Source organism: Hemiscyllium ocellatum, chromosome 47, assembly GCF_020745735.1.
Source record: "Hemiscyllium ocellatum isolate sHemOce1 chromosome 47, sHemOce1.pat.X.cur, whole genome shotgun sequence".
In the NCBI taxonomy this organism is placed as follows: Eukaryota; Metazoa; Chordata; class Chondrichthyes; order Orectolobiformes; family Hemiscylliidae; genus Hemiscyllium; species Hemiscyllium ocellatum.
In genome coordinates, this window is record NC_083447.1 from 12,681,154 (window position 1) to 12,745,678 (window position 64,525).

The 64,525-nt window shown below is 43.7% G+C and overlaps 1 protein-coding gene across 1 annotated transcript; it reads right to left on the minus strand.

Moving 5' to 3' along the window:
• Window positions 1–18,174: 18,174 nt before the first annotated feature.
• LOC132836792 (transforming growth factor beta-3 proprotein-like) lies at window positions 18,175–60,486 on the minus strand. Its single transcript, XM_060856262.1, has 7 exons — window positions 59,657–60,486; window positions 42,571–42,716; window positions 30,847–30,961; window positions 27,247–27,330; window positions 25,354–25,492; window positions 24,065–24,221; window positions 18,175–20,520 (listed from the first exon to the last, which is right to left on the minus strand). The coding sequence occupies exons 1-7, from the start codon at window positions 60,024–60,026 to the stop codon at window positions 20,362–20,364; spliced, it is 1,170 nt and encodes a 389-aa protein (XP_060712245.1). The 5' UTR covers window positions 60,027–60,486; the 3' UTR covers window positions 18,175–20,361.
• Window positions 60,487–64,525: the final 4,039 nt, after the last annotated feature.

Consider the following 64,525-nt stretch of genomic DNA (forward strand, 5'->3'; position numbering starts at 1 on the left):
ACCTAACACTGATCCCTGTGGAACACTGCTAATTGCAGGTCTCCATTCTGAACAACACTCTTCCACCACTACCTTCTGTCTTTGGGACCAAGCCAGTTTTATATCCAGCTAGCCAGTCCACCCCAAATCCCATGTGATTTTTATTTTTGTACTTATATGCTTGTAGGACTTTATCAAATGCCTTACTGAAGTCCATCTAAATTGCATCCACAGCCCTTCCTTCATCAATAATCCTCGTCATCTCTTCAAAGAATTCAATCAGGATGGTGAGACATGACCTTCCCTATACAAAACTATGCTGCCTATCACTTACTAATCCACTTTCTTCCAAATGTGCATATACCTTGTCCCTCAGTACCTTCTCCAAGAGCTTCCCCACCATCCTATAATTTCCTGAATTATCCCTACATTCTTTAACAAGGGAGCAACATTGGCTAATCTCCAGTCCTCTGGAACTTCACCTGTGGTCAAAGAGGACATGAAGATACCTGCTAATACCCCAACTATTTCTTCCCTTGTTTCTCACAGTAACCTGGGAGAGTTTCCATTTGGCCCTGGGGGCTTAGCTACCTTAATGCAAGTCAGGATTCCCAAAACTTCCTCCTTCAATATGTTGATATTCTCTAGAGTTTTTACATACTCATCCCTGATCTGAACATCGGTCATGTCCTTCACCTCCATGAATAATGATACAAAAGTATTCATTAAGGATCTCTCTCACTTCCTGTGGCTCATTGCATAACTTCCCTCCTTTGTCCTTGAATGGGCATACTCTTTCCCTTGAGGGCAACAATACTCGGGGTATCAAGGCGAGATGGAAAGTGAGAAACTGATGGCATTCCTGATGAAGGGCTTATGTCCGAAACATCGACTTTCCTGCTCTTCGGATGCTGCCTGACTTGCTGTGCTTTTCCAGTGCCACACTTTTCAACTCTGACTTCCCAGCATCTGCAATCCTCACTTTCTCCCAGTTGCTGAAACCTTACTGTGAAGCGTCTTTCAAGGATGCCCACCTTGACATTCTCCTCCTCCCTCCACAAGGATCTGTGAGTCTCTCTCTGACTGCACTCCCCACTCTCCTCTGCCCTGAAGCTTTTCATCCACGCCCTGAAGCAAATCCGCTAATACAGCCATGTCTCCTTCCTCAGCACCTGCCAACGCAACCGATTTATCCTGCATGGTATCCAGGAGAGGAGAAGGTATCAAGGAGGGATGTGAAGATAGGGAATGGGAAGTGGATTTGAAGGAAGAATCAGGAATGTGTACTTGAGGGAGCAGATAGAGAGCGCAGAAGGGGGAAGAGAGGATGACTTGGATATGTGAGACTGAATATCATGTGCATAAGGGGGAGAAGATGGAATGTGGAAATGGGGAAGAGGTCAGAGTTTGGAAATGGGAGAGGGGATTGAATATAGATCTGGAAGAGAGGATGGAGTGTGAATGGGGAGGAGTGAATGGATTGTTAATATGGGGGAAGAAGACTGAGTGTGGATTTAGGAAAGAGAATAGAGTGTGGATGTGAGCTGAAGGTTATGTGGAATGTGGAGAGAGCGCAGTATCAGTCATCAATCGAGAGAAGATTAGTTGTGCACGTCAGTGAGCAAATAGCAGCCGACATGGAGAACCTATCAAGGTAGAGGGCCTGGCTTCACTCACCTGACCCTCAATTCAGTTCAGACTCTCGATCTGACTATGCCAGTGAAAGTCAAAGACCGAGAGTGAATAAAAACAAAACAATTGCCTTTGGAACGTACCATCATGCTGCAATTGAACAACTGGTGAAGTAGCTGAATGATTTGAGGCTGCAAACCACAACTCCTCCTGAGTAATGAGTATGTAATTACTGGAGTTGGTATAATACAAACAATATCCACAAGGACCTACTCATGGTTTCCAAAGCATGAGGCAAGCCCAAACTAGTGGAGAACACCTCCTAGTGACTCAGAACTGATGACTAAGCTAGTTGGATCCTCATAAACAGGAGGTCGTCACAGGATGTGTTTATAACGTGTCACCTGAGAACCTGAAATGTTTAGGAGGTCCCATGGGTGGGAAGGAGAATAATCATTTCCTGTTGTCGCCATCCAACAGTCTGAGCTTTGTCACACAGGCAGCTGGTGGCAGTTCTGAATTTGGATTTTAGGATGTGAGCAAATGTGGACGAAACCAATATTCATAGCCCCACCCCCTCGGTGCACTTGAGGAGGTTAGAGGCGAACCTCCTTCTTAAACACCAGCCGTGGACAGAACCCACAAGACAATAATTATGGTTAGTTTTGTTTACGTGAGGAGGACAATTTGAGCCATCTCCACAATTGACTCCTGTCAAGAGTGGTTACTCTGTTTAATTCATTCATGGGATGTGGGTATTGCTGGCTGGCCAGCATTTATTGTCTACCCTTTATTGCCCATGAGGTGGTGGTAATGTGCTGCCTTTTTGACCCACTGCTGTCCATTTGCTGTAGGTAGACCCACAATGCCTTTGGGGAGGGAGTTCCAGGACTTTGACCCAGCAACACTGAAGGAACAATGATATATCTATCTCCAAGTCTGGATGGTGAGTGGCTTGGATAGGAACTTGCATGTCATGGTACTTCCATTTATCTGCTGCCCTTGTGCTTCTAGATGGTACAGGTCGTGGGTTTGGAAGCTGCTGTCTAAAGAGCCTTGGTGAATTCCTGCAGTGCATCTTCTAGATGGTACACACAGTGCTACTCAGCATTGGTGATGGAGGCAATGAATGTTATAGATGTGGTGCCAATAAATCTGGCTACTTTGTCCTGGATGATGTCAATCTCCTTGAGTGTTATTGGAGGTGCACTCATCCAGATAAAGTGGGGTTATTCCTTCACACTCCTGATTTGAGCCTTGTAGATGGTAGACAGGCTTTGGGGAGTCAGATGATGAGTTACTCATTGAAGGATTCTTAGTCTCTGACTTGCCTTTGTTGCCACCGTATTTATCTGCTCCCAGGAGGACCAGTTCCAACACCGCACAGCCCAGATGGCCTCCTTCTTCAAGGACCGCAGATTCCCCCCAAACGTGATCGACGATGCCCTCCACCGCATCTCCTCCACTTCCCGCTCCTCCGCCCTTGAGCCCCGCTCCTCCAACCGCCACCAAGACAGAACCCCACTGGTTCTCACCTACCACCCCACCAACCTCCGTATACAACGTATCATCCGCCGTTATTTCCGCCACCTCCAAACGGACCCCACCACCAAGGATATATTTCCCTCCCCTCCCCTATCAGCATCAGCATTCGTGACTCCCTCATCAGGTCCACACCCCTCACCAACCCAACCTCCACTCCCGGCACCTTCCCCTGCTACCGCAGGAAATGTAAAACTTGCGCCCACACCTCCTCCCTCACTTCCCTCCAAGGCCCCAAGGGATCCTTCCATATCCGCCACAAGTTCACCTGTACCTCCACACACATCATCTATTGCATCCGCTGCACCCGATGTGGCCTCCTCTACATTGGGGAGACGGGCCGCTTACTTGCGGAACGCTTCAGAGAACACCTCAGGGACGCCCGGACCAACCAACCCAACCACCCCGTGGCTCAACACTTTAACTCTCCCTCCCACTCCACCGAGGACATGCAGGTCCTTGCACTCCTCCACCGGCAAAACATAACAACACGACGGTTGGAGGAAGAGCACCTCATCTTCCACCTGGGAACCCTCCAACCACAAGGAATGAACTCAGATTTCTCCAGTTTCCTCATTTCCCCTCTCCCCACCGTGTCTCAGTCGGTTCCCTCAACTCAGCACCGCCCTCCTAACCTGCAATCTTCTTCCTAACCTCTCCGCCCCCACCCCACTCCGGCCTATCACCCTCACCTTGACCTCCTTCCACCTATCACATCTCCATCGCCCCTCCCCCAAGTCCCTCCTCCCTACCTTTTATCTTAGCCTGCCTTGCACCCTCTCCTCATTCCTGATGAAGGGCTTATGCCCGAAACGTCGAATTTCCTGTTCCTTGGATGCTGCCTGACCTGCTGTGCTTTAACCAGCAACACATTTTCAACCGTATTTATGTGGCTAGCCCCAATCAGTTTCTAGTCAATGGTAATCCCAATCTGTTTATAGTGTGGTATTCAGTGATGGTAATGCTATTGAATATCAAAGGGTGATGGTTAGATTGACTCTTGTTAGAGATAGTCATTGTTTGACATTTGTGTGGCATGAATGTTACTTGCACTTGTCAATCCAAGTTTGAATATGGTTAAGGCCTTGCTGGATGCAGACTTCTTTAGTAACTTAGGAGTGCTGAATGGTGGTGAACATGATGAAAATACTGGCAAACATTCCCACTTTTTACTTTATGACGGAGGAAAGATCATTGATAATGCAGCTGAAAATGGTTGGACTGGGATGAGGAGTATTTTTATTTACTCAGAACGTTGGGGACCTTTTGAATTCTCTACCACAGAGGGCTGTGGAGGCTCTGTTAATAAGTAGAGATTGTTTGAGTTCAAATTTTCAATGTGGTACAGGGTTATTGAGATGAGGTGAGTAAAAGACATTGAAGTGCTCGATCAATCCGAATTGTATTGAATGGTGGGGTAAGTTCGATGGGCTGAATAGTCTATTCTGATATATGTTCCTATATACCAGAGGGCAGAATTAAATGAAGGCTGATCGCTTGAAATATTCCCGGGTTCAAGAAGATTACAAAGGTAGGGAATGAACAAAGTCACAGAAATTTGAAAGTTAAGATTAGGATTCCAAAATGAAAGTGCAGATGGACCACAAACCAATGGAAAGTCAATGAGTGATTGGGATATAAGGCACTCCTTTATTTGATTGAGTATTCAAAAATCTTGAGGCATCTGGACAGAGTGAATGGGAAAAGGTTGTTTGTATTCAAAGCACATGGAGTATAAAGACCAGCAAGACCAGATGGGCCAAGATTTAGATCTAGGTTTTATTGTTATATTTACTCAAGTACTGGGTACAAGAATACAATGAAAAGTATACAATGTCACATACATGGTGTCATCTTAGGTACAAAGTACCTAGGTACAAATCTTATTTCTTTATTTCTCTATTTCTGTAACTAAGTAATAACATGCAGCACTGTAGTCTTCTCAGCATAAAAGTAAAAAAAGAGAAATAAAGCTGTACATCTCTATGATTCTATGACTCAATGTCAAACATTACAGTCCTTTCTTCAGCTGTGGCCCCACGGATGCTCCAAACCCTCCAAGAGGGCTCTCTCTCCCTCACGCTGGGCATGCTTTCATCCATGCTGGGCATGCCAGGCTTCGCTGCCACTCACCACTTGCTGATTGTCACTACCCCCATCCCTTGCAGCCATCATACTTCGCCACTGACCACTGCTAATGCCAGTCACCAATCGATGACGTTGCCATCAAGGCTCACACTAGGCCCCAGCCACTGCCAAGCTCTGGCTCCACAGCTCCAGTTTTACAAATGTTCGAGGTCTGCACTCGGCCTACTCTCCTCTGCACTCGGCCTACTCTCCTCTGCATTCGGCCTACTCTCCTCTGCACTCGGCCTACTCTCCTCCGCCCTGGGTTTGCTCGAGGTCGCACTTGATCTATTCTCCTCCGCACTTGGCTTAACTCTCCTCCACGTTAGGCTCACTTGAGGTCCATGCTAGGCCTACTCTCCTCTGCATTGATATTGCTCGATGTCCACCCTCAGCCAACTCTCCTTTGCTTTGGACCTACTCTCCTCCATGATGGGCTCGTTGAGGTTCATGCTGGGTCTACTGTCCTCCGCACTGGTGTTGCTCAAGGTCTGCCGCAGATGCCATCTGAGCACAAGAGGTAAGTAAGGAAAATAGTAGATAGTAAAAAATGAAAAGAGCAAGAAAAATAGACTGAGTGGGCAATCTCTGGCACAGGAGTCCTACTCCACCACCATCTGGAGGTGGCCAAGTGCTGTAAATATCGATATGTACCCACAAGAGGGTAAAGAATTAGATTCTTAAGTCTGCAGGGGAAATCTCTGTGGACAATCTTAGAAAATAAATTGAGATGCCTTACACAGCCATTTGCTGCTGAATCCACTCAAGGGGGTAAAAGGCACAGAACACGTCAAAATCTGAAATGCAGAATGGGACACTTCAGTGCATCAGATTGTGCAGAGTTAGTGTGAGAGGCACCGGCAGTCCTATGATGACACCTCACATCAGTGAGTGAGCTCGGGGCAAGCGGCAGCTTGTTCTGGCAACAAGAGGACCAGGATGTAACTTGTTGGCAGGGCCTTGGTATGCATTGAGGGAACAGACAGATAGCAAACAAGTTGAGAAACAGCGAAAACAATTATAATTATATATATATATACATAGCTATAAATATATACACAAAAGAATTATGTGCGTCAATGTACATATAATAAACAAGTACCATATAAGCATTTAGACATCCAGCTCTGCAAAAGCAAAGTTTCCCCCCACCCTCAGTCCCATTAACTTTTGGGAGGAGGGAAACCATTATTTTGGGTCCCTGCCAGAAAATCTACTCCCGAGCCATTGACTCCATCTTCCCAGCAACTGTCTGATGCAAAAGCATCAGCCTAGTTGCAACCTTGGAGTCGTAATTGGTCCCATGATGAGCCTACATTCACAAATACACCCCTTCAACTGAACAGCTTGTATCTACCTGATGACTGTCCACCCCCTCCTCAGCTACTTCAGGCTGGATTATTCGAAAGCACTCTAGTACACATACTCTATAAACCCCAGGTCAGCAGAAACTCTGTCACTTGTGTCTTAGCTCACACCAAGTCTCATTCGGCCCCCTGAACTCACTAATTTATATTGGCTCCTGTGGCAGCTTGCTAACAAGTTCATTCACATGCCTGAGCTCCCTAATTTATACAGATCCTCAATCAGGCAACTTTGTTTAGAAGATGGACTTTTTTCAAGAGGGGACACAGATTTACGTAATTAGCAAAAGGGACACCAGGGAAAATATCCTCCATGCAGGGGGTGGTAAAGCACTGCCTGTTTGTGTGGAAGAAACTGATTCAATCAAGCCTTTCAAAATGGAAATGGACTGTAATCTGGAATGGAAGAACGCGCAGGAATACCGGAACAAGGCTGGGAGAATGGTTTCAGATAAATTGCTCATTCAGAGGGCTAAGCCGACCGGTTTCTACACTGTGAACAAATCTGTTATCTTGTCCTGGGGGATCTCTGCCTTGAATGTCAGGACAAGATCCAAATCACACGCTCACACTCAAAGACTGGAGCTTGCCAGCACAGAGAACGACGAGGACGAATAATCGGGACTCACTTCAGGGAAAGCAAGACAAGCAGTTGAGAGAAGATAGGAATAGAGAGTTCATGTGATAAATTCAAATAGGAGAAAAATACATGAACGCCCGGGTGGAACATGTCACCGATACAGGCTGATTGGGCCGAATGCCCTGTTTCCATACCATATACCCTAGGTAAACATTTTAGACATTAATCAGATCCCCAATATTTAAATATAAATTAGCCGCCCAGTTACCTGCAGTAAATAACTCCCACTTTCACCAGATACAATTCACTCACCAACCGCCGGGAAGGCACCTGGAGCAGCAGCCATTTTGTTTGTGTGACCACTCCTGCGTGTCATTGGACCATTAACACCTTTGACCCCGAGGACAGGCTAAACGCCCTTCGACCCATCCTTCACCCAACCTGCGTTATAATAGATAATTCCCACTGGGCTGGGAGACGAGCTGCCTCCCTGTTCTATCAGGAATTCTTCATTTTTTTTTCTCCTCTAGGCACCTCTGGAGCTGCCAACTCCTCCTTGGCTTCCACCTGATTCCACCGTGGGCCAGATCTTCTCAGGAAAGGCTGTGTCGGTCATGTACTGGCCGAGATCTGATATTTTGAGTCAAGCGTTTAGGAATGTGAGCAGAAACTGATTCTCAACAAACGCAATGAATACACAGTCTGTTGGTGGGGCTATTAGTTATTCCAAACACAAGGGATACATTGCACCAAGCACAGTGTCAGAATTCAGAACAAGAATCAAGATGGGCCAACCAGCCTGATTCTGCACTGTTAACAAGTCTGTGATCTTACACTGGGGGATCTCTGCCTTGATCCATGATTGAAAGTCATGACAAGATCCAAATCACATCATCAGCCTTCACGATCGTGTCTATCTTCTCAGGATGGCCTATAAGATTTACTGGCGCTACTCAAAGAGCACACAAGAAGCTGCCACCGTCTGGGATAAAGAAACCACTAGATTGTCACCATGTCAACATTCACTCAGTGCTCAGTAGCAAGAGTATGTATACCAGCTGCAAGATCCACTGCAAAAAGTCACCAAGGCTTAGACAGTTCTTTCCAAACTCATGACCTCTACCATACAAAAGGGCAAGTGCAACAGATACATGGGAACCACCACCAGCAGGTTCTCCTTTAAATCACTTACCATCCAGACTCGGAGGTAATCAGCGTTCTTTCGATAACACCGGATCAAAATTCTCAAACTCCCTCTCGCATGACATTGTGGGTCTTGCTGCATCAAATGAACTGCAGCACCAATTTTTCAAGGGCAGTTTGGAATGGTGAATCAATGCTGGCTCAGCCAGCAATGCCCACATTCCATGAATGATTTTTTTTCAAAAAGTGCTGATCATCGTCCTGAACCAATATTTATCCTTCTGCATCACGACAGCAGTGCAGTTTGTGGGAGCTTGCTGAACAAACATTGGTTTCCTACAATGACAACAATTGACTGCATTGCAAAAGTACTTGACTGGCTGCAAAGCATTTTGGGAGATCCTCAGAATGTGACAGACTGCTATAGAAATGCAAAGTTCTCATTTTTAAATTAGCTGGCCTCCAATACGTCAAATCCTGTAATTTTTCTTGAAACTTACAATCTCGTGTTCATGCAGTCATTAGGCTCTGCTTCCCAGTGACAGTCCTGCATGCAGTCTCTTACACACTGAAACACCTCCCTGGGAGGAGCAACAACAGTGGATTCAAGTGGCCTTCTTCAAGATTTTGTTCATCCCAGTTGCAGCCGAAGATAAAGAGTCCCTCCTTTTTTGATTCTTCTATGAGAGATTGGTATTGCTGATAAGGCCATCACTAGCTGCCCATCCTTGGGTGGGGGTGGGGTGGGGGGTTGTTACTCAGCTGTTTTAGAGGGCACTTAAGAGTCTGGAGCTCTGGACAGTGATGGTGGTGGCTCCAACAATTTTTCCATCCCCAGAAATGTCACTCTACCTCCAGCTGTCGATGATAATCAACCTATGATTAGTGAAAGTGTCATAGTGGCTTTTGTGCAGTGGTAGTGTCCCAACCTCTGTGCCACGAAGCCTGGGTACAAGCCCCACTTTCTCCAGAGGTGTCACATAATGTCTTGTTGATTAGAAAACTTCTATGAACACATTATCTTAAGTTGTCAAGTTCTGGAGTGGCGTTCCAACTTAGAGCATCTTGTTCAGAGGCAGGGACATTAACCACTATACCATAATACCTCCTAAGTACACAATTATAATTTAAAACACTCATCGAAAGTTACCACATCGATGGAAGCCATTCAGTCTATCATATTTGCACTGAAAAAATTCTCTTTGTGTCATTCTCTTACGTTCCCCACTGCACATTATTCCTTTGCAGATAATGGCCCACATTCCTCACAAAAGCCTCGATTGAATCTGCCTTCACCATACTCTCAGCAGTGCATTCCAGACGTAACCACTCGCTGCATGAGAATGTTTTTACTCTTGTCTACATTGCTTCTTTTGCAGATAACTTAGAATAGTTGAAGGCACAGATTTATCAATAGATACGGTTTGTCCCTGCTCGCTCTTTTCAAACCCCACGTGATTTCAAACACTGGGATCAAATCTCCTTTCAGACTTCTCCAAGGAGAACACTCCCAGCTTCTCTAATCTGTCTTTATAACTAAGCTTCTTCATCTGTGGAAACATTCTCGGAAATCTCTAATGCTGTCACATCCCTCTTAAAATGAAGCGGCCACAAGTTTATTCATTCATGGGATTGGGCATCATTGGCTTGTCCATCCCTAATTGTCCAGTTAACAGTCAGCTACATTACCTTAGGTCTGGAGTCATGTGAAGATCAGACCTGGTAAAGTTGGTAACCTTTCTTCCCTGAACAAATGTTACATTAATAATCTGGATGAAGGAACTGTGGGCATTGGTGCGACATTTACAGATGACTTAAAAAATAAGTGGAGGGTTGACAAAGTGGGGAGGCTGCAGAAGGACTTGGACAGATTGGGTGAGTGGGCAAAGAAGAGGTGGATGGAATACAATGTGGGAAAGTGTGAGGTTATGCACTTTGATTGGAAGAATAGAAATGTAGACTATTTTCTAAACAGGGAAAGGCTTTGGAAATCTGAAGCATAAATGGATGTGGGAGTCCTGGTTCAGGCTTCTCTTAAGGTTAACATGCAGGCTCAGTTGACAGGCAAAAGCAGTATGAACATTCATTACAAGAGGGCTAGAATATAAAAGCATAAATGTATTGCTGAGGCTGGAATATTGTGAGCAGTTTTGGGCCCCATATCTAAGGAAGGATGTGCTGGGGTTGGAGGTGTCCTGTGGATGAAGGGTTTGTTATATGAAGAGTGTTGAGGTCTCTGGGTCTATATTCAATGAGGTTTAGAAGGATGAGAGGGGATCTCATTGAAATTTACAGAATTTTGACAAGCCTTCATAGACTGGACATAAGAAAATGTTTCCACTAGTAGGAGAGACTAGGATCCAAGGGCACAGCCTCAGAGTGAAGGACAATTCTTTAGAACTGAGATGAGGAGGAATTTCTTCAGCCAGAGGATGGTGACTCTTTGGAATTCATTGCCACAGAGGGCTGTGAAGGTCAAGACATTTAGTGTATTTAAGACAGAGATAGAGAGGTTCGTGATGAGTAGTGGTTTCAAAGGTTACAGGGAGAAGGCAGGAGAATAAGTTTGAGAAACATATCAGCCAGGATCAAATGATGGAGCAGTCTTGGTGGGCCAAATGGTCTAATTCTGCTCCTATATCTTAGGGTTTTTTATGACAACTGACAATGGTTGACATTAGACTAACTTATTTTTCCAGTTTTTTTTATTGAATTCAGATTTCATCATCTACCATGGTGGGATTTGAACCAAGTCCCCAGAGCATTAAGGTGGGGTTCTGGATTACTAATCCAATGACATTACCACTACCTCTTCTGACTGAATGCAATATTACAGTTCATGCTGAAGCAGTGTTTTATATAGGTTTAGCATACATTCCTTAAGATGGGGTTCTGATCAGACCAGCTCTGAAGCAATGCTTTCAGTTCTGTTCAATAAGCATATATGGGCCTTGGAGGGGGTGCAGTTCAGACTCACCCATATAAACATAGAATTACAGAAGTGTTATAGTGCAGAGGAGGCCATTCAGCCCATCACTTAAAACAATTAAATCATGAGAATAAATTGTGTGGACTTAGCTTGTGTTTTTTCAAGTATTGAAGATTCTGGAGTAATTTAATCAATATCTTTAAGGTGAAGAAAAACTATTTCCTCCGGTGCATGTAGCCAAGAACAGGAAATTAAATCACAAAATTAGAATTAGTCTGCTGAGTGATACAAACAAAAGAATTAGTAATAGAAGTTGGCCACTTTGCTCTTCCAGCCTGCTCCTCCGCTGCATGTCAAAAATCTATCCATCTCTGCTTTTAATATATTTGAATACTCTGCTTCCACCCTTTTGAGAAAATGCGTCAGAAAACTTTGTGACCCTCTGGGAAAATATTCTCTTTATCTGTATTGAATGGTCAATCCCTTATTTTTAAACTTTGACCCCTCATTCTCGATTCTCTTACAAGAGGAAACATCCTCTCCACTTCCTCCCTGTGGACACCCCTCATGATCTTATATGTTTCAGTCAAGTCACCTTCTACTCTTCTAAACTCCAGTGGATACAGGCCTAGCCTGTCCAACCTTTCCTCAAAAGACACGCCACTCATTCCAAATATTAGTCTAGCAGATCTTCTCTGAACTGCTTCCAACACACTTTCTTAAATAAGGTGACAACACTGTACTCGAGATGTGATTTCCCTATTTTTGTATTCAATTCTAATTAGAATAAAGAATAATATTCTATCAGGTTAGATTCCCTACAGTGTGGAAACAGGCCCTTCAGCCCAACCAGTCCACACCGACCCTCCGGAGAGTAACCCGCCCAGACCCATTTCCCTAATGCACCTAATACTATGGGCAATTTACCCAACCTGCACATCTTTGGACTGTGGGAGGAAACCGGAGTACCCGGAGAAAATCCACACAGACACAGGGAGAATATGCAAACTCCACACAGACCAAGGCTGGAATCAAACCTGGGACCCGGGTGCTGTGAGGCGACAGTTCTAACCACTGAGCTACTGTGCGACCCTATTAGTTTTCCTAATTAATGTCAAGCAGCACGTTTACGTAAAAGGTGGTGGTAATCTGGAAGTCTATCCCTTGAAAAGAGCAATTGGGCATGCCTCAGTATTCGAGTTCAAATTTTCTAAGCCAGCGAAAAGGGTTATGGAACCAAGGTAGTTAAATGGTCTTAAGATACACAGCAAGCATAATCTCATTCCATTACAGAACAGATTTGATGGACTGAAAGGCCTATATAGCTCTGAGAACTCAAGGCCCACTTTAAGGTCATATATTCTGTGCTCATTTTGACATATTTCCATAACAAATTTGATTTCTGAAGAAGGGTCACTGAACCCAAAACTTTAGCTCTGATTTCTCTCCACACATGCTATCAGATCTGCTGAGTTTTTCCAGCAATTTATGTTTGTGTTTCTATTTCCATGTGTGTTATGGAGTCGCCCCATGTAAGCTCTTATTAACTCCTACACTACAGTGCCTCTGCTTGTTCGGAGTGTGCAAGAAAAGTGTGACAAGTTTACACATGTAGTTACTATTATAAATATAGATATAAAAATTTATAAGGAAAGAAAACTGATAGGATGTATATGCAGAATGAAGTGGTGGATATTTCATCGCAAACCTAGACAGAGCCTTGATGAAGTCTCAGGTAAAGTACCTGTAAAAGTTTTACGTGCAGAAAGTCACTACGCTGAGTGTAGGAGACATGCGTGGTGTTTGGAAAATAAAGACAGGTATCTGGAGGCATTAGTAAAATTCTTTATTCACTATTTACATTGTGGTTCTATACATTGCAAACATTCAAAACACAGAGGGCAATACCATTGACATGAGACGACAGGAACTTTGATAATACTGTGAACCAATGCACAACTTGAGGGATCAAAGATCGGTTACACTGAGTATCTAAACAAACCAGTGACTGTGTTTGGTTAGTCATGGAACACCACTGTGTATTCTTGGAAAATAAAAATCAAAAGTCAGGGTGTACATTTTTGCAAAGAAACCACTGCATCTTAGATCAAGTGGGGATGGGTGGGGACACTGTTTTTCAAGTCTATAAACCTTCAGTAATCATCTAGGCTATATGAATACAAACACAAATCATTTTAATTTGGGGATGCAGATGAAAAAAGGCAGCTCACATCTGGGGTGTGGTTTATATATGAGCAAATACAGTAGATCAGCCTCTTTCTGTGCAGTCACTGGCTGTCTGGACCCAATGAGAAAGAAAGAAAGACACACACACACACACCCCCAAACAAATGTACAGCATTATAAAAGTTTTCAGAATTTCCTCTTTTCAAAAATATTACTACATGTCAAAATCTTAGTGCAATTCTAAAAGAATCGAAATTTTGGCTAGGTCAGAGACGTAATGAGGAATATTCCCTCTGATTCACCCAGCACGGTCAGATTAAAGAAGGGACGTTTGCTTTTTTTGTTGTTGGCTCTTTTACCCTCCTCTGCCCCCCAACACCAACAACCACCTTCCCTTGCCCAATCAGCTGTGCACATTGAGCCTTGCGCCTGACTATGTGTCCCAACTGCTCATTGGTTTTTATGACCAACTGAAATTGTCTCTTTGCCACTACAGCAGCTTGGGAAACACTGCCAGACCGAAAGTCTGAAGAAGCACTTCCGCAGGACAATCGAAAATTTGACTCTCATCCTATTCTCTGTTTACAATGTCACGCCAAGACATTTTGGCACAAAAACTGAAGCATTCAAGAAGGCACTGGATGATTATTTGGATAGAAATAGAAAAAAAAAGCAGTGGATTAGCACTAGGTAGTGATGCTTATTTAATGAGCTGCTGCATGGCTTCTTTCTGCACTGTAACAATTCTGTAATTCTGAAAAATGTTCACAGCTGTCAATACTTGGATCAAAGTTTGAACTCATTAAAACTAAACAGTGAGGGAAAAGAAGAGTTGGATGGCCTCTGAGCTCAACTAAGTCATCAACACTGACTTTCTTATCACCGCCCCAAGACCAACCCAAGCTCCCATGTTGGGATTTGAACCTTAAAAATGATGCCTTAGGTTTCAGAATTCGATAACTAAAAATGACTTTAACATTGAGAACACACATTGGGTTCAATGCTGCTGTCCCATACATTCTAGAAAGGGGCCACGTCAGAAATCCTCTTCATGGGCCTTTTAAAAAATAATTTCTGACCAACCTGTTCAGTGATATTATTATACACCTCTATAGATCCAGACCTCCTGGTTCAGAGGGAGGGACACAACTGCTGTGCCACAAGACACCAATATGGGCTTTCTTTTCCCTCAAATATCCCTTAGTTCACAGCTGCACTCAATATTGTTTCCACATCGAGTTCCTGTCTCAGTAATCATATCAATTGGAACAACCTATAAATGGAATCAAAGTAGTAAAGAAACCTCAAGAGATAAAATCCAGCTCGATGTATTGTGTCCACTGATTGTCTCGCTTGTGGTCTTTTTGGGGTTCATGTTGTGAAAATTGGAAGAATTTCCATTTAAATTGAGTCTGCAAGGATCACTGAACTTCTCAAACCATTTTACAGCCACTGAGGTATGTTTTAGGAGAGTAACTGTTGAAATATAGGACATGAGGCAGCTAACTTGTGCACAGCAAACTCTCATGAACAGCAATGGGGGAATGATCAGATACTCTATTATGATGTTACTCAAGGAATAGAGTCATAGAATAGATATTAGCCAGGACATTGGGGAGAGCTGAAATACCCAGCCAAGCATGCAGGCAGATGCAGTTTCAGTTTAATGTCTAAACTGAAAGATGGTACCTGGGACAGCGCTGTGCTCCCTCAGTACTGCAATGGAGAATCAGCATTAATTTGTAAACTGAAGCGCGACTTGAAGCCAGAGATTTGTGAGTTGGGGGCAAGGTTGCTACCTACCGGACCACAGCTCACACATCCTACTGAAAATATTGAGATTTCTGGTTGTGTTGTCAAATAATGTGACTGTCAAGAAAGTTCGTCATGACCCATTATTGTAAAAAGGATTCCATTATATCTACCCAATTACTGTTCATTTGCAGAGAAAGCACACTACAACATGGTATTCAGATAGTGGATGTGTGCGGTTCCCACCTGTATACCACCAGCCCTCTTTTTAAAGATATTTACCAAGGGTGTCAGAGATTTTGTTTCAATAAGATTCAAATAAAAAAGTAAGGTTATGCCTGTTTGCTGGGTATTGTAATTGAGCTTGCAGTTATCTGGGACAGTTTTTCACACCCCTGAAATGATCTGTCTACATCAGAACAAACCCACATCTTCTCCAATAGGGCAGACAGCTGGCAAGGTAAACAACACCAATACTGCCTTTAAAATGAAACACTTTACCACCTTCCTCCACATACAAGCAGATGCTGTGTACTAGTGGAGGCTTTGTGTTAGGTTTCCTAAAGCAGGGGAAAGAATGGCTTAGTGATAAGGTTATAACACGATTAATTCTGAGGTTCAGACAATTGTTTGTGGGTCTTGAGTTCATAACCAGCAGGTGAATTTGAATGAAACCTGATCTTCGGTTAAAATATTGCCAATTGTTTGGGTGGGGAGAGACATCTGGTTCATTTAGGGAGATTAGATAAGGAAATCTCTAATTTTTACCTGGTCTGGTCTATATATGACTCCAGATCTACAGAAATCTAGGTGACTCTTAACTGCACTCTGAAATGGCCTTTGCAAAGCACTCAGTTCAGAAGCAATAGGGGTGGGCTACAAATGTTGACATTGCCAGTCAGTGATAGCCATGAACGATCAAATTTGGAAAAAGGTAACTAGTTGACATCAGTCATGGCCCTGAGCTATCCATAATCTGAGACACCAAACCATAGATCATTAAACACTTGTCATTAATAGTTCAGTGTTGTCCTTGTCCTGGTAAACCACATTCCAGCTATTGATTGTTTGCTAGAGAGACTGGTTATAAATAATCTAACAATCCAAGGAAGACTAGGTAGCAATGACTGACCCCACTTTTAAATCTTTGCTGTTATATCTGGAGTTTAACTTGCTTAGGTTGCCGATAAATAGTTGACATTCTGCCTTGAAATGAAAGTGCATCTGCAGGGCAATTATCCTTCAGTTACTGGATGTGTCACCTGGGTTCTGTATATGTTAAAGGGTCACAATGGTCTCTGAAACTTGACTGACCAGGGCCTGCTTTCGCACTTCAGCAGGCCTTGACCCTTGCGTTTTCACTTTGGTATCTCTGAGATCACATAACAACAACAAACTACATTTATATAGCACTTCTTAAGCACAGTAAAACTGTCCTGAGGTATTTCATTGAAGCATTAATAGAGAACCTTGGAGAACAACAACAAAATAGCATAGTGATGATATCTTCATATCTTCGGAAAAAGTAATCCAGAGGTCTTGCTAATGATCTGTAGACGTTAGTTCAAATCCCACTGTAGCATCTACTGGAATTTAAATTCAATTTTTAAAAAAGTTCTGGAATTAAAAACTGCCCTCAATAATGGTGGCCATGGCAAGTATAATTAATTGTCATTAAAACCCACCTAGTTCACCAATGGCAGTTAGGGAAGGAAATCTGCCATCCTTACCCGGTCTGGTCTACATGTCATTCAATGGTTGACTCTTTACCCTCCTCAAAGGGTAATTGGAGATGGGCAATGAATCTTGGCCTTCCAGTGATGCTCACATCCAATGAATGAATTTGCATTAAAAACAACTGATTCCAAGTCAGAGGGGAGAGACTAGGCAGTGTTAGCAAAGGCTTGGTCAAAGAGGTAGGTTTTAAGAAATGTTGGAAGAAATGTGTTCCAGAATCTAGGATGAAGGTACAGCCTCCATGTTGGAAATCAGAGATGTGCAAGAGGCTTAACTTGGAGCAACATCAAGATTTAGGAAAATTCTACAGCTGCAGGAGGTACAGACATTGGGAGGGCCCCGGCCTTGGAGGGTTATATACTTGGAAAATCACCACATAATGCGACTTTACTCTTACAGTCACTTCTGAGTTCAAACAGCCAACTCTTGACCAAACCAAACGCGTGGGACATGGTGCCAAACAGGAACTAGCAGCTGCATGTTGGAAGGACAAATAAAATGGGGGCAAGGTGGTACTCTCAATATAATTTGGTTGGCAATTCAAAATTCCGTCCTCTTGGTGAGATCTTGGTAACAGTAGCAACTGAGCTAATTCAGTAGCAACACAAAGTAACGTTGGGTTACACACTGTTAAAGTCATCACATTCTCTTACAACACCTACACTTGGTTAGATTGAATGGTGTGGGAATGGGCGGGGATGAGAGTCAAAGTAATTAAATCCTTTACATATCTCCACTAATGGGGATAAACAGAGGCATGTTACTAAAGGATTGCCGGTGGTTAGGGCGAAGTTCTACAACTGCATCATTCAATTATTTAACTCAAGAAGACAAGAAAAAAGAGCAGAAGCCCAGTCAGCCCTTCAAGTTTGCTCTAACATTAAGTCAGATTATTGCAGATCAACTCTACTTTCCTGTGTACAACTTCATAAACTGGGTCTCTTTAGTCAATCAACAATCTGTCTAACTTTGTGCTGAACATATTCAATGACCCAGTCTCTACATGGAGAAGAAGAATTCACCTCATTCCACCTTGAACACTGGACATGACATATGTCATGAGTTCCAATGACTTCAGACCTCAACACACACCAAATATAAAGCCATTTGCCAAATGCTAATCCACCGATGCCTGGAGCTTCCAGGATGTGATTATCAATCTGTTGTCTGCAAATCTGGAGAAAAATCATTGATACATCAGGAAGATTGTGGGGTTTTTTTTTATTATTATTGTCTTGGCACGTTTCACCTTACCAGATATAAAAATATTGAAAACATGGGAAATAGCTGTTTGGCTGACCGTCAGGTTTCATCCAAATGGCTGAGCCTTTTTTGCTTTCTGATTGGCCTTTCTGCCATGAGGATGGATGTGTTGGACCACCAATGGCTGAAGCCTGGGAGCAAGGGCAAGTCATGTGTGAAACCTCCAGGACTAATATTAATCATTGTTGGCAACCCAAAAAGCTATTAGCCAATGAGTTCATTTTCGCTGATCAAATTAATGTTTTTTTCTTCTGGATTATTTATTTGCCTGTCTAAAGTCCCTGATGCTTCTCATATGTCCTCGGGAGGCTCTTGCCCTCTGGTTTCTGACTTTTGACCATACAGCAGCAACTCGAGATCTTCAGATTCTTTAATCCTGTTGCTGCTGCCCCGTGATGGGAGATAAATCCAGAACCTTCCATTTGCAGCTGGTTCTGAGTGACAATGAGAAATTCATAGTACAAAAAATAGTGAAATGGTGATGTAATGGTAACATCACTCGTCCACTAATCCAGAAGCTGAGACCAGTGCTGGGGCATGGGAACAAATTTCCACTAAAACATTAAATTCATTTCATTAAATCTGGAATAGAAAGCTAAAAATCATTGTTTGTTGTAAACACCTGTCAGGCTCACTCAGGTCCTTTAGGGAAGGAAATCTGCCATCCTTACCTAATCTGGGCCCAGATTCAGTTAGGATGATATATACCCTTCCTTAAAGCGCATTAATGAAACCAATGTTTTTTTTAAAACAACAACTGACATAGTTTTACAATCACTGATGCTAAGACTAGCTTCGATTCCAGTTTTATTGATTGAATTTAAATGTCACCACTTGCAGTGGTGGGATTTGAACCGATGTCCCCAAATAGTTAACCTGGGCTGGCTGGTTACTAACCCAGTATCAGTGCCACCATCTCCCCGCAAAGTTCAAACACAGAAACAATCATTTTAAGATGCCCCTACATTTCGTCACATGAAGGACATGAAGTTGCATGGATAAGTGGTGGAGATGGAGGACAACTCGTTGAGGGTGTTGTCCGTGCACCAACTTAATCTTCTCAATGTTCAATTCTATCAGAACATCCAAGAATAAGAATAATGGAGGAAAGTTAATCACGAACAAATTCCATCCTTCAACCCAAGAAATACTGTATAAAAAGGAGAACAGATGCACAATTTCATCAAGCAACAATTAGTTTTAGAAACACATATGCATATTTGGCAGCACGTATTTCTTGAGTCAACATGCCAGATTGAGGCCTTTATCCTGTTTGCAGCCTAAGACCCGGAAATAAATACTCAGAATAGATGGTATTAACCAGGAGTTTGATTTTTAATCTTCCTGAATAGGCCCATCCTCAAGTCCTTGTTGTCTTGATGAAATCCACTTTTGGTATGTTTTGAAATGGTTTCACAGTCCTCTTCAAGTTAATGTTGGAAATATTCGTCATGGTGTAACCATCTTTCCTCCTGTTGTTATTTTTGTTTTTTGAATCTCTTCTCCTGTCAGTCAAAGGCCTAAGGCCCAACCTTGAGGCAACACACTCATCAAAATGCTGCCCAGGGGAGAATTATAAAGTTCATGTAATGACTCTCTGCCTTTTAATCAGCTGCCTAAAGTTTTTGAACCTGTTTGGGAGGCAGCTGAATCATTTTTTTTTAAATGTAAAAGCACAATGAGACACTTCTATTATCGGCCCATGATTCAATGCTGCTTTCAAGGTCAAGAGATCAGGGCCTAGTGTAGAAGGTGGCAATCAATTGAACTACATGGAGCAGATTCTGGGACAAACCAGATTGAAAAGACCCCTAGATTTATAAATTATCAGAATATCGGTCATTTAAAAATATAAAAACACTGAAATGCAGTCTCCAGCTTAGCTGGAGCTGGAATTCTGGAGCCTGGAACGATGTAGACATGAGTCAGATTGTCCAGTGTGGTCTGGCAGGAATTAGTGGACAACATTCTGAATAGAAAAAGACAAACAGAAAGCCTCTATTTTCACACATTAGGCGTGTGTTGAATATGTTCGTGCAGATGTAATCCACCTGGAGGCTTTTGAGTTGGTTCGACTTTGGCTCTAGACTTTGCTGGCACTGGACCCTCTTTGCTCGGCTGGACCTTCAACTGCACTTGCATGACTTCACAACCATGTTGGAGAGTTTCTCCACTTTGGGCTGCCGACCCACATAGTAGAGAATAGGCAGAGGTTCCAGGACGTGGGGCACACAGCAAGGAGATGCGGAGCCTCCAGGGTTGTGCAAGTTGTACAGAGCCAAGACCTGTAAAAGAAGGGGGAGAGAGAGAGAGAGAGAGAGAGAGAGAGAGGTGGGAACCTCATTAATTTTTTATATGCGCAAGCATTGGCAATAACACTGCCAATAACAAGACCAAGTGGCCTCCAACATGCTGCACCTGAATGGCCTTCATTTGTCCTGCAATGACTGTATGTAGGGAAGATGTTTCCAATAGTGGAGAGACTACAAATAGCAGCTATGAATGTCAACAGTAAATTCAATTGGAGAAAATCCATCATGCAAAAAGTGGTGAGAATGTGGTGAAGTAATATGATGTATTTATGGGGACAGTAGAGAGAGAAGGGGCGAAAGGAGGAGATTGGTGGAAAGTATTTGTGGGTATAAACAGCAGAATGGACCAGATTGGCTGAATAGCCTGTTTCTTGTAACTCTATCAAAAATAAATGCAGTTTACCTATCACATAGTTAACAAGCTGTCATGGCTGTAAGAGCATTGTGTGAAATACTCTTGGGCAGTGTCAATCCTGATCTTGGTTCTCAACTTTGTAAACAGTCTTGTATTTAACTCAGTGCTATCCTTGTCCTTGTTTGATAAGGACAGTGTAGAGGGTACTTTACTCTGTATCTATCCCCATGCTGTCTATCTCCTGGGTGTGTTTATGGGGACACTGGAAAGAAAGGTTTAGCTTCAATTTAAAACAACAGGGGATGTTTACTCGGTATTTAACCATGCGCTGTACTTGTCATAGAGTTATACAACACGGAAACAGACCCTTCAATTCAACTCATCTATGCCGACCAAATATTCTAAACTGATCTAGTCCCATTTACCAGCATTTGGCCTCTATCCCTCTAAATCCTTCCTTTCATGTACCCATCTACATGTTGTCATTGCATCCGATTCCACCACCTCCTCTGTCAACTCATTCAATACATGCACCATCCCACTGCGTGAAAAAGTTCCCTTTTAAATCTTTCCCCTCTCACCTTAAACTTACGCCCTCTACTTCTGGACTCCCCTACCCTTATAAAAAGACTTCGGCTATCCCCTATCCATGCCCCTCATGATTTTATAAACTTCCAGATGGTCACCTCTCACCCTCTGACCCGCCAGGGTCAATTCAGCCTCTTCCTCTTGGTCAAACCCTCTAATCCTGGCAACACCCTGTAAATCTTTTTTGAACACTTTCAAGTTTAACATCTTTCCTATCCTTGGCGCATTTGATGGGCCAGTGCAGAGGGAGCTTTACTTTCAGTTTAAGTATCCAACCCCAAACTGTTCCTGTCCTGAGAGTGATGAGACAGTGTACAGAGACCTTTACTCTGTATCCACCCTCGTGTTTTCCCTGTCCTTGAAGTGTTTGATGGCAAAAGTGTACAGGGATCTTCACTCTGTATTTAACCTCTTGCTGTACCTGTTCTGGGAGCTGGGCATAATTTTTAAATTTAGAATTAAGCAGTTAATCAAGAAGCATTTTGTTACACACAGTAATGAGAATCTGGAACCCTGTCCCTCCAAAATCTGGGGACAATTGAAACGTTAAAGACTGATCCCAATAAATGTCTGTCAGATTGGGGAGTATCTAGCAACAGGGGGCCAACAAGATAAAGGGAGTGACAGTGCAAATGAGCAATGGTTTCAGTGAACAGAGTAACATGTTGGAGTGTCTAAGTGGCATTCTTCAGTTTCTGTGCAGCAGGCTATCAAAGCTGGTGCCTGGCAACAGAAAGAAGCTCCTGACCAGCTGGAAAATCCCAGCTCCATCAGAAACAAAAGGCAGTTTGGTTCAAACAGACTGTGCTAGGGAAAGTCAAATACAATAATGATAGTCGAAGAAATTTCTAGGGATTTCATTGTGGGGAAAGCCCCTGTACATCTGCAGTATAAAGTTAATGCACTTGTTCAATTTAGACATATCCAGGCCAAAATGCTGACAGATTCATGTCAAGGTTACAAAGATCAATCTGTCATTATCTTTTTCAAATTTCACTTGAATCATTGCCAACATTTAGCTCTCAGTTTCGACTCCTATCATTCTGTTTCAAAGCCACATAAAAGCTACATGCACGGTAGGTTTATGCACAACTCATGGTCGCAATATTCCTTTCAACACAAAATAAAAATGTCTCTATGTGTTTCTGCCCCAGTGTGTTCATGACTCTCTGTAAGGGTGTGCACGCATGTGTTTTTAACTACGTAGTTCAAGATATTAAAGATAACAGGATAATTTGGGAAAATGCTTTGGATTAAAGTAGCCAAGAATAGCAGAGCAGACTTGATGGGCCAAGTGGACTTATCCTGCTCCTATTTTTGATGTTTCAATGTATTGGTGTAGATGTGTGCCTCTGTGCCAGTGTATATGTGCATCTCTACCAGTGCATCCTTTTATTGTGTACAAGTGGCTCTATGCCAGTGTGTACAGATTTCTGTGTCCATCCATCACAATGAGGGAATATAAACCACCCATCATCATTCTGCATTGAAACAAACCTCTTCTCTCCCTCGAGAAAGCCATTATTAAAAAGAGGGTTTCAAATCCTAATCTTTATCGAAAATAAAGTATTCAGTAGCTTAAGCTTTCTGAGTAGCATAATTTTGAATGCTCAGAATGGAAATTAATCAATAGGGAATTTCCATTCACCACAGGCCGTCCCTTTCAGATGCCTGACTGCTCAGTGTCTAACCCCTAGTCAGCTCGAATCAGCCTTCATTATTTTATCTACAGGTTTCAGGATGAGCCCATCCTTCCTGTTCACAGCAGTGGCTGTTTGCAGAGGCCAACTTATAGCCTTCTGCTGCAGGCTGAAGATGTCATATTGTCAATCAAAAATGCTGGACATCAGTTAAATATTGTACCATTACCCATTTCACTCTTCTCACTATCTGCAAAAGGCATGAGAGTTTGGAACGGGTGCAGAGGAGGCCTCAGGATTAATTCCCAAATTTAAACTTGCCAGCTGGGCCCATAGACTCGGACCTGACACCAGGCGGTTTCATTGAGACTTGTAAGATAATGATGAGAAAACATTGTGTGGGTATGGATAACTTTTTCAACTTAATAGGTTGGAAGGAATCAGTGTCACATTTCGAAGTTGTGGAAGGGCAGAACCATGTGAGTATTTTAAGTGGATGTTCAAAAAATATGAGGAAATAAATGAGGTCCATAAAATCATCTGGATCCAACAGCACAGTTTGCTCTGTGCTGTGACGATGGGGGAGCATGTGGCGGATTGAATGTGATGGCGAGGGAGCGTGTAGAGCACTGTGTGTGATAGTGCAGAAGTCTGCGGGGGGAGCGAGCATGATGTTGAGGGAGTGTGTGGGGGAGTGAGTATGACGGTGGGGGAGTGTTTGTCAAAACAGTGTTAAGGGAATGTGTACCGAAACTGCTGCTATTAATTACACTAAAGGCAGAACAAAACTGATGTAGTGCGCTGTTGTACGTGTGAATTTTGTAGGTTCTCGTAGCCAAGAATAGCAGAGTAGACTGGATGGGCAAAATGGAACATCCTGCTCCTATTTTTGATGTTCCAGTGTATATGTGTTTGAGATTCTGCTGATACTTACAGTGCTGTACTGGGTGTCTGAGCTCCATATGTATGGACAGGGTCCCATGCAGAAGTTTGCATAGTAGCCTTTAGGCTCATGGATCCACTTCCAGTTGAGATCCTTTCGGAAATCAATATACATGCGCCGTACACAGCAGTTCTTCTCCTCAGCAGACCTATGATGGTGCATATTATAGAGGGTTTTTAGCAAAATGCTTCTCTCAGTTCGTCCTCCAGATCAACTGCATGGTCTGAGAATGATAGACTCTTCAATCTTGTCCTCACCCAAAAACCTCACCCCCTGCCTATCTCGGAAACTTCCGCCAACCCAACAATCCACCAAGATTGCTGCACTCTGTCATTGCTGACCCTTTGTGCATCATCAGTTTTCATTGCTCCATCACTGCTTCAGAGAAGGTGATGGTACAGTAGTAGTAATGTTACTGGACTAGTAGCGCAGAACCCTAAGAAATATGGTTCAAATCCTGTCATGACAGATGATGAATTTGAACTCAATAAAATTCTGTATTGAAAAGCAGGTCTAATAGTGACAATGTAGCCACTATTGTTTGTGATAGAAGTCCACCTGGTTCACTAATGCCCTTTAGGGAAGGAAATCTGCTGTCCTTACATGTCTGTCCCAGTTTGGCACTACATGTGACTCTAGACCCTCAGCAATGTGTTTGACTCCTGATTTTCCCCTTAACAATGAACGTTGGACTTCCATGAATTGAATTTAAAAATTCTTTGGTGGCCTGGAGCCTAAACTTGGGATTCTCTCAGACCTCTGCGCCTTTTTTCTTACTCTGTCCAATTCAAAATTCTAGCCACTTATACTAATTTCTCCACATGTAGCACAAGGTTTAATATAATCCAATCATAATGCAGTGAAGTACCTTGGGGAGTTTGTACTCCACCAAAGAAGCTATGTAAATTCAAATTATTGTTGTAGTACTTACCAGTTGGCTCCCCTACAACACAAGTGCCAACTGTGGTTCTCAGGTTGGGGCTGAGATCGCTAATTCTGGGATCCGGAACTTTGTTTAGGAGGAGGAGGGGGCTGTATGATCAACAGCAATTTTCAAGCATGAGACTTTTTAAATGGGGGGTAAGGGTCTCAAGGGATAGAGAAACACATCAGGCAAATCCAGTTCACTCTCAGAACTGAGGGGCTGACTGGCCTCCTCCAACTCCATGACCAGCAGAGTTTAGGGACTGGAGCCGTGGCCTTCTGCCTGGATTGAATTGAATGCACCATCCCCATCAGGAGGTGGCCACTATTGTTCGGACAGTTAAAGGGAGACCTACGCGAAGCAGTAGTCTGTGTCAAGGTCCCGTTTTCTTCTACTGTGAGTGTCAGCCCTGGTCGAAGGGGTGGACATAATCAGGATGTGTGCCATCTTCCGGTTCCGCTTTGCCAGGGCCTGCAAGTCCCCCCTGGGTGACTCTGTCAAACAAAAGAAAGTGATGGAATCCTCCTGAGAGATCACACATCCTGCCCTATCCCTATCCCAATTTCCATTCCCATTCCCCATTTTTTTTTATTAGATTAGATTACTTACAGTGTGGAAACAGGCCCTTCAGCCCAACAAGTCCACACCGACCCGCCGAAGCGCAACCCACCCATACCCCTACCCCTACATGTACCCCTTACCTAACACTATGGGCAATTTAGCATGGCCAATTCACCTGACCCGCACATCTTTGGACTGTGGGAGGAAACCGGAGCACCCGGAGGAAACCCACGCAGACACGGGGAGAACGTGCAAACTCCACACAGTCAGTCACCTGAGTCGGGAATTGAACCCGGGTCTCAGGCGCTGTGAGGCAGCAGTGCTAACCACTGTGCCACCGTGCCTCCCATTCCCATGCTCTTTCTACATCCCTGATTCCATTCCACATGCCCAATTCCAATCCTATCCCCATACCCATTCCCCCTCTCATTTCCATCCCCATTCTTATTCCCCATTTCCATTTGTGTGATTTAACCACTGCTTAGAATCCCCAATGCTCTGCCCCACTCACCCCCAACCCAATAATTAATGCACCAACATCAAGCACATATGGACTTAAATCAAAAATCAATTCTGCATCAAGCCTTAGTTTTAAAAATTAAATATTTTTCAAAAATATTGACAACTTGTATACAATATACTGGAAATGAGCTACAGAAGAGTCAATTCAGAGGTGTTTATATATAAAGTAACAGATAACCAGGAGTGAGTTACAGACTGGAGTCTAATCAAGGATTTGATGGCTTTATATAAATTGTAACAGATACTGGGAGTGTGTTACAGACTTTGATCTAATCGCTCAGTTTAGATTTTTTTATGGAATAACAGATACCCAGGAATGAGTTACAGACAGAAAGGTAATTGAAGGGTTCAGGTTGCTTGTCTCTATGAGGAACAAAGTAACAGTTTATTGAAAAAGTAAAATGATCCACATTCAGAGTTTGGGAGAAGATTTGTAGCTCGGGTGCTCGTTGTTGTGGTTCTGTTCGCCGAGCTGGGAGTCTTTGTTGCAAACGTTTCGTCCCCTTTCTAGGTGACATCCTCAGTGCTTGGGAGCCTCCTGTAAAGCGCTTCTGTCATGTTTCCTTCGGCATTTATAGCGGTTTGTCTCTGCTGCTTCCTGTCAGTTGCTGTCCGCTGCAGTGGCCGGTATATTGGGTCCAGGTCGATGTGTTTGTTGATAGAATCTGTGGATGAGTGCCATGCCTCTAGGAATTCCCTGGCTGTTCTCTGTTTGGCTTGCACTATAATAGTAGTGTTGTCCCAGTCGAATTCACGAAACGGCACGACCAGCTATCTTTAGTAGCCACACACACAGACGACAAACAACGTGAATTCGACTGGGACAACACTACTATTATAGGACAAGCCAAACAGAGAACAGCCAGGGAATTCCTAGAGGCATGGCACTCATCCACTGATTCTATCAACAAACACATCGACCTGGACCCAATATACTGGCCACTGCAGCGGACAGTAACTGACAGGAAGCAGCAGAGACAAGCCACTATAAATGCCGAAGGAAACATGAGAGGAGCGCTTCACAGGAGGCTCCCAAGCACTGAGGATGTCACCTAGAAAGGGGACGAAACGTTTGCAGCAAAAACTCCCAGCTCGGCGAACAGACCCACAACATGATCCACATTATCTGGGACAAAGCTACATTACAGTCGGAGGGTCTTATTACCGTAGAATTTCAGTTGAAGGCTTTTCTTCAGGTTGGAAGACTCACAGGAGCAGTGGACGCTGATCTTCAATCTTTGGTCAGTCTCTGCAAGAAAAGACAGGGTGAGGGAGGAGGCTGTTGTTCGCTGTGTAGAGAAAGTCAAATTCATTGGATAAAAGATTTTATTTTGGGTCACAATGTACACTTAACGAAAATTATTACAGCATAGCCAACAGCGTAAACCAATTGAGGTGTTTTGCAATCAATCCTGTTACAATTCCACACTAGTATTCAGTTCCATGTGTAACTTCACACATACTTAAGCACTCTGCACTCATATTAGGCAAGAACTGGATCACGTTAGTCAGTCATGTTTGTAGCACAGAATTGACCATTTCCAATAAGAGATATTGTATCCGTTGTCCCTTGCCATTACTGAATTCCCTACTGTCAACATCCTGGCGTTCATCAGAAATGTACAGACTTTACTGGTGATCAAAGATATCCAGTACCACAGATGAAGCAACTTTCCGCATTCATTTCTGGTCTCCCTTCTACAGGAAAGGTGCTGTTAGAAAAGATTTACAAGGATGTTACTGGATTGGAGGGTTTGAGCTATAGGTAAAGGCTGACTAGATTGGGACATTTTCCCTGAAGTGTTGGAGATTGAGAGGTGACCTTACAGAGGTTTACAAAGGGACATGGATAGGGTGAATAGCCAAGGTCTTTTTCTCAGGGTAAGGGAGTCCAGAACTAAAGGGCAAAGGTTTAAGGTGAGAGGGGAAAGATTTAAAAGGGACCTGAGGGGCAACTTTCTCACCTGATGATGCATGTATGGAATGAGCTCCCAGGGGAGATGGTGAAGGTGGATACAATTACAACAGTTAGAAGGCGTCTGGATGGATAAATGAATCAGAAGGGTTTAGAGGAATATGGGAGAAAGTGAGGACTGCAGATGCCGGAGATCAGAGCTGAAAATGTGTTGCTGGAAAAGCGCAGGTCAGGCAGCATCCAAGGAGCAGGAGAGTCGACGTTTGGTGCATGAGCCCTTCTTCAGGAATGGTGAAGAATTCAGATTCCTGAAGAAGGGCTCATGCCCCAAACGTCGACTCTCCTGCTCCTTGGATGCTGCCTGACCTGCTGCGCTTTTCCAGCAACACATTTTCAGCTTAGAGGAATATGGGCCAAATGCTGGCAAATGGGACTGGATCAGGTTAGGATATGTGGTTGGCATGGATGAGTATGGACCAAAGGGTCTGTAAACATGCTGTACGACTCTATGAAAAAGACATGGTGCCCTCAATCAAACTCCAGCATTAACCCCAAACCATCAGTGAATAATGAAGAGCACTTGTATTGTATAGTGCTGTTTCTAACCTCAGAAAATGGAGATTGCATATGAATTGTATTCACTTTTGTAATCCAGGAAATGCAGTAGCTAATGTGCACACAGCAAGCTCCCACAAACAGCAGTGAAATCAGATTCAGAAAATCTGTTTTTAATGATTCTAGTTGCTGGGATAAATATTGACCAGGGCATCAGAGGATTCTCCCCGCTTCTTTCTCATTGATAACTGCCCACAGGATCTTTGTGTTGCAGATCTGATTTAAGGGCAAATAAGGTTTCACTTGAACGTTGGAATCTGTGACAGTGCAGCACTCCCTCAGTACTGCACTGCAGTGGGGGCTGTCATTCAACTCTAATCCGATAATTCGCTCCTGTGCGCCTTTCGCATTTGATATGTGGAAATTCTTGAATCTACAAAAGGACAAATGGTTGATTTGTGGGTTCAGAATATTTACATTTAAAGTATTATGAACATTCTTTCATCACACAGTCTGCAGCTGTACTCAGCAGATGGAAACTTTTAGTTCAAATGACAGGGTTTCTATCATTCTATGGGAAGCAGAAATCCTAGGGATTAAAACAAGAATTAGTTAGCATTATTGATTCACACAAACCACAGAACATATGAACTCACAGAGATTCACACACTAAATGTGAGTATGGTACTTGGATTTGGAAGACGCCTGACTCCTAAGCCAATATCCTCATCTGCACTTGGGCGTGAACATAAGACAGAATAAATAAGAGCAAGAAGCCGTGCTGTCCCTCGAGTTCATTCCCCCAATTAATGTGATTGCAGTTAATCTTCTATTTCGATACCATTTTTCTGCACTCTCCCATATCCTTAGCTATTTTTAATATCTAGAAATCTATTGATCTTTGTCTTGAACATATTCAATGATGGAGCCTCCACAGCTCTTTGGGGTGCAGAATTTGAAAGATTCCCAATCCTCAAAATGAAGAAATTCCTCCTCATCTCAATCCTAAATGGCCTATTCCTTTTTTTTTCAGATTGTCCCCTCTGATTCTAGCCACCCAGCCTAGAGGGAAACACTCTTCCTGCATCTATCTTGTAAATCCCTGAAAAATTTTTATTTGAGAATGAGATCATTTCTCATTCATCTCAACTCCAGAGAATACTGGCCCAGTCTATTTAGTCTTCCCTCATCAGACAATACCTTCATCCCATAATGACTTTGGTGAACCTTCATGAAGGTGCTGTGGAATACAAGGATCATTAAGCATGGTGTCATTGTCCCTCAGTGGTATCTCTTTGTAGCCGGTCCCTCACTCCTGGAACCATTCTAGTAAATCCGTTCTGAACATGGTCTAATTCCTTCACATTCTGTCTAAAGTGCAGGGCTCAGAAGTCTTCATCAGATGTTGGAGATCAAACCTGACCCTTTTTTTACATTTTAAAAAAATTGCCCGAAATGTTGATTCCCCTGCACCCTGATGCTGCCTGACCCAGTGTGCTTTCCCAGCAATAAACTCTTGACATTGACTACCACAGAGTAAAGCCAGCTCTACACAATTAAATGCCCAATTTCAGCACAAGCTCTCTCTAGACTGTCTCATCGAACACTTCCACAGCAGAGACAACATTGAAAATAGATTAAAGCTCCCTCTACACTGTTCCCATCAAACATACCTACACAGGTACAGCAGATACAGTTAGATACAGAGTAAACCTCCATACACACTGTCCCAAACACTCCCAGGACCTGGACAGCACAGAGTTATTTATAATACAAAGCTCTCTCTTTTCTGCTCTAATCATTCCCCAATCTCACAGGCACATCCCACACTGAATTTAACGTTACAACGTGCTCTGCTGGTCTTTCTTACTCTAGGGGAGATGTTGGCTTGTTGTCAATTTGTAGCTAAGTACAGGTGATCTATGATAGTGACGCATTGAAACTCTCCAAACCCTTTTCATGTTGGATCCACAAGATTAATAACCTTTTCTGCACTGAAATCTGGTGACCACTCTTTTTAGGGAAAAAAAATCATAACATCAACTAAAAGCGGATTCTTCCTCCTGTAAGTCTGGGGACTGCAAAGCATTTAGGAGCCTCGCCAGTGTAGCAGGTCAACTATGTGCAAAATAGCTACAGGTCCTACATGATAACGGTGACTAACCCTAAAATAATTACTGTATTCGTCACAAGTGTTTCAGCATACGCGGAGGTCATGAAATGCACAATATGAACACAATGCTCCCTCTTTTATTCTCTCTCTGGAAACTGGAGTTCATCTCTGTCTCCTCTTACCTTTATTCAACAGCCACTTTTTCACTGTCTCTGTCACATCAAATGAGATCCACTCTTCTTCCCCCTTGGTTTTCAGCAGGCGGTTGTCTAGATATGTGTTGGTATGTGAATCAACCTGAGTTAAACAGTATGGAAACATCAAGAATAGTCTTGTCTGTAGCTTAAAGGCCATAGAACCCCTTCATCATCCATCCATTAGACAATGGGAGTTGGTGGCACAATGGTAATGTCACAGTCTAGTTCATCAGAGGTACATAGATTCACAATCCGCCAGAAGGGAATTTAATTTAAATTACTTACTAATTATAATTAATACAGATCAGGAATATAAAGTTAAACTCAGTAATAGTGCTATGAAGCCACAGCCGATTGTTATAAAAACTCACCTGATTCATTAATGTCCTCCAGGGAGGGAAATCTGCCATCTTTACCCAGTCTGGCCTACATATGACTCCAGATCCACAGTGATGTGGTTGATTTTTAACTACCCCCTGAAATGGCTGAGCATGCCAATCAATTCAAGCACAATTAGGGATAGGGAATATCTGCTGGTCTTGCCAGTGACATTCACATTCCCATGAACAAATGTTTGAAATTGATTTCTGAACAGATCTGAATAAGATTTGTCATCTACAAGATGCAGTACAGCAACTCACCAAGATTCATCTGACAACACCTTCCAAACCTGCCACTTCTACCCGGATATAACAACAGGGCACCAGATACAGGGGAACATCACCACCACAAGTTCAGTAAATGCTGGTGGCAGTCTTATGATAAATAAAAAAAATAGATTGGGACTCCTTTTCCGTTGTAAAGGAATGATCTGATAGAGTTTCTTAAAATCATGAAGAGGTGGGCATAGAAAACCTGCTTTTACTCATGGGAGAAGGTGCCTGAAGTGAAGGGGCCATGAAAGATAATAATAATTAATAAATTCAGGAAAACAGTCAGTCATTTCGGAAAGTAGTCAGATATGGGTCTCCTTATCATAAGGAGGTGTATAGCAAAACAACATGTATAGGAAGCTTGGTATGTACACACGGGAAAAAAGGAAGAAAAGGTTTTACACATATATAAGAATATGTAATAATTAAAGTGGCTCGAGCATTGAAGCATAAAGTATGGAACTTATGTAGAACAGATGGTCCAAATGAATTTTTGAGCATTAAATCATACTGGTTTGTTTCTATTTAAATAAATAAGACACTGGGTGTTTTCAATACAGGGATGCAAAGAAGATATTTATGGCAAAAACACAGCTATTCAAAGATAAGGGGTCTTCCATTTAAAACAGAGGTGAGGACAATTTTTTCTCTTAATAGGTCTTGAGTCTTTGCAACTCACTTCCTCAAAAGGTGGTGGAAGTAGAGTCCTTGAATGTTTTTAAGACAGAAGTGGAGAGATTCTCATTAAGCAACGGGGTAGATGGGCATCAGGGATAGATAGGAACATGGAGTCACCAAATCAGCTATGACCTTACCAAATGGAAGAGCAACCCTAAGGGGCTGAGTGGCCTACCTCTACTCTTACTTCCTATGTTTGTAATTCAGCAGTTCTGGTTCGCTGTTGGTCACAAGCTCCCACTGATACTGATATAAACGGAGAAACCACTCTGAGTTATCAACCTGGCCCAATCCCAAAGAAAGATGTTGAGTTTCAATTCGCATAAACAACTCAGCAGTTATCAAAATAATCTCACACCCAACTATCGAGATCTATGACTCAAGGTATGCAAACTCTATCCATAAGTCAACATCACTTAGAGAAAGAAAGATCTTGAACTTCTGTAGAGCTGTTCACAATCTCAGAATGTCCAAAGACCTTTGCAGCCAATTAAGTAATTCAGAAATGTTGTCACTGCATTCAATTTGCATGCAGCAAGCTTTACAAGCAATAGCCTGATCACAACTAGGTTATCTTTTTTTATTGATGCTGGTCGAGAGTTAATTATTGGTAAGAACTTCCATAAGTATCTTGCGGTATTTTCTATCTGCTGAGGTGAAAACCTCAGTCTAACATAACAACTGAAAGATAATTCCAAACAGTATGACATGCAGTGGCTCAGTGGGTAGCATTCCTGCTTCTGAGTCTGAACAAATCCCACTTCAGAACTAGAACAAACACATCCAAGTTAATGCTGCACGGCTGCAAGTGTCAGCTTTTGGAAGGGCTCTAAAACCAATGCTCCACCTGTCTTCTTGTGTGGATGCACAAGATCCCATGATACTACTGCAAAGAGGATCAAGGGAGTAATTCCCAGGTGTCCCCTCAATCATCAGATCACTATCACATTGCTGACTGTGGGAGCTGACTGTGTGAGAATTGGCTGCTGTATTTCCAACATTATAATGGGATGGCATGGTGGCTCAGTGGTTAGCACTGTTGCCTCACAGCACCAGGGGCCTGGGTTCGATTCCTGCCTCGGGTGACTGTCTGTGTGGAGTTTGCATGTTCTCCCCATGTCTGCGTGGGTTTCTTCCAGGTGCTCTGGTTTCTTCCCACGTCCAGAAATGTGCAGGTCAGGTGAATTGGTCATGCCAAATCGCCCATGGTGTTAGGTCAGAGGGAAATGGGTCTGGATGGGTTACTCTTCAGAGGGTTGGTGTGGACTTGTTGGGCCAAAGGGCCTCTAATCTAATCTAATGGCAACTATGCTTCCAAGTAGTTGCAAAGTGCTTTGATATGTCTAATGGTCATGTATGTAGCTATACAAATACAATTTTTTCTTTTCAATTATGCTGGAATGTCTAGTTAGATGATATGCTCATGTCTTTGAGGCAAGACCTGACTCATTGACCTGTGACTGAGAGATGACAGTGTTGTCCTCAGTGTCACAGACCGGGATGACAAATTCCTCCATCCATCCCTTCTCTGAAACCCCATCCAACTGTGCCTCAAATGCTCCCACACAGTCACTCCCAATTCCTGCCCTGGAAAGTTATCCTGAAATTCTGTCTGTAAAGGTCTCTGGACTACCCTTCTTTCTTGGGCTAATGGATAACATCTGGGCTGAGACATTCCAACGTAATGCGAAGTGTATGCAACTACTGTCACAGGTTCAGTCTTTCAGGTGAGGCATTAAACCAGAGCCCTATGGACTTCCTGGATAGCAGTAGAACCCATGGAGCTCTTGAAAGAAATATATATTCTGGGCAAATATCCATCAAAGACCATCACCAAGATGAATATACGCTCACAAGCCTTTGCTTTCTAATTTCCTCAACCTTAACTCTTGGTTCTGAGTCTTCCCTGTATTTAGATTCTAAATGCAAAACAGCAGAATGACTGACTCACAAGCCTCTGTGATGTTAATGCTGGTGGGTTACACCATCGCATGACAGACAGAGGGATGTTACAAAGGAAATGCCACAAATATGTGCTGCAGTGCTGAGTGCGCCTCTCCAGGTCATTTACAGTAACAAGACTAAATGTGCACCAGCTTCCTTTGTGGTTGCACAGAATGAGAAATGCCACTTCTATTTTGTTCAACCTCACACTAACAGTATTATGCTTGATGCATTTGGAACTGGTTAAAGGATGATGAAGTTATCAGCAGTTGCAACGCTGGGTGAAGAATTCTTGCAATTGTGGTTGCTTTCGACGGTTTCCCCACCTTATTTTAATAATATTTGCTATCAGTAGATTTAAAAAGATTTCCAATGTCATGGATTCTTTTTACATATGGGGTTTTTAACCCAACAATTCCTGGATGTACTCATTAGGGCCCAGGAGGAGGAAATTTGGCCCACAGAGACCATCTTAAATGGCTTCCTTTGCAGCTGTAATTACTTAATTAAATATATTCTAATACTTGAACATCCGTGGTTTCTAATTTCATCCAGGAAAGGGCATTTAAGAGTGACAGCCAAGTTGAGTAGATGAGTTACGATACATATCAGGCATGATCTAATTGAATGATGGAGTAAGCATCAGAGGCTGAATGGCCACTGACAGTGTTTTATGTTTTCATGGCAACTGCTGGGGTTGCACAATACTGGAAAGTTGTGTAAAGCAGTGTCAAGATTCAAAGATTCATTTCCAGATCCTGGGTGCCCTTTGAATGCTCACAGCAGTCTATATTCCAGTGAATGCAATCTTTCACTCAGCAAACAAAATGCCAAAAAGCAAATGACATAGCTGCCTTTTAAATAGGTTTTACAGATTGCAATGTGGACTACAGGAAACGGGGTTCATGACTGAAACTGCAGCAATCTTTCCTGATTAGGGCTATTTAGTCTTAGAGATCTACAGCATAGAAAAAGGCCCTTCACCCCTTTACATCTGTGCTGGTCAAAAAGAACCACCTAATATTCTATTCCAATTTTCCAACTATAGGTTTATAGCCTTGTATGCTTTGGCATTGCAAGGGCACATTTAAATACTTAAGTGTTAGGAGGGTTTCTACCTGTACCACTGTTACAGGCAGTGAATTTCACATACCCACCACACTTTGGATGAAACCATTTTCCTCCATCCCCTCTAAATCTCCTGCTATAGCCCTGGTCATTGATCCCTCCACCAAGGGAAGAGTTTCTTCCTGTCTACCCTGTCTATGCACCTCATAATTTTATACATCTCAAATCATGCACCTCCTCAATCTCCCCTACTCTAAGAAAAACAGCCCCAATTTATCCAAACTTTCTTCATAACTGAAACACTCCAGCCCAGGGAACATTCTGGTAATTCTCCTCTGCACCCTCTCCAGTGCAATTACATCCTTCATATAATATGGATTCCAGGACTGCACACAATACTCTAGTTGTAGCATGTTCAACATTTTATATACAGTACTTCCAGCATAACCTTCCTGTTCTGAAACTCTATGTCTCAGGTAGTAAAGGCAAGTTTCCCATATGCTTTCTTAATCAATTACTCTAACTAAATACAGTAAATGCAGGACAGCAATACAAATTCTGGGGGTTGGAGCAATTCTAGTCACTTTGACCAGAAAATGATCTCTATTCTGATCAAGAATTGCACTGTGATTCTGTGCAGCAAACTTCCTGCACATCGCTTCTCACCCACTTCTCCTGCTCCTTCATCTACAGGCAATCCCCGTGTGGCGAATTGGTTCCATTTCTAGGTCTGTTCGCAAGTCGAATTTACACAAGTTGGAACACAATACAAGATGGCATAAAATAGCCATTCATGCGTTTGAGGAAATGTTCACATGTGAGATCTTTATAATTAATACTAATATACCCTTGTAAGGGATCAAGTTCATTAGTATGTGCATTCTGTAGTGGGGTGTTCGTAAATCAGGGACTGCTTGTAAATGTTCTCAATTCTGATAACTTCATACCCTCGGCACAAAGTACAGAATGAGCTGCTGTATCGTTCAGCATTTTCTCCTGGATAAAAAATGGATGAAATGGTTTATGATTAAAAATGTGTTTGAAATTTTCTGTTTCATGATTCAAGGCTAATATTTTAGGAATGAAGCTGGGACTAATAATGGGGATGATTTATTCCCGTAATATTTATGTCTGTGCCGAAAGAAATGTGGTGCCGTACTGAAGTCTTTCCAAGCTTCTAAGGACCTGCATCTAGATCTGAGTCAAATACTAAATATCATTGTAATCATCCACATCGAAACATTGCCTACAACGGGAGTAGATTTGGCAACTTTAAGTACATTTAAGTCGTCACTGGACAAGCATATGGAATAGTGTAAATTAGATGGGCTTCAGATTGGTATGACAGGTCAGCGCCACATCGAGGGCTGAAGGGCCTGTACTGCACTGTAATGTTCTATGTTCTATGTACCACTAACCAACATTTTGCACATGGACTGCTGCAGTTCATGAAGGCAGCTCACTGCCATCTTTTCAAGGGTAATAATGCTAGCCCAATCAGTGATACCACAACTGCATATAAATATTTTTTAAATGATCTAGTTGAATGGTGGAACAGGCTCAAGGGGATAAGTGGCCCATTCCTATGTTCCAAGCAGTAGACGGAAAGTTAAGACCATTGACAAAAGCATTGGAAAAGAAATGAGGAGAAATGTTTTGCTGGAGTGGATTGCTGTGATCCAGATTACAGATCTGAGAGAGTGATGTACAAGGACTTTCAACATAACTTTCAAAAGGGAATTGGATAAATGCATGAAAAAAATGGGAAAATAATTTCCAGGCTTTATGAGGGGATTGGTACAAATTGGATAACTTTCTCAAAATGGCTGGCACAGCCACAACAAATGTCTTTTGTGATGCATTAAATCCATGAATGAAAACAGCTTGCGTTGTTCCCAGCTGGGATCCAGCTAACTTTGTACAGGCCAAGTGATTAAACCTGGAATCTCCCTCCTGGATTGACATTTGCAGTTTGTAAGCCCAGTCTGTTCCAAGATGGAATGCTTGCCAACAGCTTCTGTGCAAAGCTTCTCCATATCAACAGAAGCTCGACTGAAGTCAAGGGGGATTGTAGAGGACACACTGATGGTTCTGGGATTGCTGACAGCGCATGGAACACATTCTAACAAGACGTGCTGTGTAGGTTATAAATAGAACTTGGGCGCAGAGCCTCCCCACCTTAGGGCTGGAGATGGCTGAGACTAGGGCTTGTGTCTGCCAGTTATCCTGTATATATTGGAGGCACAGTGGATGAGTGTTTTGTATGGACACACTGGGACTTGGACTCTGAAATTTGCTTCAAACGTTCTTTCATTTGGTGATCTCATTAAGAACTTCCCCCATCCATCCCCTCCAATCCTGAGTAAATATTGCAGCCTGTCACCTCTGCACTATGGGCACCAGATATTTGCAATATTGTGATGTGCACCATCACCACATGCAAGGAATGGCATAGGTCGATTCTGATGGTGGGTCTGCCAATTCTCCTCCTCACTATAACCCTCAAACATCCCACGACATAGTCCTGTAGCTGCAGTTCAGCAGGTAGCATCTGTAATAGGAGCCAGGGTGTCATGGGTTCAAGCCCCGTGCCACTGACCTGAGCACAAAACCTGAGTCATGCATAGTCAGCACTACGCTGTTAGAGGCCTGTCTTTCAGATATGCTACTGAACCAACACAAAGTTGGCCATCTGAAGTGGGCATAAAAAAAATTCCTGTGACGGTATTCTGAGGATGACCAGGGAAGACCTCTCAGGGGTCATGGCTTCATCCAACATCAAAAGCAAAATTGGTGATCTGGTCATTACCACAATGCTGATTGTGGGATCTTGCTGTGACCAAATCACATGTGATGTTCCCTCCATGACAACAGGGAATATGCATCAAAAGTATTTAGTTGAACACAAAGTGCTCTTGAATATCATGAAGGGCTATGATAACGGGCTCCTGTCCTCTCGATTAGGACTACATTCACTTCCTCTGGGGGAGGAAGGGGATTCATAGAAACCTATAAAATTCTAACAGGACTAGACAGGTAAAGGCAGGAAGGATGTTCCCGATGACTGGGGAGTCCAGAACCAGGGTCGTAGTCTGAGGTTATGGAGTAAGCCATTTCAGACTGAAATGAGGAGAAATTCCTTCATCCAGAGAGTGGGGAGCCTGTGGAATTCTCTGCCACAGAAAGTAATTGATGCCAAAACATTGAATATTTTTAAGAATGAGTTAAGTATATTTCTTACGGTTAAAGGGTTCAAAGGGTACTGGGAGAAAGCAGGAACAGGATACTGAGTTGTATGATTAGCCGTAATCATATATAATGGTGGAGCAGGCTCAAAGGGCCACTGGCTCCAATTGCTCCCAATACTATGTTTCTGTGTTTAAATGAACACGTTTCCTCCATGGTGGCTTCTTCAGCATCTGCACTTACCCAGCAGAGAAAAACTGAACTTCCAAATGACCCAATGGGCAAACAATGCATTTGAAGCGGAATCTCAGAGATCAAAAGGCAACAGTCGCTCCTGCTGTCCAAGATACCTGGTACAGAAAAGGTCACAGAGCCTATGGGCCTGTCCCTGATCTTGATAGTGTTTGGTTTCATTCCCTTTGAAACCAAATTTCAATGTAACCACGAACAAGTTGGCCTCATTGCTTGCTTATGAGATTCTAATCATAGGGCCCGTTGCTGGAAACTGAAGCAGCCACAGGTACAAAGTGCATTAACAAATGCCATGAGCATTCAATCCTCTGCCAGCTTTGGGAAGACTGGAAAAAAAACCCATGCCCCATGTAGAAACAGGCCAATCTGTAAGCCCTGATTAAAGGTAAAGCGGCTGATATGGTGTATGTGGATTTCAGTCAGGGGTTTGATAAGGTTCCCCAGACTAGACTATTGCACAAAATATGGAGGCATGGGATTGAGGGTGATTTAACTGTTTGATTCAGATATTAGCCAGCTGAAAGAAGGTGATGGTTGATGGGAAATATTCATCCTGGAGTTCAGTTACTAGTGGGGTACTGCAAGGATCTGTTTTGGGTCCACTGCTGTTGTCATTTATACAAGTGACATGGATGAGAGCATTGAAGAATGGGTTACTAAATTTGCAGATGATACTAAAATCGGTGAAGTTGTGGATAGTGCTGAAAGATTAGATTAGATTAGATTAGACTTACAGTGTGGAAACAGGCTCTTCGGCCCAACAAGTCCACACCGACCCGCCGAAGCGCAACCCACCCATACCCCTACATATACCCCTTACCTAACACTACAGGCAATTTAGCACTGCCAATTCACCTGACCCGCACATCTTTGGACTGTGGGAGGAAACCGGAGCACCCGGAGGAAACCCACGCAGACACGGGGAGAATGTGCAAACTCCACACAGTCAGTCGCCTGAGGCGGGAATTGAACCCAGGTCCCTGGCGCTGTGAGGCAGCAGTGCTAACCACTGATGTTGCAGGTTACAGAGGTTCATAGATAAGCTGCAGAGTTCATAGTTACAGAGGTTCATAGAAGTGAGCTGAGATATAGCAAACGGAGTTTAATGTGGTAAAGTGTGAGGTGATTCACTTTGGAAGGAGCAACAGGAAGAAAGAGCACTGGGCTAGTGGTAAGATTCTTGGTAGTGTAGATGAACAGAGAGATCTCGGTGTCCAGGTACATAGATCCTTGAAAGTTGCCACTCAGGTTGATAGGCTGTTCAGAAAGCATACGGTGAGTTAGCTTTTATTGGTAGAGGGAATGAGTTTCAAAGCATGAAATCATGCTGCAGCTATACAAAACTCTGGTGCAGCCACATTTGGAGTATTGTACACAGTTCTGGTCACTGCATGATAGGAAGAATGTGGAAGCTTTGGAAAGGGTTCAGAGGAGATTTACTAGGATGTTGCCTGGTATGGAGGGAAGATCTTACGAGGAAAGGCTGAGGGAATTGTGATTGTTTTCATTAGAGAGAAGGAGGTTGAGAGGTGACTTAATTGAGAAATATCAGATAATCAGAGGGTTAAATTGGTTGAACAGTGGGAGCCCTTTTCTTCAAATGGTGATGGCTAGCACGAAGGGACATAGCTTTAAATTGAGGGGTGATGGATTTTGGACACATGTCAGAGGTAGTTTCTTTACTCAGAGTGGTGGGGGCATGGAACACATTGCTTGCAACAGGAGTATACTCTCCAACTTTAAGGGCATTTACATGGTCATTGGATAAGCATTTGAATGAGAATGGAATAGTGGAGGTTAGTTGGCTTCAGATTGATTCCACAGGTCAGTGCAACATTGAGGGCCGAAGGGCCTGTACTGTGCTGTCATGTTCTATGTTCTATATTCTATGTTCTGTCAGCTGCTCCTAAAGACTAAATCAGCGTGAGGTGGGACACTATTACCAGATTCGGCAGCAGTTGAGAGTAGCTACTGTGAGTGCAACACATGGGTCTGACAGCAGAGAGGAGGCCCCTCGTTCATCAGGCTCTGGTCAGGTTCCAACCTGTCCCTCATTCAGAGTTCTCAACACAGAGAGAGCTGAAGGGAAGGTCCCAGGGATCATTATATCACTCAGAAGGTAAATAAGACAAACTGTGACTCAGATAAAAATCCTCTATTGGAACCTAAGTGATGAGTAGCAATAGCCAGGGGCAGTGGAAAATTCATTGCCATGTGTATGTACACCTCACTGTCAGCATCTCTGTGTAAAATCACACAATGAAAGGAAGAGAACAATTCAACTCTGTCTGATATAGTATAGCCCAAGTGTGAGCTCCTGCAGAGCACCTAGCAGGAGAAACAAACAATTCACAAAATCACACAAGTATTACAGTGTAAAAGGAAGCCATTCGGCCCAAAGTGCCTGCAACCGATTGTTAAATGAGCATCATTACCTATGAGGGGCACGGAAATGGTGAATAGCCAAGGTCTTTTCCCCAAGGTAGGAGAGTCCAAACTAGAGGGCATAAGTTTAAGGTGAGAGGGGGAATATATAAAAGTGACCTAAGGGGCAACTTTTTTTTACACAGAGAGTGCTGCGTATATGGAATGAACGGACAGAGCAAGTGGTGGAGGCTGGTTTAATTATAATAATTACAAGGCATCTGGATGAGTATTTAGATAGAAAGGGTTTAGAGGGATATGGGCCAAATGCTGGCAAATGGGACTAGATTAATTTAGGATATCTGGTCAGCATGGATGAGTTGGACCGAAGAAGCTGTTCCCATGCTATACATCTCTAGACTCTAATGCCAATCTCCTGCTTTATCCCCCACCACACCTTTGCACATTATTTTTATCCAAGTAGTCATCCAGTGCTGTCTTGAATGCCTCAATTGAATCTGCCTCCACCACATTTCCAGACAGTGCATTGCATAGTCTAACTATATGCTGTGCAAAAATATTTTTTTTAAACTTAACTCGCCCTTTATTTGCACACCATTTTAAATGTGATTTAAAAGGCAAACCACTGATGTACTTCTTGTTTATTAACCTTGACTCACTATCATCCCATGAAGGGCTTATGCCCGAAACGTCGAATTTCCTGTTCCTTGGATGCTGCCTGACCTGCTGCGCTTTTCCAGCAACACATTTTCAGCTCACTATCATCCGACACAATATGCTCCATATATGACTCCCTGCCAGCTTTCTTCCTCTGTATTCTTTTATTGGATGCAGGTTTCATCATTAAGGCCAGCATTTGATGCCCACCTCTCAGCTGAATGGCTTGCTAGCCCATTTTAGAGGGTAGTTAAGACTCAACCATGTTGCTCTGCATCTGGAGTCACATGTAGGCCAGCTCGGCGGCAGACTTCCTTCCCTGAAGAACATTAGTGAACCACACAATTAAGGATAGTTTCACAGATACTATTAAGATTACAATCATGACGGATGTGGGTGCAGGAGTAGGCCATTCGGCCCCTGGAGCATGCTCCAGCATTCTATAGGATCATGGCTTTTACTTCCAAATTTAAGAAGTGAATTTAAATTCCACCAGCTGCTGTGATGGGTTTTGAATCCATGTTCTTCACATCCCCCCTCCCCCCTCCCCCCCCCCCCCACCACCACCCGCAAAAGCTTCAGTCTGGGCCTCTGGATCAGCAGTCCAATGACAATACCACTCCACCAGCTCCTGACCCTGTACAACACGCAGGAGGTAAACAGGTCTGACTTGCTCCTGTCCGGTGCATACAGCGCTTAAGTGTCTCCATGTCAACTCCTACACAACGTACTGACAGTGAAAGGGAGTCACTCACTCCACTACAGTATCTACTGCTTCCACTGCAGTGCTGACCCTGACAATGTTTCATGTTCACGGCACAGTAAACAGAGACGACAGACTTTCCATGATTCCTGTACAGCACGCGCGAACATCCCTGGGATTTACCTGATAAAGTTCCACCCGCTGTTCTGAAACATCTGCTACATCCCGGGGCATTCGATAGAGTCGGAACTCAGCTCGGTGCAGGGAGGATTCACTGGAAATATTCAACGAAATGTTGAACTGGTAGATTTTGTGAAAGGAGTCAGCATCTACATGAAAGCACAGTGAGCAGGTCAGCAAAATATCCAAATAATAACATATCTATAGCTATGTTGCCCATTCAATATAATAGGTTAAATAACCGGTGGAAACACAAATCTTGTCCAGGTGGAGCGGTCTGGGTACAGCTCACAGTTTGTTACAGCGTGAAGCTTCTTCTACACTGTCCCCATCAAACACTCCCAAGACAGGTACAGCATGGGGTTAGATACAGTGTAAAACTACCTCTACACTGTTACCATTAAACACTCCCAGGACAGGTACAACATAATATTAGATCCAGAGTAAAGTTCCTTCTACATCTTTAAATTTTAACTGAAGCTGCCTCTGCACTGTCCCCATCAAACACTTCCAGGAGAAGTACAACAAAGGGTTAGATACTCAATAAATGGCTGTGAGTGGAGTTTGTGAGAATGGGGTTTGGACCCAGTCAAAGTGGGATTTGGGGCCTGTTACAGTGAAGGAGCTGTTACAGCTCTAATAACAGAGCCAGAATTCCGTAGTGAACAATACTCCCTTAGAGCTCAAGGCTCCACTCGAGATCCTGACCCCAACTTCAGGAAACCCTGCTGTTCATACATCAACATTGTGGATTTGGAAAGATGTTTCCACTTGTGAGAGGATATAGAACTAGGGGTCACTGTTTTGAAAATAAGGGGTCACCAAATTAAAACAGATATGTGAATTACTTTCTCACAGAAGATTGCTGGATCTCTTTTCCACAAAACAATAGAAGCAGACTCTGAATACTTTTAAGACAAACATGGGTACATTATTGATAAGCAGGGGGTGAAAGGTTATTGGGGGTAGGTGGGAACATGGAGTAATCAGATCAGCTCGGATCTTATTGAACAGCTGAGCAGTTTCAAGCAACCAAGTAGCCTATACCTACTAATTTGTAAAAAAAAAACCTCTGACATGCTCTTCTAATTTCTGTGCTAACTTGAAAACAAAATATTGAAGAATGAGTTGGATGGCTTTTGTGGGAGAGGCCCCAACATTAGCATTGTCGAGCAAAAGGCCTCTCTCTTTTTGTACTGCACATTCGAAATGAAAGTCTTGTTTCCTGTGCTTCCGAACACTCAGTGAAACCGGGAATAACTGTGGATGATAAACCCAAGTGCTGTTTCTTTTTTAGCCCTCTCTTTGAAACGGGAAGCAGAGTAACGTATGATAACTTTGAGTGGCCCAGCTGTGTGTGGTTCTTGAGAGCCTGAATACTCAAGGAACATTTTTCTCACACGTCTGCCGGCAAGGCAATGAAAGCAGGGAACAATGAGTTGAATTGAGGATCAGAAATGGAAATACCCAATGGTTAAACACGCCAGTCACTTTATGACAGTTCAATTAAAAAAAACACAAGTTGCTCAATCCCCAAATCTCCTCTGAGGACATGACTATGGAGAATAACATCAAATTTACAACTCATGGTGAAGCCAATGCCCAACTGGTCTGTGACAGTCTTCATCCTTCCCATGAGCCCATGCAACAAGGATTCTAAAGGTACTTGACAGGGTAGGCACTAAGGTGTTGTTCCCTCATGGCTGGGAGATCTGGAACAGGAGACAGAGAGGCCATAATCTCAGGAGGGGAGATGATGGCAATGTCACTGGACTGGTTACCTAGACATGAAAATGTGTTGCTGGAAAAGCGCAGCAGGTCAGGCAGCATCCAAGGAACAGAAAATTCTACGTTTCGGGCATAGGCCCTTCATCAGGGCTGTTCCTTGGATGCTGCCTGACCTGCTGCACTTTTCCAGCAACACATTTTCAGCTCTGATCTCTAGCATCTGCAGACCTCACTTTCTCCCCGAAGATGGTTACCTAGACATTCAAGCTCTGGAACTCGGGTTCAAATCCCACCACAGCAGCTGATGGAATTTAAATTCAATGAATAAATTTGGGATTTAACGCAAGCTTCAATAATCCTGGTTATGACAGCTGTCATCGATGGTTGAAAAAATCCAACTCACTCCACTAATGGCTTTTGAGGGTACTAATTTACTGTGCTTACCCAGTCCAGTCTGTACATGACTGCAGACCTGCAAAAATGTGGGTGACTCTTGACTGCCCTGTGAAATGGTCAAGCAAGTGGCACAGTGGTTAGCACTGCTGCCTCACAGTGCCAGGGACACACGTTCGATTCCCGCCTCATCAACTGTCTGTGTGGAGTTTGCACATTTCCCCGTGTCTGTGTGGGTTTCCTCCCACAGTCCAAAGACGTGCAGGTCAGTTGAACTGGCCATGCTAAATTCTCCAGTGTTGAGCATATAAATGTGGGAATAGATAGCTGTTTGATCTCTTGAGGATTCAAGGTACATGGGCATGGGATGGAAATGTATTGTGACAGAGATCAGTCATGATCATGTTGAATGGTGCAGAAGGCTTTCAAAGTGGAGAGGAGGCCTCTTGTACGGAGTCACTTGCTTGACCATTTCACAGGGCAGACAAGAGTCACCTACATTTTTGCAGGTCTGGAGTCATATACAGACTAGACTGAGTAAGCACAGCAAATTAGTACCCTTAAAAACATCTGTCATAACCAGCATTATTGAAGCTCACTTCAGTATCCTTAAATAATCTCAGCTGAGATAGGTATCAGATAGGTGATGGCCCAGTGATATTGTTGCTAGACTATTAATCAAGAGACCCAAGTAATTTTCTGAGGACCTGGGTTGGAATCCTGCCGTGCAGATCGTGAAATTTGAATCCAATAATAATCTGGAAATAAGAACTTATTGATGACCATGAAACCATTGCCAATTGTCAGGATAAAGCCCTCTGGTTCACTAATGTTCTTTCGGGGAATAAAATCTGCCATCCTTACCTGGTCTGACCGACATATGACTCTAGACCCACAGCAGTGTGCTTGACTCTTAACTGCCCTCTAGACAATTCGGGATAGTAATAAATGCTGTGCAGCCAGGTACATCCACATCCCATTAATGAATAAATAAAAATGAGTGTGTACCAAGAGCCCTTTTGCGCCATGTTAGTGTCTGTAATGTTTCCTTGGATAGAAAGCCCAGATTTAAGTCCCATTTGTTTTGGAAGTGTCTCTGAACAGGTTGATTAGAAAATATCTAGACCAGTGACCTAGTGAAACATCCCAGAAACATTACACAGCAGCATTAGCAAACACAGTTTTAGACACTGAGCCATGAAAGTTATTCTTAAGGCAGGCAGCAGTTGTTCTATTTTGTGGGGCATCTCAAAAGAGGTGGACTTCCAGACCTTATTCCCTCAGCCGTTGAAGGTAGGGCCACCAATTGAATGAATGATGGAAAGCAGGAGTATGCAAGACGCCAGAGGATGCTTGCGCTAGAGGATGCTACAGGGAAAGAAGAGGAGCACTGAGACGATGCAGAGATTTGAAGATGAGGGTGATAATTTTCTGAAGTTGAGCCCTTGCAAGTCCAGAAACCAAGGCAGGTCAGTGACTAGATGGGTGGCAGGTGAAAGGATTTGTAGCGGCCAAATTAGGACACGGTCCGTTGAGTTTTTGATGTTGTCAAGATTATGGAAGATAGGAGACTGGCCAAAAGAAAATCCTTTACCCCACCTCTTCCTCATCTAATGTGGGGTGGGACCCAAAAGAATTCCTGTTTGTTCAACAATGGATGCCATACAAGCAGTATGACCAGACATCAGCAGTAGAGGGGACAAGAGAGATCTGGCAGTTAGGGAGAGAGATATGTATATGGTACATGCCAAGGTTGACATTGTGTCAAATTTTAATTAATAATTACTCCTGTGCGGCTTGTTGGGCCACTATACAAATGCAAGCTATTGTTGCTGCTACTATGCAATTTCCCAAAATGATCTACTTCCTCTGTAGTAGCAAACAGAAGTTTTCAGAAATAAAACCCAGAAGTTGTCACTCATTTACCAGCTGATTCATTGTCCTCCTGTTTTTGACTGGCCGCAGAACACAAACAGAAAATTCCAAGAGAAATTGCTGATTAGGAATTGCACCACTCCACCTCCCCCCCCTCCCCACAACTTCCCAAAGTTAAAATTTCCTGCCATTCAATACAAATACTTATGTATTCCACATTGGCCAATGACTCCAGGCAATTTTACAAAGATGCCTTTATACCTCCTCTTGGACTGTTAATTCTCATGATTTTTCTAGATCAGTTCTCATTAATCTATAAATTAATCTATAAATTTCAAGAGGAACACCCATTCACAGCATGGGCATGAGGTCAGCATTTCAAGGCCCTTCCCATGCCAAATCTGTGGTCTGTCCTGACTTATTTAATGTAGCAGAGTTTGAGGAGGTAAGAACATTGCAGATAGGATGAGGAAGAGGTCACTTGGCCCATCGAGTCCTCTCTACCCTTCAATAAGATCATAGCTGATCTGGTTGTGGTTTCAGCTCCACCTTCCTGTCTGTATCCCCACCATAACCCTTGCCTTCATTGTCTATCACAAATCTTTCTCAGCCTTGAATAAATTCAATGACACAGCCTCCACTGCTGTCCGGGGAAGAGAGTTCCACAGACAGACAATCCTCTGATGCAAAGGAATCTCTCCTCATCTTCATTTTAAAAGTGAGGGCCTCTTCTTTGTAAACGGTTATTCCTTTGTTCCAGTCTCTCCCACGAAGGGATCCTCTCAACGTCCATCCTAGCGAGTCTCCTCAGGGTCATCGCGCTCTTTGAAACTCCATCAGATAAAGGTCCAATCTGCAAACCTTTTCCACAAGATAATCCCTTCATCCTGAGACTGAGCTGAGAGAACTTCCTCTGCACTGCTTCTAACACAACGATATTCTTTTCCAAATAAACATAAGCAAATAACACACAAACACTTTGCCTTTCAAACCATCCGAAACACTTTACAAGCAGCCAGTGAAGCCATATTTGGCAGGTACTCGCTGTTGTGATGCAGAACCTGGAGCAATTGATTTGTGCAAGATCCCAACAAACAGCAAAGTGAGAAACAACTTTAGGGATGTCAGTTGATGGATAAATATTGCTCAGGATAATTCTGTTTCACTTCACTTCCCCAAATTTGTACAGTTTGACAATCAGCTGAAATGGGGCCTTCAGTTTGATGCATCAACCAAAGGGCAGCACCTCTGACAATGCAGTACTAGAGTGTCATACTGGATTAGATTAGATTACTTACAGTGGGGAAACAGGCCCTTCGGCCCAACAAGTCCACACCGACCCGCCGAAGCGCAACCCACCCATACCCCTAACCTAACCCTACGGGCAATTTAGCGTGGCCAATTCACCCTGACCCGCACATCTTTGGACTGTGGGAGGAAACCGGAGCACCTGGAAGAAACCCACGCAGACACGGGGAGAACGTGCAAACTCCACACAGTCAGTCGCCTGAGGCGGGAATTGAACCCGGGTCTCAGGCACTGTGAGGCAGCAGTGCTAACCACTGTGCCACCGTGCCGCCCAATCCTGGACCCAATGTTGAAAGCACTACCCAACCAAGGAGGCAGCGGGGGGGGGGAAGGAATTCCATTTCCATTCTGTGCCCTGGGACTAGGAGAAGAAAGAAAAAAATCTGCCAGAGCTGTATAACCAGTTCTGGGCAAGCTGTGCGCATGGATGTTTCATGGAGAAAGGTGCAGACTCAGTTTTTGTGTCTGACGGAGGGGCCCTTGTGGCGGAGCAAAGTGTCCATGCCTCTGAGCCAAGAGGCCCTCGGTTTAAACCCCACCTGCCCTTGAAGTACATAATACCCATCTCTGAGAAGATTGCTTAGGAAATATCTATATGGTAGTTTGCATACATTTTTAAAGCAAAATAAATAGCAGAAGAAGCCAAGGGACTCTTAGGGAAATCACAGGTAAATATGAATAGATAGGTCAGCCAAGATCTCATCAAATAACAGAGCAGACCTGAGGCACTGCTGGACCAATTCCTGCTCCCAAATCTTAAATGGGCAAGATGCCAGAAAGGCAGGTGGAATCGTAACCAAGCAAGTGTGTGTGCTCAGACAACAGATGAGGAAATCGGTAGGGGAAAGCTCCCTGATCATTAAGGAACAGTCAGCGTGGATGGTCTGAATTCTTGGGGAACTCCTCATTGTGAGTGGGCAGAATATCAAGCAGCATGAATTCCTTCAAGCGCTGAACTGTAATCTCCTCACGGACTGTCTTTGTTTCAGCAAATCCATCCACAAACATCCTCCAGTTAATTCAGATAATGTGACTCATCAGTGACTTCAAAGCAACTTTGGAATTTGCAGGACAAGGTCAACCTAGCTGCTGTTCTCCCGTACTGATGGCCACGTGATAAACGGCTCAGTGATCATACAATTTAGCAATCAGTCGACAAAAAACAGAAGACGTGAGGTGGGAAAAGTCCCAGTGGAGGGGAACGTTTGGGAAAGTTCGGTCCAAAATTACCTGTTTCTCCTCTGTGCACTCTACACAAATTACACAAATACTGTGTCCCAAAGTATTTCCCACGAAAATAAGGTGTTAAACTAGGATTAACACAGCCAATGCAGGAAAAACCTGCAGCTCTGGCCATGTCTTGTGGCTCAGTTCTGAAGAATGACATCAGCCTTGAAATATTAACTCTATTTCTCACTCCACAGATACTGCCAGACCTGCTGAGTTTCTCCAGCTATTTTTAAATTTAGGTCTCCAGCATCTGTGTTAATTTAACTATGATCCTATCTAAACTTCCAGTTTTATGGATGAGGGAGAATGAGTAGGGATATTCACTCTACACTCCTCTACTAAGCGTTAGCATTGCTGCCTCACAGCGCCAGGGACCTGGGTTCAATTCCAGTCTCAGGCGACTATTTGTGTGGAGTTTGCACATTCTCCCCGTGTCTGCGTGGGTTTCCTCCAGGTTCTCTAACTTCCTCCCACAGTCCAAAGATGTGCAGGTTAAGGTGGATTGGCCATGCTAAATTGCCCATGGTGTTCAGGGTTGTGCAAGTTAGGTGGTTCAGCCATGAGAAATGTAGGGATACAGGGATAGAGTAGGAGAATGGGTCTGGGTGGGATGCTGTCCAGAGAGTCTGTGTTGATTTGTTGTGCCAAATAGCCTGTTTCTACACTGCAGGGATACTGTCCTCTGGTCAATCACAACTCATGTGGTCCTCTATTACATTTGCTGCTTGATTTGATTAGATTCAGTACAGTGTGCAAACAGGCCCTTTGGCCCAACCAGTCTACACCGACTCTCCGAAGAGTAACCCACCCAGACCCATTTCCCTCAGACTAATGCTCTAACACTATGGGCAATTTAGCATGGCCAATTGACCTGACCTGCTCATCTTTGGACTGTGGGAGGAAACCGGAGCACCCGGAGGAAACCCACCCAGACACGGGGAGAATGTGCAAACTCCACACAGACAGTTGCCCCAAGGCTGGAATCGAACCTGGGACCCTGGTGCTGTGAGGCAGCAGTGCTAACCACTGATCCACCATGCCGCTTTTGGGATCTTATTGTGCATTTTTTAAAATTAAAATTTTTGAAAAACAAAAAATAGGGTACACAATTCTAAAGGGCTTGCAAGGACAAAGAGATCTGGCTGTATATGTGCAGAGATCATTCTCAAGACAGGATAGTGTTCTCAAATAAATTCAAAATCTAGGAGGTGGTATGATGGCTCAATGGTTAGTACTGCTGTCTCACAGCGCCAGGGATCTGGGTTCAATTCCAGCTTTTGTGTAGAGTATACACATTCTCCCCGTATCTGTGTGGCTTTCCTCTGGGTGCTCCGATTTCCTCCCACAGTCCAAAGATGTACAGGTTAGATGGAGAGCCATGCTAAATTACCCATAGTATCCAGGCTAGGTGGATTAGCCATGGGAAATGAAGAGTTACAGGGTTGGGTGATGTGAGTGGAATACTCTTCAAAGAATCAATAGGCTGAATAGCCTGCTTCCACACTGCAGAGATTCTGTGATTCAAAATACTTAGGATGCTGGAAATTTGAAACAAACACAGAGTACACCAGACAAACTCAGCAGATCTGGTAATATCTGTGGAGAGAAATCCAGTTAACGTTTTGAGTTGCATATGATTGTTCTTCAGTACTATGGTGTTCTCAGCTCACTCACAGGGACATAGAGTATAATAGCAAGGAGATGATGTTGAACTTGTAAAAGATCCTCATTAGTCCTCATTAGCTGGAATATTGTGCACAGTTGCGGATGCCGCAGTATGAGAAAGATGTGAATACATTGGACAAAGTGCAGAAGAGGTTTACAAGAATGGTTCCAGGAACAGGAAGCTTCAGTTATGAAGATACATTGAAGAAATTGGGACTGTTGGAGAGAAGATAGAGGAATTTCAACAGAATTTTTCAAAATCATTAGCTGGACAGAGTAGAGAAGGAGATGTTACCACTCATAAAAGGAAAATAAATGAGACAGCATAGATTTAAAGTAATGTGCAAACAAAACAAGGATGATGTGAAAAACTCCTTTTCCACTCAGCCAGTAGTTAGGGTTTGGAATGCATTGCCTGGAAATGTGGTGTAGGCAGATTTAATTGAGGCATTCAAGGCAGCATTGGATGATAACTTGAATAGAAATGGTATTCAGGGATATGGGAAAAAGGCAGGAAATTGGCATGAGGTATCAGAATCAGTGCAGACACAATGGGCTGCATGGCCTCCTTCATTGTCATAACTGTGCAGATTCCCTGATATTCTAACAGTGGATGTTCTTCTAAAAAGCCTTTTGACTCAGGAGCACTTTGGGACAGCCGAGCGTCATGGCAGGCGCTATGTTAACTCCATATCTGGCTAACTCCATGTCTGTTGGGAATATAGAAATGGGAATCAAAGTGGAGTTGAGGTAGATTGTTACAGAATAGCGGAGGAGGTCGAGTGGCCTACTCCAGTTCCTGAGACCCCCATCTTTTTCTCACACAATGAACCCAGGTTTAGTGCAATATCCACCTGGCTTGTGTCTGTGAGAAATAAAACACTGAGCCACCCATTATTACCCCAGGCAGTTTCAAATATGATCGAAATGTTTGGGTTTTGAGGAACATCTTAACAGAGGAGAAGCTGTGCTGTTTATGGAGCATGGGGCCAAGGACATGGTAATCTAACAGAAATAAATGTATAAAAGCACAGAGTCCGAGGAACAAAGAATGTGGGATGTAGGTTGTTACAGAATTAACTGACGGCTACATAGAATCAGAATTACTTGCCTCATCTTGCTTCTGGAGTCATTCTGGACTCGGAAGATTAACTCACAGAATCAACCAGACCTGCTGAGTTTCTCCAGCATTCTCTGTGTTTGTATCAGAACCATTTATTTGGGGAAGGATTAACAGCCCATTGAACCACATCATAAACACTCCTTCCATGAGCAACAAGTCCAGCTGTGGAATTTCAAACCCAGAGCTTCAAACCCAGACGGTGGGATGCTACTTCTGTACCACCAGACCGCCCCGGCACGGTTATGTTACTTGGAGTGGCACACGTCTGCCTGCTCCCACACTGCACTGAGTCTGTGGGGGAAACAGGTTGTGGAGAGGAGGGGTGACTGGAATGTAGGGGTCTGTGCTGCTGGAATGGGGCTTCACCCTGAAACACAACTCAGCCTTACCGACAAAACTGATCAGTCACACAAACTGAATTAGAAGTCACTGAGTCGGGAAGACTGACTGACACCCGTTATCAGACAGTTCCAATACAAATACCCAATCAAGAAGAATTGGCAAGCATGATGAGTCGGGGAGGAAATGTCATCAAAGGGGAATAAGATTCACTTCAAATTCTTATTTTTGTGTTTGAATCCCTCTGGGCTGTCATCCCTTCTCATCTTCAGTCCTGCAGTCTTTCTCCAATCCTTGCCTCTTACCTAAATTCCATCAACCCTCATTGATGAGTAATCCTTCATCTGCCTAGGCCCCAAGCTCCACAATTCCCACCTAGCCATCTCTGACTACTGGGCATTCTCTGCTATTTTAAGAAACTTCTTAATACCCACCACGTGCCTAAATTATAACACTTCAAAAATTGAATATTGTTGAAAAGAGACACATTTTATCAAAACATTTGTCTTACGCTCATCAGGATACTCAGCAAGAATATCAATTCAAGAGGAAAACCAACATTTGTATTGCACAAGAGTTCTGTACTACTAAATGACTACTTCAAAAAATAGTTTGTTGTGTGCAACACCTTGTAAAACCCTGTAATTGTGAAAGATACTACTTAAATGCAGAGGTATTTCTTTCAAGCTTTGATCACTGCTGCCATATCTTCTTTTAAGTATCAGTGTCAAATTTGGTCTGATTATGCTTCAGTGAAGATTTGATTCCATTAGAGAAACATCAAAGGACGACTGGTGCGCCAAAAACGTTGAACCAGCTTTGTTACGTAAACTTTCATGGCATAAATGATCTCAGCCCAGGCTTTGTGCCAGTGTCGATGGCTCTAGATATGACTGGGGGTGGATAAACGGAATGGGGGTTAGGTGGAGCAGGCAGGTTGGGGTTTTTAACAGAGATAAAGCTCTTCCTCTAAATATCACAAAGTAAAAAGCTGTGGGGGCTGTGAGGAGAAAATTAACATTGTCTGTGCTTCAAGTGTGATAGAGAGAAAGGTGGTAGCTTCGAAGGTGAGACAAAGAGGTAGGGAATTATCAGACAATGGAGAATCCCATTAATCAGGGTTAGATACAGAGCAAAGCTCTACTATTTTAAATTGAAAGTAAAGCTCCCTGTATTTCTTTTTAAAAGGCTCTGTAAAATAATACAAATTAACAGTTAACGGAAACTTATACAAGGAAGTGGAAACTTACTAAATTGAAGTATCCTCTGCTTTTTTTAAAACAGAAAATAAAGCTTCCTCTAAACGTTCCCCATCAAACAATCTTAGGATAGGTACAGGACAGGGTTAGATACAGAATAAAGGTTCCTCTACACTGTCCACTTCAAACACTCTCAGGTATAGCTACAATGTTGAGCTTTCTCTACATTGTCACTGTCAAACATCCCAGGGAAGTACAGCATGGGGTTACATGCAAAATAAAGCTCTCTCTGCAATGAGTCATCAAACTCTCAGAGAGGGAATATAGCATGGGTCAGACTAACACTACTCTCTCCCCACAGATCCATATCAAATTAATGATGTTTCCCACAAACACTGATTAAAAACTCAGGCAAACACTACTACACGTACATATAAACATGATGGCACTCACAAACCTAAGCAGTGACCATGCAAATTGGATACTGGACCTGCATGCAAGCACCAAACCCCAGAAAACTCAGAAAAGCTTGCAAAAACACTAACACGTCCATATAAAAACAGAAATTTCTAAATGCCAGTCATGCCCGCATACCATCACCAGCTGCAGGATTCAGTTACAGTTCACTTGGAGCAGTTGCTGAATGTTTGGAATGTCATACCTTATGTACACAAATACATTTCATAAGATCATCGCTGATTGTCCCAAGCTGTTCGATGTAATGCATGTATATACAAAACAAAACATCCTCATCCGAGGCAGCTGCCATTCCAAATTCCATAGAAAAACAGCAGATCGACAGTTCACAATTTTAAAGTAGTGCACCTATATTTGAATACCTCCACAGCGTCATCTCTGTCTCTCCATCTGTAACCTCCTCCAACCTTACAATTTTCCCAGATTTCTGCAATCCTCCAACTTAAAACTTGCTCTCACCCTTAACCTTCCATTCAGCCCTCACCTATCAGTAGTCGCAAGCTCTGAACTTTCCTCCTTAAACCACTCCATCTCTCCTCTTTAAGACTCTTTAAAACCTACCCCAAAGTTTTAGACATTTTCCCTTATATATCCTGATGTGTCTTGGTGTCAGGCGTATATAAACACAATACAAATTCTTTTTTGAGAGCAGATACCCCGAATTGCCAAATTACGGGCCAGGTCTGAAATAGCTCTGCCACCTTTATCTGACCATTCAGCCCAGAGATGCCATGGGCAGTGGGAAAAGATACACTCTCATCCTACCCACTGACTGTATTTATACCAAACAGCCAGAATTTTTCACCATCAGCATTTCACAGATGTGACTAAGTGCAATCCTTCCTGTTTCCTAACAACTAGCTCCTCCTAATATGCTTCTGCGTCCTGTTTCATCCCTCACTAACCAATAAAACACAGCAAAGGGCTCAGCCAATCCAAGTTCTGGGACAGTGGATTGCACTCCCAATGGATTAGTCAAGATTTTCGATGCATTAAACAGGAAGCTAAAGCAATAATCACTGGAGAAATGAATAGCATATGCTGATGGGGTCAGATGATGAGGGGCAAAAACATTGGCGTGAACCTGATGGGCAGAATGGCTAATTTCTCAGCTATAATTTGTAAATGTGTTTCATTTCTCTCACCAATCACTGGAGATGTGGGAGTACCTCAGTCTAAAAACAGATTTAGACTGTTTAAAATAGGAGTCATTTAAAATACTCGATTTAGTGCAGGGGAGTTGTGTCACTCTCTGAACCATAAGAACGAGCTTCATCTTGTGTGGTGGGCGGGATGTACTATCATAAGGCTGCTTTATAAATGCAAGTTCTTGTTGCTGTTAGAAAAAAACCAGTTCAATTTTCCCTAACATTTTATATGCAAAAGGAACCATAGGATGTTCCAAAATACTTTACAGGCAGTAAAGGACTTATGACGTCTTAACTCAGCATCTAATTTGGACACAACAAACTCCCACAAACTGTAATATAATAATGGCTAGGTCATTTTTTTTTAAAAGTGAGCAGTATTGATTAAAGGGTAAATATTGCTTAGTATTCCAGAGAAGAACCTCCCCTCTGCTCTTATTCAAAATGGCCCCTCGGGCATTTTCCCAAAGGGCAGACTGGGATTCCGTTTAATGCCTCATCCAAAAGATGACACCTCTGACATCATTATCCTCGGCTTTTGTCCTCAAGTGGGACATAATCCCACAAATGTTCAGGACTAGAGCAGATAGGTGATAGACGGACATGATGGGCTAAGAGCTTCTTTCTCTGCTGTGAAACTCAATGGCTCTCTGGTCCCTGGCTAAGGGTCATTGCTGAGTCACAGCTGATACTTGACATCTGGCACCAAAATTCTGGGCAATTTACTTAAGTTGTTTGAGAATTCCCAGTGGAGCGATATTGGAAGTTGAAACTGGCAACTGAACACTCACAGCAGAAACTGCAGGTGCATGTCTCGGGAATTACTGATAATGTGAATGCCTAGGGCTCATTGCCAGTACCACAGATCCAGAAAAAAAACCCCAACCTGTCAAATCATATCACCTTTTTGCAAGCGGTGGTTGGATATTTTAAGCCCTGGGCTCAAACAAATATTGATCCCTGCAGATTTCGAACAACACTGCTAATTTCGATAGGTTTCAGTTTGATTGCAAACTGGTAGGTAAATGGTGGCACAGTGGTAATGTTGCTGGACTAATAATCTAAAGCCCATTCCGCCCCCAGCAAATTCTCCGGGAGAAATGTTGGTTTAAATCCTGCCAAGGTAGCTGGTGGCAATGGAGGAGAAAGTGGGGACTGCAGATGCTGGAGATCACAGTCAAGAGTGTGGTGCTGGAAAAGCACAGGTCAGGCAGCATCTAAGGAGCAGGAGAACTAACGTTTCATGCATAAGCCCTTCATCAGGAATGAGGCTTGTGGGCTTGGGCGGGGGGAGCTAGGGAGAAGGTGGCTGAGATTGCTATAGGTAGATGGTGGAGGGTGGCAAGGTGATAGGTTGGAGAGGAGGGTGGAGCAGATAGATGGGAGGTCAAGAGATGGAGGCATCGAGTTGGAGGCTTGGAACTGGGATAAGGTGGGAGAAGGGAAAATGAGGAAACTGGTGAAATTCACATGAATCCTGTGTGGTTGCAAGGTTCCAAGGCGGAGGATGAGATGTTCTTCCTCCAGGCATCTGGTAGTAGGGTTCGGCAATCGAGGAGGCCCAGGATCTGCGTCCTTGTTGGAGTGGGAGGGGGAGTTGAAGTGTTCAACCAGGGGGGTGTGGGGTTAGTTGGTGCTGGTGTCCCGGAGATGTTCCTGGAAATGATCTGCACATTGGCGTCCTGTCTCCCCAGTGTAGAGGAGACCACATTGAGTGCAACGGATACAGTAGATGGCATTAGTGGAGGTACAGGTAAATTTCTGTCAGATGTGGAAGGATCCTTTGAGGCCTTGGACAGAGGTGAGGTGGGAGGTGTGGGCGCAAGTTTTACAATTCCTGCGGTGGCAAAGGAAGGTGCCTGGAATGGGGTGAGGGCTGGTGGGGGGCATGAATCTGACAAGGGAGTTGTGGAGGGAATGGTCCCTCCGAAACACTGATAGGAGTGGTGAGGGAAATATGGGCCTGGTAGTGGGATCTGTTTGTAGTTGGCAGAAGATGATGCAATGTATACGGAGGTTGGTGGGGTGGAAGGTGAGGACCGGGGCGTTCTGGCCTTGTTGCATTGGGAGGGGTGGGGTTCAAGAGGGATGAGGTGCGGGAAGTGGAGGAAATGTGCTGGAGGGCATCAATCACATGGGAGGGGAAATTGTGGTTTTCTGGGATTTGCTATGGTGGAATTGGTCATCCTGGGAATAGATGCAGCGGAGATGGGAGAATTGGGAATAAGGGATGGCTTTTTACAGGAGGCAGGATGGGAGGAGGTATAGTCCAGGTAGCTGTGGGAGTTGGTGGGTTTGCAGTAGACGTTCATGGTTAATCAATTGCCAGAGATGGAGATGGAGAGGTCCAGAAAGGGGAGGGAGGTGTCCAAGATGGTCCAGGTGTATTTGAGGTCAGGGTGAAAGGTGTTAGTGAAGTTGATGAATTGTTCAACCTCCTTGTGGGAGCATAAGGTAATGCTGATACAGTCACTGATGTAGTGGAGAAAAAGGTGAGGGATGGTGCCAGTGTAGTTGCGAAGATAGATTGTTCCATGTACCCGAAAAAGAGGCAGGCATATCTGGGGCCCATGTGGGTGCCCAAGGCTACCCCTTTGGTTTGGAGGAAGTCGCAAGATTAGAAGGAGAAGTTGTTCAGGGTGAAGACCATTTCAGTCAGGAGGATGAGGGTGTTGGTAGAAGGGTACTGGTTTGGACGGCGTGAAAGGAAGAAATTCATCATGGCAGATCGATGTGTACAGGGACTGGATGTCCATGGTGAAGATAAGGTGTAGGGGGCTGGGGAAATGAAAGTCTTGGTGAAGGACATAGGTGGTGTCCCAAACATAGGTGGGGAGTTCCTGGACTAAGGTGGACAGGACAGTGTCAAAGTAGGCAGAGATGAGTTCAGTGGGACAGGAGCAGGCTGAGACAATGGGTCAACTGGGGAAGTCAGGTTTGTGAACCTTTGTTAGGAGGTAGAATTGGGTGGTGTGAGGTTCACGGACAATGAGGTTGGAGGCTTTGGATGGGGGATCTCCAGAGGTGATGAAGTTGTGGATGATCTGGCAGGTGATGGGAAATGAGGTCGTGGTTGAGGAGGCAATAGGAGGAGGTGTCTGTGAGTTGGTGCCTGGCTTCAGCAGTGTAGAAGTCAGTGGGCCAAACTGCCACAGCGCCTCCCTTGTCAGCATTTGAGCCTGCTCTGTCATTCTGTATGACCCTGGTTGATCCAACTTAGTCCCCTTCTCCTGCTTACTTCACTTCCTCAAGCCCTAAAAATTTCCTTCTTGAAAATATTCAACATTTTGGCTTCAACTGCTTTCTGGGGCAGTGAATTCCACGGGTTCACCACTCTCTGGGCGAAGAAATTTCTGACATTTAAATTCAATTAAGGGCTACGGGGAGAACGCTGGTAAGTGGAGTTGAAATGCCCATCAGCCACGATTGAATGGCGGAGTGGACTCGATGGGCCGAATGGCCTTACTTCCACTCCTATGTCTTATGGTCAATTCATAGATTCTGGAATATAAAGCTAGCCAGGGGCGACTTTATAACCATCGTAGATTGTCATAAAGACTCATCTGATTCATTAATGCCCCTTAGGCAAGGCAGTCTGCTGTCCTAACCTGAGCTGGTCTACATGTGACTCCATATCAACAGTATTGTGGTTGACTCAGAACAGCCCACTGAAATGTCTAAACAAACTACTTTGTTCAAAAGCAATTTGGGACAGGCAACAAATTCTGGTTTTACCAGCAAAACTCATACCTTTTTTTTGAAGAAAAGGATTTCTATTATTCTAAGGGAGAATATACTCCCTTTGTTTCTGCAGCCCCAGTCAGTTATGTAGCAGATGGGAGTTTAGGGGGGGCTGGGTCGCTCAAGGACAATGCCTTTAACAGCCGTGGGCAACTTTCCATTTGAGTCTGTGAAAATTAATGTTCCTTTTCTGAGATCTGAAGTCGGACTTCACCTCTGTCAGAGAAGTCTGAAGGCGTCCAATGGTGGGAACAGGAGCTGATTTCGGCGAGGGGGAGAGAGGGAATTGCCAGAGTCATGGAGGGGGTGGGGCGACCTATGCAAAAGCTGAACTGAGAGGAAAAGGGTGGGTGTGGAAGGGATGGGGGGGGAGAAGAGTGTCACCCACCGTCCCCTCCCCGGAATCGCTTGCTGCGTCTGGGTTGGAGATAGAGGGATCGGGCTGCGATGCCTCCTGTAGTCGAATAAACGAATGCCATTCGCGCCTGGGGCCGGCGTAAGGAAATGGGGGTGGGTGGGTTCCGAGCGTACTGTTACCTGTGGCACACGCTCCCAATCTTTCCCCGGGTTACCTGTAGCCTTTTACGTGCATCATTGTGGTCTCCCAATCCCAAATCAAAAACACACCGCAGATGCTGAAATGGGGCGTGGGGTTGGAAAGGGACGTCAGAAAAGGCTTGAAATACTCAGCAGGTACTTGGAGAGAATGGAGTTCAAGATGCGCTGTTGCCAGATCTGAATATTGCCAGCATTTGTGTATTTTTTTCTCTCTCTCTCTGAACTCGGTCTGGTATTTGCCAAGGAGTGGGCGCGAATGTCGATTCTCAGGGGGTGCTGGAATGCTGTGGTTAAGGGGCACTCACCTTGACCTCCTCGGCTTCCTGAGTTGACCTCCAAAGTGTCAAAGCGGTGCACCTCTTTGGCATAATAGTCTGACTGAGTCGCAGTGGTGACCTGCTGCTGCTCTTTGACCAAGTCACCCAGGAGCTCCTTGGTGCTGTTGTACAGAACCATGACCTCGTTGGTCACTGTCACTTGCTCGGCCTTGGGAGGGCTGGACATTTTGAGTTTGCTGAGGATCTGACCCCGGATAGCTTCGATTCTCTTCTTCCGGATCTGCTCTATGTCGATGGTCTTGCAAGTGTGGAAGGACAGCGCGACGGGCAGAATGTCCCACAGCAGGAGCAGGTTGAGGAGAACCCGGAGCTGCATCCTTTTTGCTCTGGAGCTCATCGGTTCAACTTGGCGGCAGAAAGTGTCAAACTTTTACAAATAAATATAAATTTCTGAATGAAACCTTGGGGCTTGCTCAGAATTGACCAGTTACGTTTGTAACGGCAGTTCAAAGAGGAATGAAATAATTGATGCAGTCCAAAAACAAGTTCAAACCAGAGCAGCAAATCAGATCTTCATTAATTGCTTCCAGGATGAAGTGAGAAACAGGCTTCAAACTCGCTGAAATAGAGATGGCTTATAACTATTACCTTCCGATCTCATCCCAAGCACTTCAGGCAAATGCAACTTTGTTGCTGCTTTGATTTACTTGAGATATACAAAAAAAAAGTGATACTTTCTTTTGTACCTTCTTTCAATGTTGCTTCAGCGTTTTGTTAGTTTAAAAAAAAACACATACACTCCCGAGAGGTCACAGACTGGTGCCGGGGACTCGAAACTGTTGTGGGCAAGAAGTTGAGACTTTATAAAGCCTTACGGGTCTGTAACTCCTCCCAGGAAATAGGTGTGGTGTAACAGCTGTGGTTGACTTAGAACGTCTCTATTTCAGAATATTTGTAAATTATTTCCTTCAACGGTACAGAAGCAACAATGTTGTTGTTTTTAAAAAAAAACACAATCTTCCGGACAGCTAGTCGAAAGGACTGACCTGTTTTCTGATAGAAGATCTGACCTCTTCTCTGCCTCCTCGGATGCTTGCCTGATCTGCTCAGTCAGTAGATACGTCCCGTCACAGTGATGCGTCTCCAGTTCACACACACTGCAACCTACAAGGCTGTTCAGGCAGCTCCTAAACCTGCAATGGACCCGGGACTAAGCTGGACTCAAAACAGGCCCCTCAGATCAGAGAAGGGAGGGCAGGAAGCGAGTCTCAGCACTGCTGAGCCCAGCAGTCTCTACACAAATGACTGTATTTCCTTTACTGTTTAGCAACTTTAACGACTGCCCAGTGCTACATGTTAACAGTCAGTGAACATTCAACATTGCTGCTGCGCCTTTCACAAGCTCAGGACGACCGACAACTAATTAAGTTCTTATTTTTGAGGTGCAGCCACCCCCGGTGTAATATAGGTGTCAATTTGTGTACAGCAAGCTCTCACAAACAGCAGTAAGAGTGAGCAGATGGTCTGTTTTGAGCTATTGGCTGGGGCAGAAATGTTGGCCTAAAAAACTGGGAGAAAGTTCTTGCTGCTTCCTGAGAACATTCCATGGGATATTTTACATCACCTGAGAGGGCAGATAAATCCTTGATTATTATATCTCACCCTCTGAGCCCCCTGTGCAGTGTGGAGAGTGCATCCCAATGAGACTTGTCCATTATATGAGGTATTAAAATCAATGAAATCACTTCTGCATTGTACTCCCATGCTGTACTTGGCCTGGGAGCATTTGGGGGACATTGTAGAGAGCTTTCATCTATATCTAACCCTATGCTGTCCCTTACCATTGAGTGTTTGATGAATCTTTACCTTCAGTTTAAAAGAGGATTGGGTGCTTTATTCTGTATCTAACCCCATACTGTCCCTGTCCTGGGAATGTTGAATGGAGACCGTATTAGAGCAAGCTTTGCTCCTCATACTGTAACTGTCCCAACAGTTGTGAATGAGTTCACCCTCACCCACACTGACTTCACAGAAAATGGGTCAGAGTTTGTAGAATCAGGAAATCTCAGTCGTCCACTCTCAACAGAAAATCACCGCCCCAAAACAGGCTTATATTCATCCCTTGAACAACATTGGAATAGAGTAGCCAGTCACTCACAGCCTAATGAGGTTTATGGGATCGTCCTGTGGGTAACAAATGCCTCCATAACTACTCCCTCTCCCACCAGATGGTTCAATATGCCACTGTCTATTGTATGCATCAGAAGACGTCAAGATTCACATACTCCCGCTCCTGTTTTTCCCTATATCTCCACGATATTCTTGAATGTTCCAGGAAGGTTGCTGTAATGAGGAGCTCTGGCTGCCGGTAAGCTGCTGATCCAACTCAGAGATTCACTTGTGGTTTTTGAACAGACACGGAACAAATTCAGAAGCAGGAGGTGCCTCCCAATTAATGCTCCCAAATTATTTTGAAACTCCTGACTCCTCACGTAATGAGGGGCTTTCCAACATCACCCATTTCATTATCACAGACTATTTCTGCCACTTTCAACTCAGCTCCTGTATGTCTGCTACTGGTTTCACTTGTGAACACTGGCAATATATTTTGCAAACAAATTTACTCTGCAAAATAATGGAGTGGCAGAGTGGATAGCATTTCAGTGTTGGACCGGGGTATCAATATTAAACACTCCCAGGACAGGTACAGCATGGGATTAGACACATAGATGACAAATTAGATAACAAATGAGAATGATGTAGTTGTAATGTCATTGGGTTAGCATCAGATGCAGCTAACCTGTCTAATGTTCTGGGATCATGGGTTCAATTCCCACAATGGAGGATGGTGAAATTTAAACTTCAATAAATGTGGAATAAATTGCTTAATGGCAATCATGAAATAATTGTTGACTGCTGTTAAAATCTCATCCATAGGGAAAGAAATTTTCCATTCTTACCTGGTTTGGCGTATATGCAACTCCAGACCCATAGGAATATGGTTGACTCTTAATTATCCTTTGGACTTGACAATAAACGCCAGCCTAGCTAGGTACGCCCACATCACACGAATAAGTCAAAACAAATCATTGCTGGAATTTTGCAGTTTAAGTATTGGCTAACTGAACAGAAAACTATTAAAGGACCAGGATCTCACACCACAGATTAAGCACTTGGTGTACTGGGTAGCAGTAGCAACCACCCTCTATATGTTTTAAACAACTTGGCCTTGGCAGAGCCCACCAGTGGCACTTTCACAGGCCTCTCCAAATACACCTTTCTCAGTATTGAGGCACCAATCAGGAAAGAATCAGCATCATTAGGTATTCTTAGGTCTGACACCATGGCTCCCAAAGCAACAAATCCACTCAAAATTTGCTCTTGGAAAGAAACTCCCTGGAGGACAGCAGAAACACTTCAGGGACATGCTCAAAGGTTCCCTGAGGAGGTCAAATATCCCCTCTGACTCACAAGAGACCCTGGCTTGTGAATGAATGAAATGGAGAAGGTTCATCAGGAACGGCAGAAGTGAAATGACTCCAAATGACTCACCTACCTGACTATATGTAGCAGAGTCTGCAGATCTCACGTTGGACTTAACAGCCATCTCAGAACCCGATCAACCAGACTGGAAGCAAGACATCCTTGATCCCATGGGCATAGACCTGTCTGCCACATATCTGTCCTCCTCACCCTATACAATACCAGTTTAGGTCATAGTGCCCTTACTATGCAGCGTATTCAATTAATAGACTAGTGCAATCCTTGCACTTGCTGTCTGTGGACAGTATTTTGTTCATGTTGAAGAAAAACACATTCTGCTTTCAATCTTATGTTTCGTGTTTGCAACAGGACTGAGAGTCCCAGCACTGACTGTGTGTGTTTGACAGGACTGAGTGACCTGATACTGATTGTGTCTAGTAGGATTGAGTGTCCCAGCATTGACTGCTGTGTGTGTGACAGGACTGGGGGGTACAATTCTGACCACATATGTGACATAGCATTGGGTGTCCCACTGACTGTATGTGTATAAGGCTGAGTGTCCCAGCACTGGCTGTTCGTGTGTAATAGGGAACTGATTGTTCCCACACTGATGGGGGGTGTGTGTGTGTGTATGAAAAACAGGTCTAAATGGCACAGCATTAGCTCTGCGTGTAAAAAGGACTGAGTGTCACAGCACTGTTTGTGGGTGTGTTTAAAAAAAGAACTGAGTGGCACAGCACTGACCATCTATGTAGCATCTGGAAAGTGAATATCAAACTATCAGTAAAAACTTATTTTCTTCAAGAGTACACATTAATTGAATACAAACAAATAAAGGGAAAAGGTTGAATGTTGTTAATCATAATGAATCAAGGGCTTCAAGGTACATTCTATGTAAGAGAGGGATCGGCTTGCTTAGAAAGTTAACATACAGGAGGGATTGGCTTGGCTGGTTCAGTGACCTTGCAGTACATTGTTTCGTGGTTCCTTTTCTGTTGATAAATGTGATTAACGTCCATGGTCTACTCTGGAAACCATACAGCAACATCAAACACTCAAGGGCAGCAATAGCTCAGGATTAGATATAGAGTAAATCTCCCTTTACACTGTCCCCAATAAACACTCTCTTGGCAGCAGTAGCATTAGGTTAGGTACAGACTAAATTTCTCTCTACTCTTTTAAACTCAAAGTAAACTGATAGTAAAGCTCCCTCAAAAGTGTTGCCATCAAATACTCCCAAGACAGGCACAGGACAGAGTAAAAGTTGTTCAACATTTTTTAATGAAAAGTAAAACTCCCTCCTCACCATCACCATCACCCATTCCCAGGACAGGTGAGCCCGGGGTCAGGTCAGTACAGGGCTAGATACAGAGTAGAGCTCTCTCTACTCTTTTAAACCATCAAACATTCAAA

Bases quoted from the DNA above. Each gene is read 5' to 3' on its own strand.
- LOC132836792 (XM_060856262.1), bottom strand. From the start codon at position 60,026: ATGAGCTCCAGAGCAAAAAGGATGCAGCTCCGGGTTCTCCTCAACCTG. The intron at 42,717-59,656 runs GTGAGTGCCCCT...GCTTTCATGTAG, and splicing joins AGGAAGCCGAGGAGGTCAAG to ATGCTGACTCCTTTCACAAA. The intron at 25,493-27,246 runs GTAATAAGACCC...TTTGTTTGACAG, and splicing joins CCTTCAACTGAAATTCTACG to AGTCACCCAGGGGGGACTTG.